The 72,089-nt window shown below is 40.6% G+C and overlaps 1 protein-coding gene, 2 long non-coding RNA genes and 1 pseudogene across 7 annotated transcripts in view; 2 read left to right on the forward strand and 2 right to left on the reverse strand.

Annotated features, from left to right (window-relative positions):
• Positions 1–1,208, forward strand: part of LOC116582967 — a 14,474-nt gene extending 13,266 nt beyond the window's left edge. Inside the window, exons 2-3 of the long non-coding RNA XR_004282565.1 lie at positions 549–552; positions 1,198–1,208. This is a non-coding gene — a long non-coding RNA (uncharacterized LOC116582967). The remainder of the gene's footprint in view (positions 1–548; positions 553–1,197) is intronic.
• A 10,043-nt stretch (positions 1,209–11,251) lies between these two features.
• Positions 11,252–18,409, reverse strand: XAGE3 (X antigen family member 3). 5 transcript variants are annotated; one of them, XM_032331623.1, is made up of 6 exons: positions 18,288–18,409; positions 17,468–17,538; positions 17,302–17,380; positions 16,548–16,656; positions 14,757–14,882; positions 11,252–11,360 (listed from the first exon to the last, which is right to left on the reverse strand). In XM_032331623.1, exons 3-6 carry the CDS (start codon positions 17,371–17,373, stop codon positions 11,338–11,340), a joined length of 330 nt encoding a protein of 109 aa, XP_032187514.1. In that variant the 5' UTR covers positions 17,374–17,380; positions 17,468–17,538; positions 18,288–18,409; the 3' UTR covers positions 11,252–11,337. The 5 variants fall into 5 exon arrangements, with proteins under 5 accessions (XP_032187514.1, XP_032187513.1, XP_032187515.1 ...); XM_032331622.1 differs by having other exon boundaries at positions 17,468–17,577; XM_032331624.1 differs by having other exon boundaries at positions 17,492–17,589.
• An 18,272-nt stretch (positions 18,410–36,681) lies between these two features.
• LOC116582960 lies at positions 36,682–58,149 on the forward strand. Its single transcript, XR_004282563.1, has 3 exons — positions 36,682–36,692; positions 45,662–45,666; positions 58,020–58,149. It is a non-coding gene; the product is annotated as an uncharacterized LOC116582960 (long non-coding RNA).
• Positions 53,135–53,575, reverse strand: LOC116582959 (annotated as a pseudogene).
• Positions 58,150–72,089: the final 13,940 nt, after the last annotated feature.

Raw genomic sequence — 72,089 nt, forward strand, 5'->3', positions numbered from 1 at the left:
CCTCTGGTTTCCCGAATGATTCTTGGAAACCTCTCTTCCTGAAGACATATTCGCAGTGTAGCCTTTCCAATGTGCTGTGAGTACTTGGAGTGCAAACAGAATGCTGAGTCTCTAGTCCCATCTGACAGAGTTCTGACTATGGGACAAGAGGCATGGCCCCAGCACCCAGACTTGCACACAAAGCACGTTCACATGCCTTCCCCCCCTCACGAAGTAGAGGGACTGGTGTCATGGACAGATCAAACTGCTGGAAACTGACTGCTTCCCACAGCCCCTCTGAAACCAAGGGCTCCGAGGAATATTCCAACTTGGCGCAGAGTCCAGGAGGGGCAGGTCCCATGGCTGGAGGCCACACGAGGGCCCCAGTAACCTGTGTTGCCTGCTTCACGTATGCCCAGCTCTTGGCTCCCTATCAATTGTAAACACTGCTTCAGGAGTACCATCTGTGTCCTGTGTGTGTGCCCTGACCAGCCCAACACTGTCCTATCCTGAAACCTTTCCTGTCAGCATCCATGTCCTCACCAGAGTATGCTCTGCCCCAATGGGAGATAAGTGCGCTTAAAAAGGTTCATGCAGAAACTTACAGACAAATGTACCTACATTTCTAAGATAGTTTTTCATAATTAATGGGGTTTGTTTAGCTGCCAGGGATGGTTACTTTAGCTATTTGGCTAGGCTGCACTACACAGATAACTGTTCACACTGAATTCTGATGTTGACATGAAACTACTTTTCAGAGGAAATTCACTTGCTCAAGTCTAAAATTGAAATTTCCCTTTTATTTTTATTTTTTAATTTATTTTTTATTTATTTTCAGCATCACAGTATTCATTATTTTTGCACCACACCCAGTGCTCCATGCAATCTGTGCCCTCTCTAATACCCACCACCTGGTTCCCCCAACCTCCCACCCCCCTGACACTTCAAACCCCTCAGATTGTTTCTCAGAGTCCATAGTCTCTCATGGTTCACCTCCCCTTCCAATTTCCCCCAACTCCCTTCTCCTCTCTAACTCCCCATGTCCTCCATGCTATTTGTTATTCACAAATAAGTGAAACCATATGATAATTGACTCTCTCTGCTTGACTTATTTTGCTCAGAAATTTCTCTTTTAAATCCCAGTTTTATTTTTAAAAAGATTTTATTTATTTATTTATTTATTTATTTGTCAGAGAAAGAGAGAGAGAACACAAGCAGGCAGAGGCAGAGGGAGAAGCAGGCTCCCCACTGAGCAAGGAGCCCAATGCGGGACTCCATCCCAGGACTTTGGGATCATGACCTGAGCCAAAGGCAGCGGCTTAACCAACTGAGCTCTCCAGGCATCCCTAAACCCCAATTTTATTTTATTTTTTTAAGATCTTATTTATTTATTTGACAGAGGGAGAGATCACAAGTAGGCAGAGAGGCAGGCAGAGTGAAGGGGAAACAGGCTCCCTGCTGAGCAGAGAGCTCAATGCAGGGCTTGAACCCAGGACCCTGAGACCATGACCTGAGCCGAAGGCAGAGGCTTAACCCACTGAGCCACCCAGGCGTCCCTAAATCCCAATTTTAAATATACATATATTAACACACATATACGGATGCAGAAGCGCACACACACACACACACACACACACACATATTCATAATGATATTCATCTCCTCTTGGTGACCCTTCTCTGGAGAATCCTGAGTAATATACCGGATCACTCCATGACTCTTAAAGGGCATGCCTGAGATCGATAATACCACAGTGTGGGCTGGTCTCACCCCGTCGCATGGGTTCTAAGACACAGTGACCAGTGGCATTTCCTCTGCAGACTGTCGACCATTTGGCTCACTATTATGACACAGGGTTTGGTCATCTCACTTTTGAGAGTTTACTTTAATTCCACAAAGGTGGACTGGCCTCCTGCCATGCGTCAGGTCCTCTACTCTGTCCTGAGGACACCAGGAGGAGCTGTGTGTTTCCAACCCTCCAGGAAGGAGTTAAGAGTCTGGGGAGGGAAAGAAACATGGAAACAAAACTTCAGTGCACTAAGGCAATGAGCGTGGCTGGCTTTGCTAACTCACTGATGACAGAAGGTTACTAAGAATATCTCACACTTAATTTTCCCCATCGGCTGACAGTACAGCCTCAAGAAAATCTATAGGGTAGGTATACTTTCATTTCCCTCATTGTGTTTCCGCCAGCCCTGCACAATGACAAACGTCTTCCGATGTGTGTGTCATATCAGACACAAGGCCCAAAAAGAATTGATTTCACTGAGGTGTTTTGCAAAACAGTCATGTGTTCTCTCTACATTTCCATCCAGACAAAGGAATATGCCAGCTTCCCTCAATGTACAGGGGAGTTACATGCCTAGGAATCCAGATGATTTAAATCTCTGCAGGGAAAGGTTTGAATCCCTGCCCGTGCTCAGCTTCCAAAGACCAGTAACCCCTCCAACCCTTTCATCGACCGAAACTGTGCTCTGACTCCCGCATATAAACCACTTCCATTTGATGAGGGTGTGTTGCTGTGCACACCCGAGTTTATGGATCAGTCAGCCAGATGACACCCAGTTCATGATGGACAGCTCAGGTTGTGTGGTAGCTGGGTGGCCTATGGTCAAGTTTTCAGTCTCTATAAAGGCCCAATGGCAGGCCTAGAGCAGCTTCTCCAAAGAAGAGTAGTTATCTGAGAATGCTGCAGGGCCTTGATCCAAAAGCTCAAGGGCCTGCACTGTGATCGCCCTAGAGGAGCCTGCGTGCAAGGGCTTCAAACGGCATCCCTACCTGCCACTGCCACTTCAGATACCATTGGATCTGCAGGATCATGTGGCCTAAGTGGCAGAGCTGATCGCATGGAAGCCTGAATCAGCTACAGAACCTTCTCCTGTTCTGGCCCCAATGGAACCTAGCAGCCTTTTGGGTCACTCGGTAAATGGGAAGGAGTAACATACCCAAGCAAGGAATAGGATGTCTGCAAAAGTCCACGATGCCTGCTAGGCATCGTCCTTCTGGCTCGCCTTAGGAGAACTCATTGTAGCAATTTCTTCTTCACCTTGGAAGGAATGGCACGTTTCCTGCACACTACAAAGTTCCCAGAAGTAGAAAACCTCTGAAGTTTTGTCAGATTGAATTCACAGCCTCTGACACACAAATAGCTTATCCAAGATTCTGGAGTGACTGAGCACATCTCACTTACCAGGCCCAGTACCATCATATCATCGGCATAATGGACCAGTGTGCTATACTGGGGAAGAGAAAGGTAATCAAGTACCGGTGAACTAAATGATGACTGGAAGGCAGGCAATGATACAGCATGAGTTAAGCCTTTGAGGGTGTATCGTGAGTCTTGGCAGCTGGAAGCCCACTGCCTCTGGTGGGACTTATGGACAGAAGCGGAGACAAAGCCTTTTCCAGATCAATAGCTGCCAACCAGGGACCAGGCCATGTGTGAATCTGCTTGAGCAATGAAACCACATCTGGTACAACAGCTAAAATTGGATTCAGTACCCGCCTAAGTTTACAGCAACACACTGTCATTCTTCAAGATCCATCTGTCTTCTGTGGAGGCCAAGTTGAAGACCAGTACCAGGATATGGGAAAAGTCACCAAACCTGCATTTTTCAGGTCCTTGATGGAGGCATTCATCTCTCTAATGCCCCCTGGGATGAAACACTACTTTAGATTTACTCTATTCCTAGGGAGAACCAGATATAATGGCTTCCATTCAGCCTTTCCCACCATAATAGGTCTCACTCTACAGGTCAGGAAATCAATTACAAACCAAGAGCTGAGCATGCTTATTCCAATTGTGAATTCCAGACTGGGAAAATAAACACAAGATGCGTTCAAGAGCTCACTGGGCCTGCTGTTTAATGGAACCGAGCCAGAGCCCTCTAGGTCACCTGACCTCAGTGAGCCCCTGCTCAGCCTGGAGGGCCACAGAAGCACTTTACTTCTCCTGGAGTCAGTGGCACTTTAGAACCTGTGTCCAATAGTCCCTAAAAGTTGTGATTATTTCCTTTTTCCCAATGTATAGTCACCCTAGTAAAAGGTCCCTTTGGGAAGACTAGAAGAATGATTTAGAATCTCTATTTTAAGGAGTGTATGTAGACCTTAAGAAACAAAAGAAACAGCTTTTTTTTTTTTTTTTTTTTTTTTTTTTTTAACCGGCAAGGTGATCTCAGTAGGGAAAACCAGAGAACTTTCAGTTCTGGACAAGGAAGTTAGGGAACACCTAGGTAAGAGGTAGAGAACATAGGAGAGAGTCTCGCTTTTACAGGGAGAAGAGGAAGCTGGAGAAGAGCAAGTAGAAATGAGTCTTTGTCATTTCGTCTAGACCAAAAGTCATATCTTTTTTGTATAGAGTTCTACTTCTTTTATAAATTTTGGCACCTCCCCAAAATAAAAACTCATGTGTAATTCTTATTTCCTCAATGTCCTGAATAATGAAGTTTGGATTAGTGCTTTCAGTTGAGAGAACTTATCCATATCACTCAATTTAACACACGCCCATACTTCATCAATATGTAACCAACAGCTATTAAAGCCCTATTACTCTCTGAATTATGCAACGGACTCATGTATGTATAGTATGAAATTTCTCAAGTGCCAGTTTTGTCCATGCTGTATTGCACATCCCATTGATTTTTCATGTTTTTTTTAAAAGATATTATTTATTTATTTATTTATTTGTGAGAGAAAGAGAGAGAGAGAGAGAGCAAGAGCACTGATGCATCAGCAGGCAGAGTGGCAGACAGAGGCAGAGAGAGAAGCAGGCTCCCTTCCGAGTAATTAGCCCAATGCGGGACTCGATTCCAGGACCTTGAGATCATGACCTGAGTCGAAGGCAGTGGCCCAACCAACTGAGTCACACAGGAATCCCTCATGTTATTTTTGCATAGGTGTAGTGTGTCTCAAAACTGCTAGTCTTAACAGACAGAAATCTTATTGTTCTACTTAGTATAAATATAACTAGAAATGTACCTGTCCATATGTTAGATGGATGGGTTTCAGTAAAAGAAAATTGTTGCCTATACTTTTACCAATTGTACTTCTTAGGAACCACTGCATATTATTCTCATTCTGAAAGATGAAAAATTTCATCAGAAAACTAAACTACCTTTAAGTGATTCAAATGGGCATTTTCCAATAGTGAGAAACCAACTTTAAAACTTTGAATCTACTATATCAGGTTAGCAGAAGACTTCATACAAGCAAGGTCAGGACCAAGGCAGACAATAGGATTAGGGAACTGAATATATCAATATGAAATTAGAGAGAAATAAAGATAAGGGTAGAGGTCTACCATAGGTGTAAGTGAAGACATGCAATGAGAGAACAAATAGAGTGCAGAAGCCGTGTTTGAACAAACAATAGCCCAGATTCTTTACAAATGAAGGAAGACATCCATACATTTCACAAACTCTGTAGACCCTCCAAAAATAATGACAAAGATAGCCACCGCATCAGACTGAAGAGTGATGATAACCAAATAGAAATTCAGTACCCCAATGTTTATAGCAGCAATGGCCACGGTCGCGAAACTGTGGAAAGAACCAAGATGCCCTTCAACGGACAAATGGATAAGGAAGATGTGGTCCATATACACTATGGAGTATTATGCCTCCCTCAGAAAGGATGAATACCCAACTTTTGTAGCAACATGGACGGGACTGGAAGAGATTATGCTGAGTGAAATAAGTCAAGCAGAGAGTCAATTATCATACGGTTTCACTTATTTGTGGAGCATAACAAATAACATGGAGGACATGGGGAGATGGAGAGGAGAAGGGAGTTGGGGGAAATTGGAAGGGGAGATGAACCATGGGAGACTATGGACTCTGAAAAACAATCTGAGGTTTTGAAGGGGCGGGGGGTGGGAGGTTGGGGGAGCCACATGGTGGGTATTACGGAGGGCACATATAGCATGGAGCACTGGGTGTGATGCATAAACAATGAATTCTGTTATGCTGAAAAGAAATAAAAAATTATAAAAAATAGAAATTCATGAAAGTAAGCAGGTAAAAATATACTTTACTTTAAAGTTGAGCGATATGATAGAAAAATGAAATCTAGGAGAAAATGAAATGGAATCTTTCACAGTCTACAAAAACAGGTGTCAATACAGGATTCTATAAGCAGTGGAGATATTCTTCAAAAAGATGAATTAAAAATGTTCTCTCTCTGTCTCTCTCTCTCTCACACACACACACACATACAGACACACACACACACAGAGAATGAAAAAATTCATCACCAGCAAATGTGCACGAAGAGAAATAATCCTAAATGTTCTTTAGGCAGAAAAAATAGAACTCCAAGGTAAAACCGTATTATAGGAAATGAGGAGTGAAGAAAGGTCATGATGGGAAAAAATATAAAAGAATATTGAGTGCACAATGACTGTAGGAACAAAAATAATGTTTTATGGATTTTCAAGTATATGTAAAAGTATCATAATGTAAATGTAGGCTGGAAGCCCAAGGGGAGAAATGTGTTTAACTATTTCACAAATCCAGCATTATAAGGGAAATTATAGAATAAATCCTTTGCATTTGCTGTTAGTAATTCTTAAGACTGTAACAACCCAGGCACGCATATTCTAAGGTGTGTGATAGTCAGAGGAAGTACAGACTTAACAACCTCACAGAGAAAAGTGGAAACACAAAAAATATTGGAATGTTTCTATAAAGAGAAAAAGAGCCGTAAGAAGTATATGAATCAAAAGATAAGATGGCAACAAGTATTGTACTCCATGTTACAATGCGGTTGATTCTAAGTACTATTTGTTTAAATTCAAGTAATTCACGCATAGTGTATTATTACCTTCAGATAGAGTTTGGTGATTCATCAGTTGCATATAAACCTCAGTGCTCATTATATCAAGTGCCTCCTTAATGCCCATCTCCACATACCCCATGACACCTCCCACATCCCCTCCAGCAATTCTTCCTGTGTTTCCTATAGTTAAGTGTCTTTTATGGTTTGTCTCCCTCTCTGATATTGTCTTAGTTTACTTGTTCCTCACTTCCCCTATGTGGCTCTGTTGATTTTTATACCACATATAAAACCGGTTTTAAATGGGTCGGAGTTTAAATGATAAGTGTGTGAAAAAAACACATAAATGCATAAATATATGCATCCACCCAGTCCCGTTTAGCTTTGGTTTTTTTGAAGTCGGCTCCACGGCCAATGTGGAGCCCGACATGGGTCTTGAACTCATGACACTGAGATCAAGACCTGAGCTGAGATCAAGAATCAGGTGCTTAACTGACTGAGCCATCCAGGCACCCGCTTCTAGGGCCCTGTTCTTGAAATGTGCATACTGCTGTCATTTCCCGTTCTTAGAAGACACCCTAAGGATACAGCCTTGAGATAGAAATGTGGTGAAAAGACTATTTGGATGCTCTGAACCCACTGAAATCCTCTGTCTAAACATCTCAGATTTGATGGGCAGGTGTGGATATCTACTAGTCTTTTGGACACCCTACACAAGACTCGGAAATAAATTTCTTTGCTTCTTAAACTGCCACCCACCAATCTGAGGTGGTCCACCTCTTTCTTGCTTTTATCCCTGCCCTCCTCTTATGGGGAGGAGATGCGGTATGAGGTTTAGATTACACATAGGAAGTTCCTGGAATAGGGAAGCAACACCATGGCCTGAAACACAATGACGACAGAATACACATTTTGTTTGATGTATACGTGTAATGTCAACTGACATTTAAGAAAAAAATTACTCACTTAAATAAGGCTTAATGGGTTTCAAAGCATATAGGAATAGGTTATCTGACAAGAGGAAAGTTAATGTAGAATTCAGTATTAAAAAGAACGGCAAAACCTCTGACCAAGGAACACTCTGGTAACTCCCTTATGACTCAAGGGAATCACACACAAAATAGAAAATATTTTTAATCCAATGTTAATGAAGGTGTCCCACAACTTGTATGGGGTGGAGATGAAGACACGCTTGAGAAAAAACTATAGTCAAAACTGCATAAATAAGAGAAGAATGGGTGGATAGGAATTTCAACCTTGACCTCAAGAAGCTGTTAAGAAGAGTATCCAATGGTGGGTGCTTGGGTGGCTGAGTTGGTTAAGTGTCTGACTCATAGTTCTGGCTCAGGTTATGACCTCAAGGTCTTGAGATCAAGCAAAGTGACAGGCTCTGCACTCAGCATAGAGTCTGCTTCAGGTCTTCTGCCTCTCCTTCTGCCCATCACTCAACTTGGGCAAGCTCTCTGTCTCTCTAGAATAAAGAAATGAAATATTTTTTAAAATTTTAAAATTCTATTTATTTATTTGTTTGTTTGATTGAGAGAAAGAGAGAGAGACAGAGAGAGATCACAATAGGCAGAGTGGCAGGCAGAGGGAGAGGGAGAAGCACGCTCCCAGCTGAGCAGGTTGTACGATGCTGGTCTGGATCCCAGGACCCCGGGACCATGAACAAAGTTGAAGGAAGACGTTTAATGGACTGAGACATCCATTTTCCCCTAAGTAACATCTTTCTTGATAAAAGAACATCTAATGGGAAAAACACAGTTTCTCAACAAATGGTATTGGAAAACCTGGACAACAGCATGCAAAGGAATGAAACTGGACCATTTTGTTTCACCATATACGAAAAGAAAACAGGATTATAGGGGAAGAGAAGGATAACTAAAATGAGATGAAATCAGAGAGGGAGACACCCCACAAAAGGCTCTTAACAATAGCAAAGAATCTGTGGGTTGTAGGAGGAGAAATGTTGGGGTAATGGTGTATCTGGGTGAGGGGCATTAAGGAGGACACTTGACATAAAGAGCACTGGGTGTTTTATGAAACTGATGAATCACTAAATTCTACCTCTGGTCGTCATATTACACTCTTTGTTCACTGACTGAGTTTAAATTAAAACAATACTGGAAGCCCTAGCCACCGCAATAAGAAAACAAAAAAGAACAAGGGCATCCACGTTCAGCAAGGAAGGACTAAAATTTTCACTATTCGCAGACAGCTTGATACTCTATATAGAAAACCCAAATGACAACAACAAAATACTGCTAGAACTGTTACGTACATTCAGTAAAGTCACAGGATATAAGGTCAAGGTCAGAAACAAGTTTCATTTCTATACACCAATAATGAAGCAACAGACAGAGAAATTAAGGAATCAATTGTATGGACACTTGCATCAAAGACCACATGATACATAGTTAGAAACCTTATCAGAGAAGTAAGCAACTATACCCTGAATGTATAAAACCCTTGTGAAAGAAATTGAAGATGACAGAATGGAATGGAAAACTATGCCATGGTCATGGATTAGAAGAACATACATTGTTAAGATGTCTACACTACCCAAAACAATCTACGCATTTAAGGCAATCCCTATCAAAACACCACCAGCATTTTACAGACCTAAAACAAAAAATCCTAAAATTTGTATGGAACCACGAAAGACCCAGAATAGCCAAGGGAAACTTCAATAAGAAAAGCAAAGCTGGAGGCATCACAATTCTGGCCTTCATGTTATATACAAAGGTGTAGTGATCAGAACAAGATGGCACAGCCCCAAAATAGCCACATCAATGAATGGAATACAACAGAAAACCAAGAAAGGAAACCACATCTACCTGGCCAATTAATGTCTGAGGAAGCAGGAAAGACCATCTAGTGGAAAAAAGACAGTCTCTCTAAGGAATGCTGTTGAAAAAACTGGACAGCAACAGGAACAAGGAGGAAACTGGGCCACTTTCTTACAGCACACACAAAAGTAAATCAAAATGGATCACAAAGACCTGAACATGAGACCCAAAGCCATCAAAGTCCTAGAGAACACAACGTGTTTGATAGCAGCCATAGCAATTCCTTTGAGATATGTCTCCTGAAGCAAGGGAAACAAAAGCAAGAATAAACTATTGGGACTTCATCAAAATATCAAGCTTCTACTAGGGAAAGGAAACAATTAACAAAACTAAAGGTAATCTATGGAATGGGAGAAGGTATTTAAAAATGACATATTTGATAAGAGGTTAGTATCCAAAACATATAAAGTACTTATAAAACTCAAAACCCCCAAAATGAGGAGTGCACTTAAAAAATAGGCAGAAGATTATGAATAGACATTGTTCCAAAGCAGAAAGATAAAATATCATGACCATTCCCACCAGTAATGTATGGTTGGTTTAAACATAGGACAATATGTATTAAATCACGTTAACCAATTAATGAAGGGGAAAATCCTACAATCATCGGAATAAAGGTACTCCAAGTGTTTGATGGAAGTCCACATATACTCAATTCAAATATTTGTAGTACAGAAGAAGAACGGAACTTATTGATGTCACAGTAAATATAGTAAAATGTTAAAGATTTTCTAATTCATCAAGAATGAGACAAGGCTGTCCATTGGGACCACTTCTTTGTAACATGGTACTGGGTGGGTCTGTCCTATGTAAAATGAAAAAAAAGAAGGGAAAATGTTTAAAATAGCCGAAACAGGGACTTTTGGATGGCTGTCGGTTAAGTGTCTGCCTTTGGCTCTGGTCATGATCCCAGGGTACTGGGATCGAGTCCCTCATAGGGCTCCTTGCTCTGCACTGAGCCTGCCTCTCCCCTGCTTCTACTCTGTCTTTCTAAGAAAAAGAAATAAAATCGTTAAAACAAAATAAAATAAAATAAAATGGAAGAAACAAACTGGTAGTGTTCCAAGATGATGGCATTGTGCATGTTGAAACTGAAAATGGGTATGGACATACAGTTTTTAAATCATAGCATGGTTGCTGGACAGAAATTCAATGTACAGATATATCAGCCCTATCAAAATATAACATTTCAAATGATGACATTTTTAAAAATTTTATTTAAGAGAAAGAGAGAGAGATATCACAAGTAGGCAGCGGGGGAGGGAGGGCAGCAGGCTCCCCACTGAGCAAAGAGCCTGATGCCGGCCTTGATCCCAGAACTCTGAGACCATGACCTAAGCCAACCCACTAAGCCTCCCAGGTGACCCAGAATATGGTATTATTTTTTATAGCATCTACTACTTAGAGTAAATTTTTCTTTAAAGATTCATTTATTCATTTGAGAGAGGGAGAGAAGCAGGGAGGAAACGGGCACAGGGACAGAACATTTCAAGCTGACCCCCCATGGAGCATAGAGTCTGACGCAGGGGCCATCCCATGACCAATGAATTTTGACCTGAGCTGAAGCCAGGAGTCAGCTGTTTAAGTGACTGAGCCACCCAGGCACCTCCTACTTGGAATAAGTTTAACACAGATTTCAAAAGATTTGTTGGAGAAAGTTCATAAAACTTTATTGAGAGAATTTCAACAGTGAAGTACCCCACATAAGAGTAGTTTGCATGTTCCAGCTTGTCCTTGTTTAAATCTGGGGCTGTCCTTCACCTGTAAGATAGAACAGTTGGAAACTTTACTCAGGAGAATTCTATTTCCAGTAAATTAATGGTACAGGAAGGATGCTATTGTTTTCATTTTTAAAAAAGTTTTTATTTATTTATTTGACAGACAGAGATCACAAGCAGGCAGAGAGGCAGGCAGAGAGAGAGGAAGGAAAGCAGGCTCCCCGCTGAGCAGAGAGCCCGATGCGGGGCTTGATCCCAGGACCCCGGGACCATGACCTGAGACGAAGGCAGGGGCTTTAACCCACTGAGCCACCCAGGCGCCCCTGTTTTCATTTTTTTTAAGAGAGAATTCCAAGCATGTATTTTACCAAAGCTTTTTGAACACACCACACTTTCTACTGGCACAACAAAACAAAAAGTTCAGTTTCACAAAAAATCCCAATAGCATGTAAGGAACTGAAAAACACAAGAAATTTACATGTAAATATCATTTAAAGGTTTCAATTTGAAATAATATACTAATATATGATGCTGAAGGAATAATGCCAAGTTGGCTACTGCTTCAGTGATGTCAGTAGAGAAACGAGTACCACATATAATTTATTCTTGGTCATGGTTATGTGGAAAACTGTTTTTGTCAGCTAGTTTATCCCTTATGTCCTGGGTTAAGCAGGGTAACCATTTGCCTTAACAGTGTTTGCCTTAATGGTGTTCCGGTTGGTCAGATAGATTATATGGTCACACACTTCACGCGAGTCAGAATGGGTAAAATTAACAACACAGGAAACAAGAGATGTAGGCGAGGAGGGGGAAAAAAGGGAACCCTCTTACGCTGTTGATGGGAATGCAAACTGTACAGACACTGTGCAAACAAGTATGGAGGTTCTTCAAGAAGTTAAAAATAGAACTACCTTGTGACCCACGAGTTATACCAGGAGGTTTCTACCCACGGACACAAAGTTACAGGTCGAAAGGGTACAAGCACCCCAATGTTTACAGCAGCATTATCAACAAAAACAAAACTATGGAAGGAGTCCAAATGAACATCAACTGATTAATGGATAAAGAGGTATATGTATATGTACACGTATACGTATATCTTTCTATACACACAGTGGAATATGACTCAGCCATCAAAATGAATGAAATCTTGCCACTTGGAAGGATATGAGTGTACCTAGAGTGTATTACACTAAGGGAAATAAGTCATCTAGAGAAAAACAAATAACATGATTTCACTCATATGTAGAATTTAAGAAACAAAACAGATGAACATATGGGGCAGGAGAATAAGACAGAGAGGGAAGCAGACCCTGAGACTTAACTATAGAGAACAAACTGAGTGTCGATGGAGGAATATGGGTTGATAATGGGCTACAATGTTGATGGGTATTAAGGAGAGCCCTTGTGGTGATGAGCACTGAGTGTTATATATGTGTGAAGAATCTCTGAATTCTACCCCTGAAACCAATATTACACTATCTGTTAATTAACTAGCATTTAAATAAACATTGGGGAAAAAAAAAAAAACAAGAATAGGGATCCAAGTCTCCACAGAGAAATACAAACAGCAACCATTGGGCTTCTTTTGTTCACAATGGCAGTGGCATCTCAATTCACATGTTAAAATTTGGCCAAAGATGTTATCAGATAAAAAAAACTCATGCAAAATGGAGTATCTCTGTATTCCATGTATGGTACCAACAGAACCACAGAATACAAATATCAGCATTGAAAATGGTATATGTGGGGCGCCTGGGTGGCTCAGTGGGTTAAAGCCTCTGCCTTTAGCTCAGGTCATGATCTCAGGGTCCTGGGATTGAGCCCCACATCAGGCTCTCGGCTCTGCAGAAATCCTGCTTCCTCCTTTCTCTCTGCCTGACTCTCTGCCTACTTGTGATCTCTGTCTGTCAAATAAATAAATAAAATCTTTAAAAAAAGAAAATGGCAGGGTCATAGGGAAGTTCTATTTTTAATTTCTTTTTTTTTAAGATTTTATTTATTTTTCAGAGAGAGAGAGAGAGAGAGAGAGCGCAAGAGCGAGCACAGGCAGAGTGGCAGGCAGAGTCAGAGGGAGAAGCAGGCTCCCTGCGGAGCAAGGAGCCCGATGTGGGACTCGATCCCAGGACGCTGGGATCATGACCTGAGCCGAAGGCAGCTGCTTAACCAACTGAGCCACCCAGGCGTCCCATCTATTTTTAATTTCTTGAGGAATCTCCACACTGTTCTCCAAAGAGGCTGCACCAACTTGCATTCCCACCAACAGTGGAAGAGGGTTCCCCTTTCTCCACATCCTCTCCAACACATGTTGTTTCCTGTCTTGCTAATTTTGGCCATTCGAACTGGTGTAAGGTGATATCTCAATGTAGTTTTAATTTGAATCTTCCCTATGACCCTGCCATTGCACTCCTGGGTATTTACCCCAAAGATACAGATGTAGTGAAAAGAAGAGCCATCTGTACCCCAATGTTTATAGCAGTAATGGCCACGGTCACCAAACTGTGGAAAGAACCAAGATGCCCTTCAATGGATGAATGGATAAGGAAGATGTGGTCCATATACACTATGGAGTATTATGCCTCCATCAGAAAGGACGAATGCCCAACTTTTGTAGCAACATGGACGGGACTGGAAGAGATTATGCTGAGTGAAATAAGTCAAGCAGAGAGAGTCAATTATCATATGGTTTCACTTATTTGTGGAACATAACAAAAAGCATGGAGGACAGGGGGAGTTAGAGAGAAGGGGGTTGGGGTAAATTGGAAGGGGAGGTGAATCATGAGAGACTATGGACTCTGAAAAACAATCTGAGGGGTCTGAATTGGCGGGGGGGGGGTGGGAGGTTAGGGTACCAGGTGGTGGGTATTATAGAGGGCACGGATTGCATGGAGCACTGGGTGTGGTGAAAAAATAATGATACTGTTATGCTGAAAATAAAAAAAAAAGAAAGAAAATGGTATATGAGTTGAATTTTATATATATCTCTCTGTGTGTGTGTGTGTGTGTGTGAGTAAAGATGGGTTCAGAAGTTAAGGGATTCTCAGAGAGTCACACAAGTTACCTTAGAGCAGGCAGTAGAACCTCCCTAAGTGCCTCAGCATATATCATACTGATATTGAATCCAAATATATTTTGCGTTTGATAAAAGCAGAACTTACAGAAGGATCTGAGTATTATTAGCTGTATGTTGAAGTATCTATACTCAGAACAAGAAAATGTTTTCATATTTTATGATTTAAGAAGGCTTTGACCCAATTTCTTTCTCTATCTACTAGTATATGAGTCAGGTCATCAAGATGTTCCGGTTTGAACTACTTGGGAAAGTATCTTCATATGTAAAGTCTGTTATTAATGTATCATTAAAGTTATATCTACACAGATAAAAATAAGATATTCAGGAAAAGACCCTTATACTTTGCATTGTCAATGGATAACATACCTGCTCTTGGCATTTTAATGGGCTCTAAAAATGGCAGATTTCTCCCCTTGACACCAGGGTGATATCCAGTTACACGCCCAGCCTCTGCCTGAGGCAGCTTCTGGAGATCAGCTTTCAGGTCCGGTCCTTAAAATACAAAGGTACTCAATTGAAGTAGTAAATATGAAATATAAATAAAAGCTTATAGGCTAGTGTGATAAAAAAAAATAATGTGATGGAAAAATGCATTTCACACCCTTGTTTTCCATAAGTGTGTTATGCTTTATTTCAAGAGACATTCCAAAGATCAAGCCCACTGCACTTCGTTTCCTTTCTATTATCATAGTGTTCTAGGAATAGAGAGCATCAACTAGCTAAGAAATCAAGTCTATATCATGCATAAGATTTTATTTAAATGTACAATGGAGTTTTCTGAAGGATGAGCTGCGTGTATTTGAGGGCCTCTAACAAATCCCATCCTGGTGACATCCATTCCCTCCTAAAGCAACCTGCAAGGTATTTTGTCAAATTTCCCTAGTCAGATTTCAGGGCAAATTCCCTCTGTATACCTTAGGATAAAGGAGTCACATATAGAACAAAGTTCCAAAAGTAACAGCAAAACATTAGTGATTAACAGTCCAAATTGTGTCTTACAGTAAGAATAAAAGGAGGAGGGTGGAAAGACTCAATGGACTTTGTTGTCAGACGTCTTGTGGAAACATCTTAACAGTGAATCCCTAAAATAATCCATGCCTGAATGGTGTCAATAATTCACGACAAGTACTTGATGAAAATGCTCTATTTGGAAGACATTCATTTCTTCTTTCATGATCATTTTTTAGACACATTTGACTTACCTAATCATAAAAGTATTTAAACACCTTTCAAAGACGCTTAATAATTATACTATATAATGACCCTAATGCCAGTTTCCTGAATTACACAGCTCTTACGAAACGTACCATATCAAATGATGAACGACACAGTGGTTTTCATTCATTGAGCTCTTTTCTGGAGTTCCTGTCCTGCTCCACTGAACTGAATTGATTCCTGTGCCAGTAGTAAGCTACTTTACCTTACAGACACATTTGAGTAGTAAGCATTCTATAGAGAACCACACTCCCTTTTTTGTATAGCAACACAGATGGTAGGAAGAACACAAACCTCTTTTTAAACTCTTAAGTTAAATAATCTCTACACTCAGTATGGGCCTTGAATATTCCACCCCGACATCAAGACTCACACGCTCTACTGACTGAGCAAGCCAGGTTCCCCAAGAACATAAACCTTGTAATGAAATATGCATTGTCTCTCCATGTGTCAAGCAGTCGTTGGGAAGCCACAATCCCTGAGCCTTAGTTTTCTCATTTCTAAAATGTGGCTCCCATCCCTAGGCAAAACGGCCTTATTCCACATCTTGTAGGGTATGCTGACTTGGCACTCAGCCTGTGCTGCTGAAAACTGCTTGCGCTTTCCATGAAATGAGTGAAAAGGCCCCACAAAAATGTGCTAAGAACAAATTAAACTAGGGAAATGATGTATATGTTGTAGTTAAACACTGTCCTCCAATTTAGAGAGGGCTGCATTTTCAAGCACACCAATTAATTCCTAAGGAAAAGGGAGGAATTCATTATGGTGAAGGACTACGTAAAGCTGCACACTGTACACTCTTCACATTTTCAACCCATTTCCAGGAAATGACTGAGATTCTCTTCTCATCTTTTCTTTCCTCCTGTCATGGGTTTGTCAGAATGCACAATGCACACATAGACCCTCTGCCCCCACAGACTTTCTTCTTCCCTTTTTCATCACCTTGAGCTGCAGGTGGTGCTTCCACTTCCTTCCCAGGTTCAGGTTTCATATCCCGGCTCTCAGGTGGTGCCTCCTTTTGTTTTGGTTTCTCATCCCTGGGTTTCTGTGTCTAGGGTGGGCCAATAAAAAGTTGTGTGGTTAATACATGCTAACAGTGTAAATACACATCAGACATTTGAATATCAAACAATGAATAAGCATAAAGACACTCCCACATGATTCTATGTGCTTACACTTTTTTTTAAAAAAATATTTTATTTATTTATTTGACAGACAGAGATCACAAGTAGGCAGAGAGGCAGGCAGAGAGAGAGGAAGGGAAGCAGGCTCCCTGCTGAAGAGAGAGCCCAACGTGGGGCTCGATCCCAGGACCCCAGAATCATTACCCAAGCCGAAGGCAGAGGCTTTAACCCACTGAGCCACCCAGGCGACCCCTATGTGCTTATTCTTTTTTTTTTTGTAGTGACTCTTCCCACAGTGTAGCTGGTGCAAGAAGAGGTAGCCACCAGCACTTTGGAGTCTACTGTAAGCTCTGCTGGGATGGATATGCGCAATTGGTGCTTAATTATCATGAAAAAGAAGACAGTCTGTATTTCCACAGGCACCAGGAATATGGAATCCTCCTGTTTCACTGTTTCCCCCCTTTTATCAGCATAGTTTTTAATCAGTGTCTGTATGTCGGTTGGCAGCTCAACAAAATGTCCAGAGCAATAAACGTACAGTAATCTAAATAATCCAGTATGGAAATACTCACACCCACACGCTGAGTAGACCCTGGGTCATCTTTGCGTTTGGGTTTGGATCTTGATCTGGCTCGGCCACTCATAGTCCTCCTTGAAAGTAGAATACTGGTATTTAGAAAATGTACTCTAAAGGAGAGGTATATCACTTCTAAGGCCACAGGTTTAATTATTTCTTACACTGAAAATACGTTGAAAGCCAACCTAGTATCAGTATAGCGTACACGCTGTGTTCACACCAAATACATGGGCTGCAAAGATCATCTACTTCAGGCTGGCGGTGAAATCACCTTAGGCACAGGCTAAAACATGAGGCTTAGTCTCCCAGCTAGATTCCCCAGTACAAAAGGCATTTGAGAAAATAGTGCTGTACATTAAACTGCACTCACTATCAGTATAGCCACATTGCCATTTATGACGCTTTTACTGCCTTAAATCAGGTTTTGTTGCAACACAGAGAAAGAAAGAATCCTTTGCATACTCCCTATGGCTGTGTCTGCACTACAACGGTTCAGGTGTCTGGTCATTAAATGGGCCATCTCCTCCCTTGACACTGTGCACCGTGCACTACAAATCTCGGGGCACTAGTTACAAGGCCCCAACATTCCCTTTTTCCTGGTCTTTTCTATACCGCCTGGTCTGGCCCCTGCACAGGGACCCATAGAGGATCCAGGCCTGTGTGCTCTGCCGGCAGTTGCAGGTGCTCCAGGACTCAGGCACCTCAACTAAACCCCCAGGACCTCCTCACCCAGTCCACACCCCATCTTCACCTTCCTCCTCAGCCCACCAACGTAGCTTGCCCTGTCCCCACCACCAGGATGAGGAGAGGAGGACAAGCGCAATGGCGGCCGCGGGGTCAGTGAGGAGAAGGGCTGTAGCTCCTTGGCGCTTCCACCTAGGACACCACAGCTCTACTGTCCCCACCTGCCTGAGGCCCACTGGCTCCCTCTCCATCCTCACTCACATTTAAGCTCCTGGAAGGACTGATGTGGGGACCTACCAGTTGAATTCAGGTAGCGAGAAAGCTCACAGCACAACGAACAGAACCTCCTCGACTGAACTCAGCTCTGTTCACAGAACGCCGGCAACAATGTGAGCACAGCAGTGAGCATGCGCACTGTTCGCTCACAGTAAAGATCCGGCTCAAAGTGATGAGCATGCGCACTGTTCGCTCACAGCAATGCGCATGCGCACAGATCCAGAGGCGTGCAACGTGGGTGAGGTTTTCCCGCCTAAGCATCTGCAGACACTTACTACCACGTAGTTTGCCGAGAAGAAAAGAGACTTGAGCAGTCTCTTTTTCAAACCACCCTATCTCTCCTGTGCATCCAGATACTTTGGGGACATAGAGTCACAGCTTACCCTTAGTGAACAAGGTGTCTCAGTAAAAGTGCTTAGCCAGCTAGCAATATGAAGAATGTTAATCCAAGTTTGATGTGGGCTTCGAGTTGTCATTTTTTCCTTTGCTTTGGGGTCTGTGTCATACTTGAAGAAATTCGTGCACCTATGTATGATAAATTCATTAACACCATTTTCTTTATGTTTTTGTTTGGACAACAGCACATTGACATCTCTATCCCTGTCTACACAGTTCTACATCTGAACTGTATTCATCCGGTCTATGTATGTTTCAGAAATATCCAGGTATTGATCCTGGGGTTTAGGCTCAGTCCATGGTCACATGGCATACAGCAGTAGTGTCTATGCTCCTCAAATTCTGTGCTTCCCAGGTTACAGCCATGTACATCGAAGCAAAGCTGACTTTATCTCATAAAGGGAGAGCACTACCCAGACGAGCCTTAATGGAGTCTTGGAGGTAACAGGGCAAGAGAGATATTTATATTTCAGATTTTGAAGTCTGGTATACAGCAGATCTTTTAATTTGGAGGAAGGTGTGATTAAGGTTGGATGCGAATCATGATATAATGGTTTAAGTTTGGATGACACGAAGGAAAAGCATTTTACAGACATTTGTTTGTCTGTTTCTTTGAGAGAGAGAGAGAGAGAGAGAGAGAGAGATACAGAACGACCATTCAAGCAGGGGGAGAAGCAGAGGCAGAGGGAGAAGCCGATTCCCCACCGACTTGGGAGCCAGATCTGGGGCTGGACCCCAGGATCTGGAGATCATCACCTGAGCCAAAAGCAGACCCTTAACCATCTGAGCCACCCAGGTGCCCCACAAGGCAAGTCCTTTCACACTTTTGATTGATGTGTTAATGGGTTTTTCAGGTAGTTCCTAGAACAAAGAAGAAAGCTATCTGCGGCTCTTCTGTTCTTAGGCAAGGCCTTGCTGGATTAGTGAATTTATGTTGGTATAGGGAGTAAAATGGGGTCTCTCATGTGAATCAGGAGCCTGTTTCAAGCCATGACCCAAGTAGGTAATGATACTGCTGCTAGGAGGTGCGGCCAGGACCAGCATCAGCCGACACCCCCAGAATGGATAACAAGCTGTATCAGAAGAAGGCTGCAGGGGCAGATCTTTAAATCCCAATTAAATCCTTTAGAAAAGAGTAGAATTTTGCAGCAAACTGCCAGACTCTTCGGACATGAGCCCACTTAGAAAAGGCGACTGGCTGCGATAGCTGTGCCCGACTGATCTCTGAACACAACTGAGATCCTTCACTGCTTGAACAAGAAAAGCAGTAATGCCCAGAGCTGACCCCGACCAGAACGGACTGGACCGAAGCCTTCTTTCAAGGGCATGCCCACAGACTGACTTCCCCTTTGGTTCATTAACTACCTACACCCCTGTGTTATCTTGTTTGTCGTGAGGTTTGTTTTATGTCCTGCTCGTGTGTGCTTTCACAGAGGGGTCATGACAGCTGATGAAACCAGGGGAGTATGAACTCTTGTTGATGCAGACAGTAATCTGTGTGCCGGTTTCCATTTTGATTACTTCGATATAAGTTAGCGGTTTTGTGTGAGGTGCATATGGAAGGGAGGACAAGAGGGGGGCCTTAGTCAGAACGTATCTTTTTCTAAAGAAATTGGGATATACTGTTGAACTTACCTGAGTCCTCTCTGTTCCATCCAGTTGGGCTTTTCTGAAGGGCATACCTTGAGTATAGCAAGGGAGGTCTCTCAGTCTCTCTGTCTCTGTCTCCCTAAAAAGCAGACTGAATAGGAAATGTGATTCTTCAAAAAAAAAAATTTAAGACTGAGAGTACTCATAGTCCTCAACGTTTTTATTTTACTTTTTATTCTTTTAAAATCATTGTCAGCAAGACTATCGTTACCAAATCTTACTTGTTTTTTATCTTTTATCCCCCATTTTTTTTGTGTGCACAGCACTCAGGATGTGCTCAAAGGCTAGGACATGGTGATTTCTGAATTTACACTCTCTGTAAATTATAAACATTCCAATTCCTGCCATCGGATGCCTGGACAGTTGTGGGTAATGAGGCCCTGATGATGCCTGAATTGTTCCAGTGCACTTCACAGGGCAAACTTCAACCTGGTACAAAGCCAGTTGTGAAGATGCTGTGGTGACACACAGGAAGCGGCAGCAAGTGTTAAGGACACTGTAGAGACAGGAAGAATCACCTGACTGCTGCTCCAGGAGCTATGTCTGGGCTGCTAAGCAAGAAGATAGTGCTGAGAGTGCCAGCAACTCCTCTACCTGTGGGAGGACTTTGGTTTTCTACAGGGCCAGAGCTTTTCTTCTTTCAGGCAGGAGAATCTAGGAAGAAATTCAAATCTCCACAGAACTAAGGTTGAGTGGGCATGGTGCACTTTCTGAAGATGCCGGGCAGCTGTGATTTTCCAGTGTACTCTGGACTGCTGGTAACTAAGCTCAGACTTAGTTTGGTGGTTGAGGTCAAAATGGGTATTACTAACCATGTGAAATGCAACTCTCACACTGGCTTTATATGTTGGGCACATTGTCAGAGATGGGGTCCTTTGCTATAGCACAGACTGCATGACCTTGGGCTATCTTCTTCTGTCTTCAGACATCAACACTTTTGGTTCCCAGGCTTTGGTCATAGAGTGGGACTTACAACCCCATGTAACCAGGCCTTTAGACAGGAACTGAAGTTCGCCACCCACTTTCCTTGTTGTTGTCTAGATTGCAGAGAGCAAGTTGTGGGATTTCTCACCCTCATAATCACATAAGCCAACTCCTGTAATGAATATCCTCTTATATATACCTGTACATCTATATGTAATCCTGTTGGTGCCATTTCTCTGGAGAATGGTGACTAATGAAGGTTTTCGTGCAGAGTGTGTTTCTAGAGGAACTGAATGTTCAGGGTGGGTTTTCTGAATTGGTTCTTGGTTTGGTGGAATTGAGTGTCTAATCTCATTACATTAAGGAAGCTAATAGCTCATTTTCTAGTAGTAAAAACAGCACTGATAGTCCGTGAATTGTTGTTTATAGAGATACACAAAATATGTGCATTTGATACTCCTAAACAGTCACTTAGAAGAAGCAAGGAGTTATGTGACTCTGCACATGACACTGAAGAGGTTTGGAGTAGTGTGTTCTGGGGTCCAGAGCTGAGGGACAAAAAGAATTCTTGAGATGTCTTTGGTGCCAAAAAAAAAAAAAAAAAGTGTTTTTATCAAAGCAAGGGCACAGGTCTAGTGGGAACCAAGAGCTGCTGCCCTGGGATTGGAAAGAGTAACTGATTATAGACCTTGGGGTTGGGAAGTAAAGAAAAGGGAAGCTTCAAAAGGATTTTCATATGCTAAATATGATTCCCAGGAAACCTGAGGCCCTGCTACTGTCAAACCCAGGTTTTCTCCTTAGCAAGGCATTAACATTAAGACAGCTGGGAGTACCCTGGATGTACATCTCTCCCTGGAGAAGGGAAGAAAAAGAAATTTGTCACCTGGCTATGCTGTTTTTCTCCCTTCAGGAAAATTTTAACAAGATTTACACCATTCCTGACAAAAGCGTTGGGCAAACCAGGAGGAGCAGAAGGAAGATCTCTAACCTTGATAAAGAGAAACCATGAAAAATCCTACATCTTACATCATGCTTAATAGAGAAAGACTACCTGCTTTTCTCTAACATCAAGATCCAAGCAAGAAACTAATGTAGCCACTGTGGAAAGGAGCATAGAGGTTTCCCAAAAAGTTAAAAATAGAACTACCCTACAATCTAGTAATTGCACTGATGGACATTTATCCCCAAATACAAAAACAAAAATACAGAGGGATACTTGTAGCCTTATGTTTACAGCTGTACTACTTAAGAACAGCCAGAGTATGGAAGCAAGCCAAGGGCCCATTCATAGAAGAATAAAGGGGATGCTGCAGATATACACAATGGAATATTACTCGGCCATATAAAGGAATGAAATCCTTCCACTTGGCACAAAATGGGGTAGATGTAAAGTGTATGATACCACGTGAAATAAGTCAGTCATAGAAAGACAAATACTATGCATTTCACTGATATATGGAATTTAAGAAAGAGAACAAACAGGTAATGGAGAAAGAGAGAGAGAGAGAGAGAAAGAAACCAAGGAAACAAACTCTTAACAATGGAGAACAAACCCTTGGTTACCAGAGGGGAGGTGGGTGGGAGGATGCGTGAAATAGGCAATGGGGATTAAGGAATGCACTGTGATGAACCCTGGGTCATATATGGAAATGCTGATGGCTATATTGTACTCTTGAAACTAACGCAGTACTCTATGTTAACTACACTGGAATTTAAATTAAGCAAAGGGTATCTTGTGTTCATGAATTGAAAGAGTTAATGATGCTAAACTGTTTACACTCCAATACCCATCTATGGAATCAATGCAATCCCTATCGACATTTGGGTGGCATTTTTCACAGATAGACAAAGACAGTCCTGAGCTTAGTATGGAGCCACAATGACCCCAACTGCCAATGACACCCTTAGAAAGAAGAATAAAGATGGAGGCATCCTACTTCTTGATTCAAACTAGTATTGTAAAGCTCTAGTAACCCAACTACTGTGGTACCAGCTAAAGAAATAGACACATATACCAAAGGAATAGAATGAAAAGCCCAAAAATGAACCTACATATGCATATACATCCAACCAATATTTGACAAAGGAGTCAAAAGTATTCGTGGGGAATGATGGTGTCTTTAATAAATGGTACTGAGGAAACCGGATAACTATAGGCAGAGTGATGAAAGTGGAGCCCTCTCTTATTCCACTTGCAAAAATTAACTTGAAATGTAATGGGTTGTAAGCAAAAGATCTGAAATTGCAAAACTCCTAGAGGACTATGTAGAGAAAGAGAATGTTGACATTGGACACATTGGCACTTCCCAAGTGAGAGTGTTCCAGCATTATCCTATATAAAATCAGTCACTCTTTGTGATCCAAATTTCAGTCCAGAGACTGAGTATGACACCTCAAGCGCTAGCAATCAAAGAACAAATTTAATAAGGGGGACTACATCAAGCTAAAAAGCTTCTGCATGGCCAAAGGAACAATGAACAAAAGGAAACGCCAACCTACAGAACAGGAGAAAATATTGATAAATATTCTGCCTGATACAGGGTTAATATCCAAAATATAGAAGGAACACATACAGTTCAGTAGCATAAAATAAACAGTTCTGTTTTTTAGAAGGGTCCAAGGAACTAAATAGACAGTTCTCCAAAGAAGACATGCCAATGGCCAAGAGATCACGAAAAGGTACTTGACCTCACTAATCATCAGGAAAATGCAAACCAAAACTACAACCAGCTTCACTTCACACCTCTTAGGATGGCTATCATCAGACAAAAGTCAACAAGACTTGGTGAGGATGTGGAGTAAAGGAAACTCTTGTGCACTGTTGGCAAGAATGTAAAGTGGTACAGCCACTGTGGAAAGCAGTATGGAGAAAATTAGAAATAGAATAGAGTACCCAGCAACCAACCTCTGGGTACCTTGCCAAAGAAAATGAAATCAGGATATCAAAGAGGTATATGCACTCCCATATTCACTGCAGCATTACTCACAATAGCCAGGATATGAAAACAACCTAAGTGTCCAAACAAGGGAATGGATAAACATGATGGGGCATACATATCTAATGGAAAATCATTCAGCCATGAGAAGGAAGGAAATCCCGCCATTTGTGAAAACATGGATGGACCTTGAGGGCATTATGCTAAGTGAAACAAGTCGGATGAGAAAGGTGACTACTGTATGATCTCACCTACATGTGGACTCCAGGAAAGCTGAACTTGTAGAAACAGAGTAGACTGGTGGTTACTCCAGTTATAAGATGAGTAAGTCCTGGGGATCTGATGTACACCATGGTGATTATAGTCAGTTTTATTGTATTATAGACTTGGAAGTTGCTAAGAGTGTACATCTTGGGTTTTTTTTTTTAAGACTTTATTTATTTGAGTCGGGTAGAGAGCTAGAGTCACAGAGGGAGAGAGAAACACAGACACAGACACACACACACACACACACACACACACACACACACAGAAGTCAAGAGCAGGAGTAAGGGGCAGAGGGAGAGGGAGAAGCAGACTCCTTGAAGAGTGTGGAACTGGATGCCAGGCTAGATACCAGGACCCTGAGATCATGATCTGAGACAAAGGCACACAGTGAACTGACTGAGCCACCCAGGTGCCCCTAAGGGAGGAGACGTACCTGTTCTCACCACAAAAAGAAATTTTAATTATGTGATCAGCTAAGGAGTTAGATAATATGATGCTGGCCGTTGTTTCATGTATCTACCTGTTTGTCAGACTGTCTATCTGTCTGTTTTACATCTAACACTCTCTGTCCATACAGTCATATTTTGTACTCCTTAAAATTGCTCCATGTTGTATGTTACTTACATCACAGAAAATCTGGGTTGGGGGAGAACCCCTTTCACCCCTGCTATCAGCATTCTACTGGAAGTTGTAGCCAATTTGCTGAGGCAAGACAGAGAAGGAAATGGCTTACCAGTTGGTGAGGAGAAAAAACAAACTCCAACTCACAGATTATATGATTGTCCACACAGAAATATTTTAGAGACTGTATAAAAAATACTCATAGCAGTAACAAGTGAGTTCATGAACATTGCAAGATATGAGTTCCACAAACAAAAAACCAAGCACCTTCACATTTCTATAAACTAGCAATGAAATACTGGAGGCAAAACTTAAAAAAAAAAAAACCTCCTCATACCATTTATAATAGAGCCATCCCCATATCTAACAAAATACGTGCCTGGTCTGCATTCTGGAAAACCACATTTAACACTGTGGGTGGAACTCAATTGCATTATGCTGAGAGAAGGAGTCTCAAAAGATTTCGGGCTCTATTATTCCATTCATATGATATTGTCGAAATAACAAAAGTCTATTATTAGAGTACGAATAGGTGGTCATCAGGGGCTAGGGGTGGGGTAAGAGAATACAGGAGCAGCATAAAGAACTCGGGAAGGTCTGAAGGGTGATATCAAACTTCTGCATACTGACTGTAGCACTGATTATATGAATGTGTACCTGTGTTGAAATTCATAGAACTGTATGCGAAAATGTGAGTTTTACTATGTAATTAACAACAGGAAGTTCCCTGTTAGGCAGGAGAGAATCCTTGCTTTTGGGGAAGACTGCTTTAACACAGCTCCATGAATGCCTAAACACTAATTTGTTAGCTTTGGAACTATACATAAAGTGGCTTCTCTTGTGTGTCTTGTTTTGTTTCTGGTTTCTTTCTATCTCAGCATTATGTCTCTGTGGGGTTTAGTTCCTTCTTTTTCACAGCTGTGCAGCATTCCATGCTGGGAATCTGGCACAGTTTATTGATGTGTTGTCCTGTCAGTGTATGAATCAGTCCCAATTTTCATCTCCTACAAATGGAGTTTATATGGGAGCATTATTGTATGTCCAAGAAAGCACACCGCAACTAACATAAGATGGCAAAAACCTGAACTGGACACAATTTATCCATCCAGTGGAAGAGCACGGAATAAGCTATGGCTATAATAAATCATGGGACATCATCAAAATCATTTCAGAACATGTGAACCCACGGTTTCGATCAGTAACACTAGCGTTAACTGGGGGATGCTGTGAAGATGACACACGACTGTATTAAAGGCAGTTGGGTCCAGTTACCAAAGAAGCAGTGAGCTCCCCGAGCCCCCGTCGGGGTTCCCCATGGGCAGAGTTGAGAACAAACAGGAAAGAGCCTGTGACACAGAATGCTGGCCACCACAGAGCAGTACAGAGAGGACCTCAACTGGCCCATGATTCTGAGTTCAGAGCTTCCCACCTGCCTGACTGTGCTGAGTGCTTCCAGGGAGGCAGTCCCTGGTTGTGCCTAGGAGGCCCAAATCACACCTTCCCATCTAAATCTGACCAGCTCTGCCTCTTCTGGGGCCAAATCAGCTTTCTCGTCACCCCAGAGCCCTTCCCCTCATGAGCATGCCCTGTGTGTGTGGAGTGTAATCATGCCCATTGGGCAGGTGAGGAGACTGAGACCCATGGAGGGCAGGCGCTGGGTCTGTGGCCCAGCAGCTGATCAGGGGGCAGGTTGTGGGTGGGTCATTCCTCACCCCGCAGCCGTATATCCCTCCAGGCTGTCCAGAGCTTTTCTGCTGCCTCCTCCTCAGGAACCTGTCTCCTCAAGACCCGCAGCCCCGGGGCATCTACTTGCCCCACCTAGGAGTTGTAGTGCCAGCACTAAGGCTTTGGGAGGACACCGGGTAGAGGCAGAGCTGGCAGCCAGTCAAGATCTAAATGGGGACTCAGGGGCGTTTTTCTAAACCCAGACTCTGCTGGGGATGCACCAATGCCTTGAGGATCCTGGGCTGTGCATGTCAGGAGACACAAAGCTGGTAGTTCAATCTCTCCTGGGGTCCAGACTACAGAGCAAGATAGTCTTGTTGAGAAAGCTTTAGATGCTAACTGTCAATGTGAAAAGGATGACTAACAATATCAGAACTTCCTATTAACCACAGAATTGTGCTTCTGGCAGGAGAAAGAAGAATGGGAGGAAGTGGAAGACCATCAGCAGAAGATGCTGAACAGCAGTGACTAACACCAGGGTCCTCCAGGAGGAAGAGTCAGTGATGGCCCTAGACTGCCCCAGCTATCCACACACAGAGAGGGAGGGTCAAGAGCTCATGCACCCAGAGGCCTGTGACCCTCTCAGGTATGATTGTTTCAGTGTATGTTTCTCCTCTGTCTTCTCTGAGGCCTTCCTGGTCTTGGGTATGACTTGCCCCCTACCAATAAAGATTCTAGGGTGGACAGTCCATGGCCTGGTGACAGCAAGACCTCACCATGAACCCAAAGTTTCACTGAGGCTTCCCTGAATGAAAAAAAAAAAAAAGTCATCTTTGACTTAGCAGAAAGTTCATCATTAGAGTGGACTCACCCCGGTCCACGGACATCCAGAATGGGAAGTGGAGGGGTTATAGTATGTGAATGGGGGACAGATGGGTGAGGGCTGAGAGCCGAGAACAAAGTTCAGGGGCTTCCGTGAGATCTGAAACCTGGCCCTAGTACTGAGGAAGAACAAGGAGAGGAAGATCAGGAAGACACCACCCCCAACAAGAGACAGTGAGAATGAGATGAGACATGAAAGACAGGGAGAAAATTTAATCTAAAACCTTTGAATGCCAAAGAGATTCCACTGCCACAGCAGAGGAAATAGCCTATCAAGTAGTTAACCCAATACTTCCACTTCTCTTCTTTTTTTTTTAAAGATTTATTTACTTATTTATTTGAGAGAGAGAGAGAGAGAGAGATCACAAGTAGGCAGAGAGGCAGGCAGAGAGAGAGGAAGAAGCAGGCTCCCTGCCAAGCAGAGAGCCTGATGCGGGGCTCGATCTCAGGACCCTGGGACCATGACCTGAGCCGAAGGCAGAGGCTTTAACCCACTGAGCCACCCAGGCGCCCCGCCACTTCTCTTTTTGATAAGAGGGTTCAGATCTGACAAGGTTTTCTTAGCTCCCTGTGTCTCTGAAAAGACTATGAGGGTAAATAATAATCCATAGTAGGTGACATGTTTTTATCATTATTTATAGGGCAGAGTAGTAATCATTGTGATTTACTAGAACAACGTTCGGGGGACTATAACAAAAAGGATATTGACCCTTCAGGAAACTTACGGTTCCATCAGTGTATTATGTCCCTGGATGAATGCCCAATCAGAGGACTGTACAGGGAGTCAGTGAGTCAATGTAAAACATTTTGCATAATGAGCAGGAAAGGTAGACATGGAATCCTTAACCTACTTTGCCCATAACTTAAGGATGCTCTATTTCATGTGGATCAGGAATGAGAATGGTATTCATGTCATCCCAAAAGGGAACACCTGTACATGAGGACTGGCATCTTAAATATCTCAACCTAAGGGCAGAAACATTAATCTGCTTGTGTTCACTACTGTGGGGAGGAAGGGAGCACTGCAGGAGCGTATACCATCTGCCAGGCTCTAACAGGATGTCTGGTCTATGTCTGGTTTTAAGTTTGCTTTAGTCATCACTTTACATCTGTAAGATACAGATTGTACTGTCTTCTGCATTTCAAGCATGGCTCGTATTTTCAGGTGTTCTGTGGAACCCTCATTATACTTCAAAAGAATTATCAACTAGAAATGATCACAGTCATCATTTTGGTGACATATAGTTTCAAACAAAATGTATTGCACTCAGACCAATGACTTGATACCACTTCCAATTCAATTTTGCTTTCCAAAAATTTCAGTGAGGAAATAGGCTACAAAAAAATAATCCCTCGATTATAGCAATAGATGCGGAAAAAGCATTTGACACAATCCAATATCCATTCATGATTAAAACTCAGAAAACATAAATAAAAGAGGAACTTCCTCAGCTTGATAAAGAACATCTATAAGCAACCTTCAGCTAACACTTTATCTTGGCCTCTAAGGTCAGGAAAAGGCAAGGACGTCCCCTCTTGCTATTCAGTTTCAACATCCTACTCGAATTCCCAGCTAACATGTGAGGAAATTGTATCTACTCTGAGTGAGAAGGAAGAAATAAACTGTCTCTGCTTGCAGAGATCATGATTTTCTCTGTAAAGAGACTTAAAAGAATAAAAAGACTGGTGGAACAAATCAGCAATTATACCAAGTTTGAGGATACAAGGTTACTGCATCAAAGTCCACTGCTTTCTTATATATTGGCAACAAGGAACTGGACTCCGAAATTAAAGACCCATTACCATTTACGTTAGCACCCCACAGAATGAAATCTCTGGTGTAAGTCTAAGAAAATATGTACAATTCTATATGAGGAAAATTACAACACTCTGATGAATGACTCAAAGAAGAATGAAATAAGTGGAGAGATAGTTCATGCTCATGTTGTCGACATGTCAATTCTTACCACTTTGTTCTATAGATTCAATGCATCCTCCTCAAAACCCAGCAGGTTATTTTGTGGCTACTGACAAGCTGATTATAAACCATATGTGGAGAGGCCAAAGACACAAAACAGCCAACACAATACTGAAGGAGGAGAAAAGGCTGGTAGGCTGACACTATCCTACTTCAAGACTTAGTATACACTTAAAGTAATCCAGGCAGTATGGTATTGGAGAAAGAACAGACCAAGAGATCAACAGAACAAACGAAAGAGCCCAGAGATAGACCTCCATAAATACAGCCAACAGATTTATGCAAGGGACCAAAAGTAATAGACTGGAGCAAAGAAGTCTCTTCAACAAATGATGCTGGGATATCTGGACAGACACATGGGAAAAAATGAATTTAGACACAGACCTTATGCCCTTCACAAAAAATTAACTCTTTTGAGTTAATCATACACCTAAATGTAAAATGCAAATCTAGGGAGGGAGGAGTCAAGATGGCGGAGAAGTAGCAGGCTGAGACTACTTCAGCTGGCCGGAGATCAGCTAGACAGCTTATCTAAAGATTGCAAACACCTGCAAATCCATCGGCAGATCGAAGAGAAGAAGAACAGCAATTCTGGAAACAGAAAAACAACCACTTTCTGAAAGGTAGGACCGGCAGAGAAGTGAATCCAAAGCGACGGGAAGATAGACCCCAGGGGGAGGGGCCGGCTCCCGGCAAGCGGCGGAGCAACGGAGCACAAAATCAGGACTTTTAAAAGTCTGTTCCGCTGAGGGACATCGCTCCAGAGGCTAAACCGGGGCGAAGCCCACGCGGGGTCAATGTGGCCTCAGGTCCCGCAGGGTCACAGAAGGATCGGGGGTGTCTGAGTGTCGCAGAGCTTGCGGGTATTGGAACGGGAAAGCCGGCTACAGAGACAGAGCCGACAGTAAGCTCACAGCCCGGTGTAACCTTGAACCGGTCGCAGGCTCGGTGAGCTCGGAGCGCGGCCGGAGGTCAGGCAGACGGGAGTAACTGGGCGCTGTTCTCTGAGGGCGCACTGAGGAGTGGGGCCCCAGGCTCTCGGCGCCTCCGGGCCGGAGACCAAGAGGCCGCCATTTGTATTCCCGTCCTCCAGAACTCTACGGAAAGCGCTCAGGGAACAAAAGCTCCTGAAAGCAAACCCGAGCGGATTACTCACACCGGCCCCTGATAAGGGCGGTGCAATTCCACCTGGGGCAAAGACACTTGAGAATCACTACAACAGGCCCCTCCCCCAGAAGATCATCAAGAAATCCAGCCGAGACCAAGATCACCTACCAAGGAGTGCGGTTTCAATATCAAGGAGAGCAGCAGAATTCCAGAGGAGGAGAAAACAAAGCACGGAACTCATGGCTTTTTCCCTGTGATTTTTTTTAGTCTTGCAGTTAATTTAATTTTTTTCTTTTTCATTTTTTGTTTTTTTACTGGCCTTCTGGTAAAATTTTTTTTTAACTTTTACCTTTTTCTTTTTTAAAGTTTTTCAACCAGTTTATCTAATATATATATTTTTTCTTTTTTATATTTTTCTTATTTGTTTTTTTTAAATTCTTTTCTTTTTTTTTCTTTTTTCTTTCTTCCTTTTTGAACCTCTTTTTATCCCCTTTCTCCCCTCTCACGATTTGGGATCTCTTCTAATTTGGTTAAAGCATATTCTCCTGGGGTTGTTGCCACCCTTTTAGTATTTTACTTGCTCCTTCATATACTCTTATCTGGACAAAATGACAAGAAGGAAAAATTCAACACAAAAAAAAAGAACAAGAGGCAGTACCGAAGGCTAGGGTCCTAATCAATACAGACATTGGTAATATGTCAGATCTAGAGTTCAGAATGACAATTCTCAAGGTTCTAGCCGGGCTCAAAAAAGGCATGGAAGATATTAGAGAAACCCTCTCGAGAGATATAAAAGCCCTTTCTGGAGAAATCTTGGTTAGAACTAAAATCTAACCAAGTTGAAATCAAAAAAGCTATTAATGAGGTGCAATCAAAAATGGAGGCTCTCACTGCTAGGATAAGTGAGGCAGAAGAAAGAATTAGTGATATAGAAGACCAAATGACAGAGAATAAAGAAGCTGAGCAAAAGAGGGACAAACAGCTACTGGACCACGAGGGGAGAATTTGAGAGATAAGTGACACCATAAGACGAAACAACATTAGAATAATTGGGATTCCAGAAGAAGAAGAAAGAGAGAGGGGAGCAGAAGGTATACTGGAGAGAATTATTGGGGAGAATTTCCCCAATATGGCAAAGGGAACGAGCATCAAAATTCAGGAGGTTCAGAGAACGCCCCTCCAAATCAATAAGAATAGGCCCACACCCCGTCACCTAATAGTAAAATTTACAAGTCTCAGTGACAAAGAGAAAATCCTGAAAGCAGCCCGGGAAAAGAAGTCTGTAACATACAATGGTAAAAATATTAGATTGGCAGCTGACTTATCCACAGAGACCTGGCAGGCCAGAAAGAGCTGGCATGATATTTTCAGAGCACTAAACGAGAAAAACATGCAGCCAAGAATACTATATCCAGCTAGGCTGTCATTGAAAATAGAAGGAGAGATTAAAAGCTTCCAGGACAAACAAAAACTGAAAGAATTTGGAAATACCAAACCAGCTCTACAGGAAATATTGAAAGGGGTCCTCTAAGCAAAGAGAGAGCCTACAAGTGGTAGATCAGAAAGGAACAGAGACCATATACAGTAACAGTCACCTTACAGGCAATACAATGGCACTAAATTCATATCTCTCAATAGTTACCCTGAATGTGAATGGGCTAAATGCCCCTGTCAAAAGACACAGGGTATCAGAATGGATAAAAAAACAAAACCCATCTATATGTTGCCTCCAAGAAACTCATTTTAAGCCCGAAGACACCTCCAGATTTAAAGTGAGGGGGTGGAAAAGAATTTACCATGCTAATGGACAACAGAAGAAAGCAGGAGTGGCAATCCTTATATCAGATCAATTAGATTTTAAGCCAAAGACTATAATAAGAGATGAGGAAGGACACTATATCATACTCAAAGGGTCTGTCCAACAAGAAGATCTAACAATTTTAAATATCTATGCCCCCAACGTGGGAGCAGCCAACTATATAAACCAATTAATAACAAAAGCAAAGAAACACATCAACAATAATACAATAATAGTAGGGGACTTTAACACTCCCCTCACTGAAATGGACAGGTCATCCAAGCAAAAGATCAGCAAGGAAATAAAGGCCTTAAACGACACACTGAACCAGATGGACATCACAGATATATTCAGAACATTTCATCCCAAAGCAACAGAATACACATTCTTCTCTAGTGCACATGGAACATTCTCCAGAATAGATCACATCCTCGGTCCTAAATCAGGACTCAACCGGTATCAAAAGATTGGGATCATTCCCTGCATATTTTCAGACCACAATGCTCTAAAGCTAGAACTCAACCACAAAAGGAAGTTTGAAAAGAACCCAAATACATGGAGACTAAACAGCATTCTTCTAAAGAATGAATGGGTCAACCGGGAAATTAAAGAAGAATTGAAAAAAATCATGGAAACAAATGATAATGAAAATACAACGGTTCAAAATCTGTGGGACACAACAAAGGCAGTCCTGAGAGGAAAATATATAGCAGTTCAAGCCTTTCTCAAGAAACAAGAAAGGTCTCAGGTACACAACCTAACTCTACACCTAAAGGAGCTGGAGAAAGAACAAGAAAGAAACCCTAAGCCCAGCAGGAGAAGAGAAATCATAAAGATCAGAGCAGAAATCAATGAAATAGAAACTAAAAAATCAATAGAAAAAATCAACAAAACTAGGAGCTGGTTCTTTGAAAGAATTAATAAAATTGATAAACCCCTGGCCCGACTTATCAAAAAGAAAAGAGAAAGGACCCAAATAAATAAAATCATAAATGAAAGAGGAGAGATCACAACTAACACCAAAGAAATACAAACGATTATAAGAACATACTATGAGCAACTCTATGCCAACAAATTTGACAATCTGGAAGAAATGGATGCATTCATAGAAACATATAAACTACCACAACTGAACCAGGAAGAAATAGAAAGCCTGAACAGACCATAACCAGTAAGGAGATTGAAACAGTCATTAAAAATCTCCAAACAAACAAAAGCCCAGGGCCAGATGGCTTCCCGGGGGAATTCTACCAAACATTTAAAGAAGAACTAATTCCTATTCTCCTGAAACTGTTCCAAAAAATAGAAATGGAAGGAAAACTTCCAAACTCATTTTATGAGGCCAGCATCACATTGATCCCGAAACCAGGCAAGGATTCCATCAAAAAAGAGAGCTATAGACCAATATCCTTGATGAACACAGATGCGAAAATACTCAACAAAATACTAGCCAATAGGATTCAACAGTACATTAAAAGGATTATTCACCACGACCAAGTGGGATTTATTCCAGGGCTACAAGGTTGGTTCAACATCCGCAAATCAGTCAATGTGATACAACACATCAATAAAAGAAAGAACAAGAACCATATGATACTCTCAATAGATGCTGAAAAAGCATTTGACAAAGTACAGCATCCCTTCCTGATCAAAACTCTTCAAAGTGTAGGGATAGAGGGCACATACCTCAATATCATCAAAGCCATCTATGAAAAACCCACCGCAAATATCATTCTCAATGGAGAAAAACTGAAAGCTTTTCCGCTAAGGTCAGGAACACGGCAGGGATGTCCATTATCACCACTGCTATTCAACATAGTACTAGAGGTCCTAGCCTCAGCAATCAGACAACAAAAGGAAATTAAAGGCATCCAAATCGGCAAACAAGAAGTCAAATTATCACTCTTTGCAGATGATATGATACTATATGTGGAAAACCCAAAAGACTCCACTCCAAAACTGCTAGAACTTATACAGGAATTCAGTAAAGTGTCAGGATATAAAATCAATGCACAGAAATCAGTTGCATTTCTCTACACCAACAGCAAGACAGAAGAAAGAGAAATTAAGGAGTCAATCCCATTTACAATTGCACCCAAAACCATAAGATACCTAGGAATAAACCTAACCAAAGAGGCACAGAATCTATACTCAGAAAACTATAAAGTACTCATGAAAGAAATTGAGGAAGACACAAAGAAATGGAAAAATGTTCCATCCTCCTGGATTGGAAGAATAAATATTGTGAAAATGTCTATGCTACCTAAAGCAATCTACACATTTAATGCAATTCCTATCAAAGTACCATCCATCTTTTTCAAAGAAATGGAACAAATAATTCTAAAATTTATATGGAACCAGAAAAGACCTTGAATAGCCAAAGGGATATTGAAAAAGAAAGCCAACGTTGGTGGCATCACAATTCCGGACTTCAAGCTCTATTACAAAGCTGTCATCATCAAGACAGCATGGTACTGGCACAAAAACAGACACATAGATCAATGGAACAGAATAGAGAGCCCAGAAATAGACCCTCAACTCTACAGTCAACTAATCTTCGACAAAGCAGGAAAGAATGTCCAATGGAAAAAAGACAGCCTCTTCAATAAATGGTGCTGGGAAAATTGGACAGCCACATGCAGAAAAATGAAATTGGACCATTTCCTTACAGCACACACAAAAATAGACTCAAAATGGAGGAAGGACCTCAATGTGCGAAAGGAATCGATCAAAATCCTTGAGGAGAACACAGGCAGCAACCTCTTCGACCTCAGCCGCAGCAACAAGGCAAGGGAAGCAAGGGCAAAAATGAACTATTGGGATTTCATCAAGATCAAAAGCTTTTGCACAGCAAAGGAAACAGTTAACAAAATCAAAAGACAACTGACAGAATGGGAGAAGATATTTGCAAACGACATATCAGATAAAGGACTAGTGTCCAGAATCTATAAAGAACTTAGCAAACTCAACACCCAAAGAACAAATAATCCAATCAAGAAATGGGCAGAAGACATGAACAGACATTTCTTCAAAGAAGACATCCAGATGGCCAACAGACACATGGAAAAAGTGCTCCATATCACTCGGCATCAGGGAAATACAAATCAAAACCACAATGAGATATCACCTCACACCAGTCAGAATGGCTAAAATCAACAAGTCAGGAAATGACAGATGTGGTGAGGATGCGGAGAAAGGGGAACCCTCCTACACTGTTGGTGGGAATGCAAGCTGGTGCAGCCACTCTGGAAAACAGCATGGAGGTTCCTCAAAATGTTGAAAATAGAACTGCCCTATGACCCAGCAATTGCACTATTGGGTATTTACCCTAAAGATACAAATGTAGTGATCCAAAGGGGCACATGCACCCGAATGTTTATAGCAGCAATGTCCACAATAGCCAAACTATGGAAAGAACCTAGATGTCCATCAACAGATGAATGGATCAAGAAGAGGTGGTATATATACACAATGGAATACTATGCAGCCATCAAAAGAAATGAAATCTTGCCATTTGCGACAACATGGATGGAACTAGAGCGTATCGTGCTTAGTGAAATAAGTCAAGCAGAGAAAGACAACTATCATATGATCTCCCTGATATGAGGAAGTGGTGATGCAACATGGGGGCTTAAGTGGGTAGGAGAAGAATCAATGAAACAAGATGGGATTGGGAGGGAGACAAACCATAAGTGACTCTTAATCTCACAAAACAAACTGAGGGTTGCTGGGGGGAGGGGGTTTGGGAGAAGGGGGTGGGATTATGGACATTGGGGAGGGTATGTGCTTTGGTGAGTGCTGTGAAGTGTGTAAACCTGGTGATTCACAGACCTGTACCCCTGGGGATAAAAATATATGTTTATAAAAAATAAAAAATTAAAAAAAAAAGTTTTGTGTTCTGGACACCTGGGTGGCTCAGTTGGTTAATCAACTGCCTTCGCCTCAGTTCATGATCCTGGAGCCCCAGAATCGAGTCCCACATCAGGCTTCCAGCTCCGTGGGGAGTCTGCTTCTCCCTCTGACCACTCCTCTCATGCTCTCTCACTTTCTCTCTTTCTCTCTCTCTCTCTCAAATAAATATATTTTTTTTAATCTTAAAAAAAGATAGTTAAAAAGTTTTGTGTTCTTCCTACCACTTGTGTTGTTCTACAAACAAGTGAATGGTTCTGTATAGAACGCTTACTACTGAAATGTGTCTTACTGTAAAGTAGCTTATTACAGTATAGGAATCAGTCCAGTTCAGTGGAGCAGAAGAGAGATTCCAGAAAAGAGCTCAATGAATGATAGCCACCATCTGATTAATCATTTCCTATGGTACATTTCATAAGAGCTGCATTATTCAGGAAACTGGCATTAGGGTCACTATATTAGTATGACTTTTAAGCAGCTTTAAAATATGTGTTTAAATACCTTTATGGGGGCGCCGGTGGATCAGTGGGTTAAAGCCTCTGCCTTCGGCTCAGGTCATGATTCCAGGGTCCTGGGATCGAGCCCCGCATTGGGGTCTCTGCTTAGCAGGGAGCCTGTTTCCTCCTCTCTCTCTCTCTCTCGTTCTCTCTCTCTCTCTCTGCCTGCCTCTCTGCCTACTTGTGATCTCTGTTGTCGCCCTCGGCCCGCAAGGACGACAATGAGCCTGGTATGGTGTTAATGCTTCATTTCCGTTTATTTAATCAACTTCCTTAGCTTATATACAGCAGGGTGACCAATAAGGGGTCAAGCAATGGGGAGAGCCAATGAGAGTCCTGTTACTATGCTGATTAAATTTGACACAGCCAATAACTATGTCCTCCTTTAGGCGGGCTTCACCAGAAAGTTCATTGTATACTTGCAGCGTACTTTGCTAGCAGTGAGCCAAGCACCTTCTTGTAATGGCGGGGACTTCCCCGGCCAGAGGCAGTCCCCGACATCTCCCCCTTTTTTGTTTTATGGCAGAGATCGTGCCTGTCTTAGGTCGTCAGTAGCAGAAAACATCCTTACCCGTCACCAGACACAAGATATCGATGATCTCTGTCCTGTCTTAGGTTGGTATGTTTCTCTACTGATCTTACCCGTCTTTGACTACCGATCTAGCATGCTTAGCCATATCTGGGGAGATGTCCCAGCCTCTACTGACATAGGGGCTTGTGCTATAGCTCTGCTCTGCTCTCGCTGCTATGTTCTCCACTGGTGAACGTTTCTGAATAGAAGCAGAATGCCAATAAGGAGGAGGACAAGATGACCAATTGTATCAGTCCATTTTTGGTGAACTGGAACATATTGCTGAATGTTTGAAATAGCTCTGGAAGGGAAGCTGGTTGCATACGCATACTATTTATCTCAGCCAGAAGGATTCATGTGAAATTTTGAAAATCGTCAGACCAAGTACCCGCAAAAACTAAGAGAGCTGTTGGGAGGAATTGCTGGCCTTATTAAATTGAGAGAATTTTACAGGGGTAACACAAAGCGCAGAAAAAGGAACAATAGAACCAACACTCAGTATATCAGCTAGTGAAGAATTGGGGGAAGATAAAGGAAGAATTAGTTAAAGGTAAAGGATAGGACCAAGCCTTCAGAATAGCCCATAATTCACGTGTCGCCGTCGGGGGAATTAGGAATATCAGAGTCCCCCACGACAGTAGGAGGATCACGGCTTCCTCTGTCCTCATCCTCGTTCTCAGGGGCCTTCCGGACCAATCTCTCTGGAATCCAAATCGGCACTTCTTTGTCCTGTGGGAAAACACAAACGGAGCCTCTGCTCCAGATTAATACAGGATCCGGGCCTTTCCACTGTCCTGTAAGGATATCCTTCCAAAGAACTAAGGGCTTGGGGGAAGAATCCATACGGGCTGAATGTCTTTCAGCTGCTGCTTGACCGTTTTTATCGAGCGTCAAAAAATTTAAAATAAATAGAATTGTATTTAGTTTGTCTTTAGGGGACCGGAACGTGTCCCCTATTCCCCCTTTTTGTTTTAAAAGAGTTTGTTTGATGGTTAAGTGGGCACGTTCCACGATGGCCTGTCCTTGAGGATTGTAGACATGCGAGGGGTGGGCCAGTGGAGCCAAAACCCCTCTGTCCACGGGATTTTTCTGTGTTGGGGAATAGTTTATGACAGCTTGGTAACGCTATAATTTGTGCTATTTTATCACCTGGACTGATAACTGTAATGCCACGAGGGGAAGACACTAATATTTTGACTATTCCTGTATAATCAGCATCAATTACTCCGGAGTGTACTATTAATCCAGCAAGGGCTGTGGAGCTACGCCCTAATAATAGGCCTACAGTATTCACAGGCAGTGGGCCCTTAAAATCCGATTCCACCACCTGGGTTCCCATCTCGGGGGTTAGTACAAGTCTGGTGGTGGCACGGATGTCCAATCCGGCGCTTCCTTTTGTAGCCCGCCTTGGCTCGTCGGCGGGTAATGCGTGCGGGCTACCTGTTGAAGCACCCCATACATTTGAGGGCCCTGGGGTGATGGGCCCCATTTCCCGTTTTTTGAATTCCTTGGGGGTAGTGGATTACCTTGAATATCTTTTACTGAGCGACATTCATTTGCCCAGTGTGTACCCTTGCCACACCTAGGACATATGCCAGGTTGCTTTACTGTTGGGGGACCCTTGCTGTCAGGACATTCTCGCTTAAAGTGCCCCTGAGCTCCACATTTGTAGCATTCCCCAGAATTTCCTTTAGCGCCCTTACGTTGGGATAGCTGAATGCCCTGAAGGCCTTGAGTAATGGCTGAAGCAAGTACTTGTCCTTGAATAACACTGTCGTTAATATCCCTGCATACCTTAATGTAGGTGCTTAAATCTTTAGCCTTCCATGGCCTAAGGTCCTCTTTACACCATTTATTGGCTTGCTCATAGGCCAGTTGTTTAATTAGAGGCATGGCTGTGTCAACATCCCCAAATACTCTCCCAGCTGTTTGCATCAATCTTGCAACAAAATCAGCATATGCTTCATTTGGTCCTTGTATCACCTTAGATAGTTGACCCTGCAAGTCCCCACTGCCCTGGAGGGTTTTCCATGCTTTGGTAGCGGAAGCCGCAATCTGCATGTATACGGCAGGGTTGTATTGCAGTTGGTCTTGTTTACCAGTGTATGGCCCCATGCCCATAAGCATATCCAGATTCCATTGTGGATTGCCTGCTGCGGCATTACGCCGTGCAACATCCTGGGAATGCTCTTGCCATGCTGTCTTCCAGACCAAATATTGCCCTCCAGAGAGGGCTGCCCTTGCTAAATTCCCCCAGTCTTCGGGGATTAAATTCATGCCTGCTATGGACTCCACTAGAGAAATAGTAAATGCTGCCTGAGGGCCATACTGCATGACCGCTTCCTTTAATTGTTTAACTAATTTAAATTCCAAGGGCTGGTGATACCGTTGATGATTTTGGTCCTCTAGAACTGGGAAAATCGAGCTGCTATTGGCCCCCCTCCATGCGGTCTTCCAGTCCTCATTAGCAGAGGGATGACATTTACATGTTATCTCCCCCGCCAGGGGATTGTAAGGAGGCGGAGCACTAGGGGTCACTGCTGAACAGGGAGGGTCTGGTTTTAATTTGAACTTCCACTCTAGCTCCTCCCCTGACATTTCTTCTTCCCCTTCGCTAGAACTACTCCTTTCCGAAGCACGAGATGAGCGTTCTTCTTTAACTTCCTCGAGTGCCTCAGCGCCCTCCTGAATAACTGAATCACATTTCGGCTTATATCCTCCCAGGCACCCTCTGACTAGAGTCCATATAACTAACGTTCCCGGCGGCAATGGTTTGTTTTTATCCCTCTTCTTAAAATCCTCACCTAACTGGTCCCATTGGGGGATATTTAGCAAGCCCTCGTCCAGAAACCAAGGCGCCACTGTCTCAACTGTATTCAAGAATGTCCTAGCAGTTTTCGTTTTTAATGGCGTGCCATTGGCCTTTAGAAGGTCCTTTAGGGAACCCTCTAACCTCGACTTTGACAGTCCAGAACCCATAATTAGAATCCCAACCTAATGTCTGTTCCGTGTATACTCGCTGCTTAATCCCGGCTCTAAGGCCGCCCCGCTTCTTATTGCGGACTTATTAAATCCCGGCTCTAAGGCCGCCCCGCTTCTTATTGCGGACTCACTAAATCCCGGCTCTAAGGCCGCCCCGCTTCTTATTGCGGACTTGTTAAATCCCGGCTCTAAGGCCGCCCCGCTTCTTATTGCGGTCTTGTACAAGATTCCCACCACTTTGATCGTGGTCCCTTCCCCGCTTACCTGCGGACTTCTCCCTTGCAAGGTTTTTCTATTTTTCTTAATATTTCCCGGTCTCAGCACCATTTGTCACCCTCGGCCCGCAAGGACGACAATGAGCCTGGTATGGTGTTAATGCTTCATTTCCGTTTATTTAATCAACTTCCTTAGCTTATATACAGCAGGGTGACCAATAAGGGGTCAAGCAATGGGGAGAGCCAATGAGAGTCCTGTTACTATGCTGATTAAATTTGATACAGCCAATAACTATGTCCTCCTTTAGGCGGGCTTCACCAGAAAGTTCATTGTATACTTGCAGCGTACTTTGCTAGCAGTGAGCCAAGCACCTTCTTGTAATGGCGGGGACTTCCCCGGCCAGAGGCAGTCCCCGACACTCTGTCTGACAAATAAATAAACAAAATCTTTAATAAAAATTTTTAAAAAATAAATAAATAAATACCTTTATGATTAGGAAAATCAAAAGCATCTTAAAATCGTGAAACAAGAAATTAATGTCTTTCAAATATAGCATTTTCATCAAATATTTGTTGTGAATTGTTAACTTCATGCAGGCCATGGATTATTTTAGGAATTCACTCTTAAGAGATTTCTACAATATGACTTTCAACAAAGTCCATTATTTTCTTTCCACCCTCCTTCCTTTATTCTCACTGTGAGACACAAGTTGGACTATTAATCACTAATGTTTTGCTGTTTCTTTTGGAAATTTGTTCCATACATGACTCCTTTATCCTAAGTTACATAAAGGGACTTTGCATTGAAATCTAACTAGTTAATTTTGTCAAAAAAAAAAAACTTTCAGGTTGCCCCAATAGGGGATGGATCTCAGTAGGATAGGATTTATGACGGGCCCACAAATGCCATCAGCTAATTGTTCAATAAATTATATTTTTTACAATTTTTTAAATTTAAGAGAGTGAGGGAGAGGTGCCTAGCTAGCTCAGATGTTTGGTGTCTGCCTTCAGTTCAGGTTGTGATCCCAGGATCCTGGGATTGAGCCCCGCATAGGACTCCCTGCTCGGTGGGGATCCTGTTTCTCCCTCTCCCACTATCCCTGTTGTGTTCCCTGTATCTCTGTCAAATAAATAAATAAAATCTTAAAAGAAAGAAAGAAAGAAAGAAATTAAGGCAGAGTGCCCAAGCAGGGGGAGAAGTAGACTCCCTGCTAAGCAAGGAAATAAAAATGTGGCTCAGTCCCAGCACCCTGGGTTCATGACCTGAGTGGAAGTCAGAGGCTTAACCAACTGAGCCACTCAGGTGTCCTAGGATATTATATTTTAATTAAGATCCTATCTATAGTATAGACTTCAGATTTCTTAGATAGCTGATGCTCCCCAGTCTTAATATACTATGAAGGAAATGTAAATTTAGTGTGGTTTATCCTTAGACTGTCATTTGAAATAAAGTATCATGATACAGAAAAGCAAGGATATGAAGTCCATCTTTCCCTCACTTTTTTTCCACACTAGCCTACACACTTGTATTTCATATAACTGAAAGAATGAATATTATCACTTCTTTATTTATAGTTTATGTTTACTGCTTAAATTGATAACCTTTCTTTTCTAAGGGCCTAAAATGAAAGCTGATCTCCAGGAACTGGTTCAGTCAAAGACTGGGGATAAAAGCAAAGATAGTCCTGATGTGAAGGGGTGAGGGGAGTTTACCAAATCTAGAGCCCATTAAAATTCCAGAAGCAGGTATGTGATCCATTAAGAACATAAAGTATGTTCTTCTGTTTTCTTGAATATTATATCTTTGATAATATAAATGTAATATTACTGTTACTTTAAGAAGAGAATTCACATATAGAGATACTTTGACAGGTAGTTTAGACCCTAAATGCCTGACTACCTGACTTACAGACAACCAGATATAGAAACAAATTGGATCAAAGCCATGTTGATGAAGACAAGCATGCCTGAGTGGCTCAGTCGGTTAAGCATCCAGCTCCTGATTTGGGCTCAGTTTATAATCTCACAGTCATGAGATAAAGCCCTGTGTCAGGCTCTGTGCTCAATGTGGAGTCTACTTGGAATTCTGTGTCCCTCTGCCCACCCCCCCCAACCCCCGCTAGAGTGCTTGCACTCTCTCTTTTTTTTCCCCAAAGGTGTTATTTATTTATTTATTTATAGAGAGAGAGTGATCACAAGTAGACAGAGAGGCAGGCAGAGAGAGAGGGGGAAGCAGGCTCCCTGCTAAGCAGAGATCCCTATGTAGGGTTTGATCCCAGGACTCTGAGATCATGACCTGAGCTGAAGGCAGAGGCTTAACCCACTGAGCCACCCAGGTACCCCTTGCACTCTCTCTTTAAATGAAATCTTTTTTTTTTTAAGTTAAACGAAATGAAATGAAATGAAAACATTTCACTGTTTTCATTAAAACATGAAAATATTTTCTTATTTTTGAGTATCCTTTAACAGCTAATAATTTTCAGAGTTTTTTAAAAATAATTTCTGCTTAAAAAATAATTTCTGCTTTTTAACAAATGCAAAATATATTTGGAATAAATATCAGCTTATATAAAGTAGCAGGTCTAACATAAATTGTGTGCTTCTTGGAGAAACCCTTAATTCTAAATTCCATCTTCAAACTTACAGTAATTAGTGAATTCAAATCAGATATACTATAATCTTTTTAATGCTAATTGTTCCATTTTGTGGTTCTGTTCAAAGCATAACAAAATAATCCATTTTACATTACTTATTTGTTACGAATAACATCTTGAGTAAAATTTTATTATCTGAAATGAGATTTCATTGCTATTAAGATAATGAATAAATACTCTGCTTGATGTTTTTGTAGATTCCTAGATACACATTCTTAGATTCTGTCAAATTCTGCATTATTCTGTCTATTCAAAAAAAACCATTGCATTTCTGTCCTGTCTCCAAAGAAGGATCAAATGACTGAATAATAAAATGGGGAGAGGGGCGCCCGGGTGGCTCAGTGGGTTGAAGCCTCTGCCTTCAGCTCGGGTCATGATCCCGGGGTCCTGGGATCGAGCCCCGCATCGGGCTTTCTGCTCAGCAAGGAGCCTGCTTCCTCCTCTCTCTCTGCCTACTTGTGATCTGTCTGTCAAATAAATAAGTAAAATCTTTAAAAAAAATAAATTTAAAAAATAAAATTAAAAATAAAATGGGGAGAGAGAGTCAAGTTTCTAGTTTCTGTGTCTGATAAGTAGATCACATAGTCACTAATTCCCAAGGCAGCTGTAAGATACCTATGCTAAGCACACTCCTTGTCCCCACTGTCAGCCTTCCTGAGCTGTGGATGCTATGATATAATCACCTCTAACCATCTCAAACAAACATGACATATAAGTTTTTTTTTAAGATTTTATTTATTTATTTGACAGACAGAGATCACAAGTAGGCAGAGAGGCAGGCAGAGAGAGAGAGAGAGGAGGAAGCAGGCTCTCCGCGGAGCAGACAGCCCGATGCGGGGCTCGATCACAGGACCCTGGGATCATGACCTGAGCCGAAGGCAGAGGCTTTAACCCACTGAGCCACCCAGGTGCCCCGACATATAAGTTTTTGCCTTCAGACATAAATTGATAATATTTGAAGTCCAAAGACCAATATCCTAATAATTCTCGAACAACCAGCTTAAGTATGTTTTACATGTATCTTCCAAATTGCTGACTGTTAATCATAAGAGCTTCCGAGTTTAAAGGAAGCACTTGATGTTTAGGGAATAAATTATCCTGTACTAGTGTACTTAAACTTGTTTGCTCTGAATTGCTGAAACATTTCTTTAGACTATTTACATTAAGGGATATTTTTCAGAGTGCTTCCAGGAGCCAGTTTTACATGGTTGGAATGTACTCATAGAAGGATCACAGCTTTTATTTTTATTTTATTTTATTTTATTTTATTTTATTTTATTTTCACTGTTCCAAAATTTATTCTTTATCCACCACACCCAGTGCTCAATGTAATATGTGCCCTCCATAATATCCACCACCAGCCTCACCCCACACCCCCTTCCAAAACCCTGTTTGTTTCTCAGAGTCAACTGTCTCTCATAGTTTGTCTCCCCCTCCGATTTCCCCCCAACTCACTTCTTCTCTCCATCTCCCAATGTCTTCCGTGTTATTCCTTATGCTCCACAAGTAAGTGAAACCATATGATAATTGACTCTCTCTGCTTGACTTATTTCACTCAGCATAATCTCCTCCAGTCCCATCCACGTTGATACAAAAGTTGGAAATTCATCCTTTCTGACGGAGGCATAATACTCCACTGTATATGTGGACCGCAGCTTCTTTATCCATTCATCCGTTGAAGGGCATCTTGGTTCTTTCCACAGTTTGGTGATTGTGACCATTGCTGCTATAAACATTGGGGTACAGATGGCCCTTCTTTTCACTACATCTGTATCTTTGGGGTAAATACCCAGAAGTACAATTGCAGGGTCATGGGGTAGCTCTATTTTTAATTTCTTAAGGAATCTCCACACTGTTCTCCAAAGAGGCTGCACCAACTTGCATTCCCACCAACAGTGTAAGAGGGTTCCCCTTTCTCCACATTCTCTTCAACACACGTTGTTTCCTGTCTTGTTAATTTTGGCCATTCGAACTGGTGGTATCTCAATGTGGTTTTGATTTGATTTAAATCTCCCTGATGGCTAATGATGATGAAAATGTTTTTCATATATCTGTGAGCCATTTGTATGTCTTCTTCAGAGAAGTGTCTATTCATGTCTTCTGCCCATTTTTTGACGTGATTATCTGTTTTTTGAGTGTTGAGTTTGAGGAGTTCTTTACAGATCTTGGATATCAGTCCTTTGTCTGTAGTGTCATTTGTGGATATCTTCTCCCACTCAATGGGTTGCCTCTTTGTTTTGTTGACTGTTTCCTTTGCTATGCAGAAGCTTTTGACCTTGATGAAGGCCCAACGTTCATTTCTGCTTTTGTTTCCTTACCTTTGGAAAAATATCTTGAAAGAAGTTGCTGTGGCCAATGTTGAAGAGGTTACTGCCTATGTTCTCTAGGATTTTGATAGATTCCTGCCTCACACTGAGGTCTTTTATCCATTTCAAGTTTATCTTTGTATATGGTGTAAGAGAATGTTCAAGTTTCATTCTTCCACACAAAACTGTCCAGTTTCCCAGCACCATTTTTGAAGAGACTGTCTTTTTTCCACTGTATATTTTTTCCTGCTTTGTCAAAGATTAGTTGACCATAGAGTTGAGGGTCAATATCTGGGCTCTCTACTCTGCTCCACTGGTCTATGTGTCTGTTTTTGTGCCAGTACCATGCTGTCTTAGTGATCACAGCTTTGTAGTAAAGCTTGAAATAAGGCAACATGATGCCCCCAGTTTTGCTTTTCTTTTTCAACATTTCCTTAGTGATTCAGGGTCTCTTCTGATTCCATACAAATTTTTGGATTATTTGCTCCAACTCTTTGAAGAATACCGGTGGAATTTTGATCGGAATGGCATTAAAAGTATAGATTGCTCTAGGCAGTATAGACATTTTAACAATGTTTATTCTTCCGATCCAAGAGCATGGAATGGTCTTCCATCTTTTTGTATCTTCTTCAATTTCTTTCATGAGTGTTCTGGAGTTCCTCGAGTACAGACCCTTTACCTCTTTGGTTAGGTTTATTCCCAGGTATCTCATAGTTCTTAGTGCTATAGTAAATAGAATAGATTCTCTAATTTCCATTTCTATATTTTCATTGTTAGTATATAAGGAAGAAACTGATTTCTGTACATTGATTTTGTATCCTGCCGGATCACAGCCTTTAAATGCGTGTGTGTGTGTGTGTGTGTATGTGTTCATGGTTTTTACAAATATTTTGTTTCATTTAGAGAAGCTGGTAAAATGTCCATTTAAAACCCATTCCAGGGCGCCTGGGTGGCTCAGTGGGTTAAGCCGCTGCCTTCGGCTCAGGTCATGATCTCAGGGTCCTGGGATCGAGTCCCGCATCGGGTTCTCTGCTCCGCGGGGAGCGTGCTTCCTCCTCTCTCTCTCTCTGCCTGCCTCTCTGCCTACTTGTGATCTCTCTGTGTCAAATGAATAAATAAAATCTTTAAAAAAAAAAAAACCCATTCCACGTGGTTCTTCTCTCTTCTCTTATTAATTTGTTCTATCACATTGATTGATTTACGAATGTTAAACCATCCTTGTAGCTCAGGGATGAATCCCACCTGGTCATGGTGGATAATCTTTTGTTTTTTTTTTTAGATTTTATTTATTTATTTGACAGAGAGAGATCACAAGTAGGCAGAGAGGCAGGCAGAGAGAGAGAGGAGGAAGCAGGCTCCCTGATGAGCAGAGAGCCCGATGCGGGACTCGATCCCAGGACCCTGAGATCATGACCTGAGCCAAAGGCAGCGGCTTAACCCACTGAGCCACCCACGCGCCCCGGTGGATAATCTTTTTAATGTGCTGTTGGATCCTGTTTGCTAGGATCTTGTTGAGAATCTTAGCATTCATATTCATCAGTGATATTGGTCTGAAATTCTCCTTTTCGATAGGGTCTTTGCCTGGTTTGGGGATCAGGGTAATGCTGGCTTCATAGAAAGAGTCAGAAAGTTTTCCTTCTGCTTCAATTTTTTGAAACAGCTTCAGGAGAATAGGTGTTATTGCTTCTTTGAAAGTTTGGTAGAATTCTCCAGGGAATCCATCAGGTCCTGGGCTCTTGTTTTTTGGGAGGTTTTTGATCACCGCTCCAATCTCGTTACTAGATATGGGTCTATTCAGGTTGTCAATTTCTTCCTGATTCAATTTTGGGAGTTTATAGTTTTCCAGGAATGCATCCATTTCATCTAGGTTGCTTAGCTTATTGGCATATAACTGTTGATAATAACTTCTGATGACTATTTCTACTTCCTTGGTGTTCGTTTTGATCTCTCCCTTTTCATTCATAATTTTATGAATTTGAGCTTTCTCTCTTTTCTTTTGGATTAGTGTCACCAATGGTTTATTGATCTTATTGATTCTTTCAAAAAACCAGCTTCTAGTTTCATTGATATGTTCTACTGTATCTCCAATTTCTACCTCATCGATCTCAGCTCTAATCTTGATTATTTCCCTTCTTATGTGTGGAGTTGGTTTGATTTGTTGTTGATTCTCCAGTTATTTAAGGTGTAGAGACAGCTGCTGTGTTCTGGATTTTTCAATTTTTTTTTTGAGGGAGGCTTGGATGGCTATGTATTTCCCCCTTAGGACCGCCTTTGCTGTATCCCATAGGTTTTGGATGGAAGTTTCCTCATTGTCATTGGTGTCCATGAATTGTTTCAGTTCTTCCTTGATCTCCTGGTTGATCCAAGAATTCTTAAGCAAGGTGGTCTTTAGCTTCCAGGTGTTTGAGTCCTCTCAATTGATGCAGAAAAAGCATTTGACAAAATACAGCATCCGTTCCTGATTAAAACGCTCCAAAGTATAGGGATAGAGGGAACATTCCTGACTTCATCAAAACTATCTATGAAAGACCCACAGCAAATATCAACCTCAATGGGAAAAAGCTTGCGTCCTTCCCGTTGAGATCAGGAACACGAAAGAATGCCCATTCTCACCACTCTTGTTCAACATAGTATTAGAAGTCCTAGCAACAGCAATCAGACAACAAAGAGAAATAAAACGTATCCAAATTGGTAATGAGAAGTCAAACTCTCTCGTTTGCAGATGACATGATTCTTTATATGGAAAATCCAAAAGACTCCATTCCCCAACTACTAGAACTCATACAGCAATTCAGCAACGTGACAGGATACAAAGTCAATGTACAGAAATCAGTGGCTGTCTTATACACTAACAATGAAAACACAGAAAGGGAAATTAGAGAATCAATTCCATTTACTATAGCACCAAGAACCATAAGATACCTGGGAATAAACCTAACCAAAGAGGTAAAGGATCTGTACTCCAGGAACTACAGAACACTTATGAAAGAAATTGAAGAAGACACAAAAAGATGGAAGACCATTCCATGCTCTTGGATTGGAAGAATAAACATTGTTAAAATGTCTATACTGCCTAGAGCAATCTATACTTATAATGCTATTCCGATCGAGATTCCACTGGTATTCTTCAAAGAGCTAGAGCAAATAATCCTAAAATTTGTATGGAATCAGAAGAGACCCCAAATCGCTAAGGAAATGTTGAAAAACAAAAATAAAATGGGGGCATCACGTTACCTGATTTCAAGCCTTACTAAAAACCTGTGATCACCAGGACAGCATGGTACTGGCATAAAAACAGACACATAGACCAGTGGAACAGAGTAGAGAGCCCAGATATGGACCCTCAACTCTATGGTCAAATAATCTTCGACAAAACAGAAAAAAATATACGGTGGAAAAAAGACATTCTTTTCAATAAATGATGCTGGGAAAACTGGGCAGCTATATGTAGAATAATGAAACTCGACCATTCTCTTACACCGTACACAAAGATAAACTCAAAATGGATAAAAGACCTCAACGTGAGACAGGAATCCATCAGAATCCTAGAGGAGAACATAGGCAGTAATCTCTACGATATCAGCCACAGCAACTTCTTTCAAGCTATGTCTCCAAAGGCAGAGGAAACAAAAGAGAAAATAAACTTTTGGGACTTCATCAAAGTCAAAAGCTTCTGCACAGCCAAGCAAACAGTCAAGAAAACAAAGAGACAACCCAGGGAATGGGAGAAGATATTTGCAAATGACAGTACAGACAAAAGGTTGATATCCAGGATCTATAAAGAACTCCTCAAACTCAACACACACAAAACAGACAATCATATCAAAAAATGGGCAGAAGATATGAACAGACACTTCTCCAATGAAGACATACAAATGGCTATCAGACACATGAAAAAATGTTCATCATCACTAGCCATCAGGGAGATTTAAATTAAAATCACATTGAGATATCACCTTACACCAGTTCGAATGGCCAAAATCAGCAAGACAGGAAACAACATGTGTTGGAGGGGATGTGGAGAAAGGGGAACCCTCTTCCACTGTTGGTGGGAATACAAGTTGGTGCAGCCTCTTTAGAGAACAGTGTGGAGATTCCTCAAGAAATTAGAAATAGGACTTCCCTATGACCCTGCCATTGCACTCCTGGGTATTTACCCCAAAGATACAGATGTAGTGAAAAGAAGGGCCATCTGTACCCCAATGTTTATAGCAGCAATGGCCACGGTCGCCAAACTGTGGAAAGAAGCAAGATGCCCTTCAACAGATGAATGGATAAGGAATATGTGGTCCATATACACTATGGAGTATTATGCCTCCATCAGAAAGGATGACTACCCAACTTTTGTAGCAACATGGACGGGACTGGAAGAGATTATGCTGAGTGAAATAAGTCAAGCAGAGAGAGTCAATTATCATATGGTTTCACTTATTTGTGGAGCATAACAAATAGCATGGAGGACATGGGGAGTTAGAGAGGAGAAGGGAGTTGGGGTAAATTGGAAGGGGAGGTGAATCATGAAAGACTATGGACTCTGAAAAACAATCTGAGGGGTTTGAAGTGGCGGAGGGGTGGGAGGTTGGGGTACGAGGTGATGGGTCTTATAGAGGGCACGGATTGCATGGAGCACTGGGTGTGGCACAAAAAACAATGAATACTGTTATGCTGAAAATAAATAAATAAACTTTTTTTAAAAACATATACCAGCCCAAAAAGTACAAATAAAATCCAAAAGAGTCGCATTCTGCTGAATACACTTCTGTATGAGTAACTTTGTTAACTGCTAATGAAAATTATAACTTTGCTGAGAACTTCTGACAAGACTTTTCTTTTATCTTAGAATGCTTTCTCTTCAGTGAAGCCATCTTTGGAGTTAGTCATTACTCTCACCATCTCTGTCATCTTGACTTCAGCCTGATATTTCTCTTCTTTTGGTCCAGACCCTCAAATTTTAAAAGTTTCTTCAAGTTAAGGAAAGCTCATTTTTCCACAGTTTAGTTCTCTGAGAAACTTCCATCTCCCACTGAAAGTCATAGTCCAGGAGTGAAGCTACCACATGCTAGAACTTCAGGTCCAATTGGAAAGTCATCATGAACATTCACATTGGTCAATCTTATTTATCACAAGCCTGAAAATGCGTAGTCCTGGAAAAGGTGGCCTCTCTGTGCACAAATGTAATTCTTTTTATTTATTTTTTTTTATTTTCAGCATAACAGTATTCATTGTTTTTTGTGCCACACCCAGTGCTCCATGCAATCCATGCCCTCTCTAATACCCACCACCTGGTTCCCCCAACCTCCCACACCCTCACACCACTTCAAACCCCTCAGATTGTTTTTCAGAGTCCATAGTCCCTCATGGTTCACCTCCCCTTCCAATTTACCCCAACTCCCTTCTCCTAACTCCCCATGTCCACCATGCTATTTGTTATGCTCCACAAATAAGTGATACCATATGATAATTGACTCTCTCTTCTTGACTTATTTCACTCAGCATAATCTCTTCCAGTCCCGTCCATGTTGCTACAAAAGTTGGGTATTCATCTTTTCTGATGGAAGCATAGTACTCCATAGTGTATATGGACCACATCTTCCTTATCCATTCGTCCGTTGAAGGGCATCTTGGTTCTTTCCACAGTTTGGCGACTGTAGCCATTGCTGCTATAAACATTGGGGTACAGATGGCCCTTCTTTTCACTACATCTGTATCTTTGGGGTAAATACCCAGGAGTACAATGGCAGGGTCATAGGGAAGTTCTGTTTTTAATTTCTTGAGGAATCTCCACACTGTTCTCCAAAGAGGCTGCACCAACTTGCATTCCCACCAACAGTGGAAGAGGGTTCCCCTTTCTCCACATCCTCTCCAACACATGTTGTTTCCTGTCTTGTTAATTTTGGCCATTCTAACTGGTGTAAGGTGATATCTCAATGTGGTTTTAATTTGAATCTCCCTGAGGGCTAGTGATGATGAACATTTTTTCATGTGTCTGATAGCCATTTGTATGTCTTCATTGGAGAAGTGTCCGTTCATATCTTCTGCCCATTTTTTGATATGATTGTCTGTTTTGTGTGTGTTGAGTTTGAGAAGTTCTTTATAGATCCTGGATATCAACTTTTTGTCTGTACTGTCACTTGCAAATATCTTCTCCCATTCCGTGGGTTGCCTCTTTGTTTTCTTGACTGTTTCCTTGGCTGTGAAGAAGCTTTTGATTTTGATGAAGTCCCAGAAGTTTATTTTGGCTTTTGTTTCCTTTGCCTTTGGAGACATAGCTTGAAAGAAGTTGCTGTGGCTGATATCGTAGAGATTACTGCCTATGTTCTCCTCTAGGATTCTGATGGATTCCTGTCTCACATTGAGGTCTTTTATCCATTTTGAGTTTATCTTTGTGTACGCTGTAAGAGAATAGTCAAGTTTCATTCTTCTACATATACCTGTCCAGTTTTCCCAGCACCATTTATTGAAGAGAATGTATTTTTTCCACTGTATATTTTTTCCTGTTTTGTCGAAGATTATTTGATCATAGAGTTGAGGGTCCATATCTGGGCTCTCTACTCTGTTCCACTGGTCAATGAAGTCAAACTCTCTCTCTTCGCAGATGACATTATTCTTTATATGGAAAACCCAAAAGACTCCACCCCCAAACTACTAGAACTCATACAGCAATTCAGCAACGTGGCAGGATACAAAGTCAATGTACAGAAATCAGTGGCTTTCTTATACACTAAGAATGAAAATACAGAAATGGAAATTAGAGAATCAATTCCATTTACTATAGCACCAAGAACCATAAGATACCTGGGAATAAACCTAACCAAAGAGGTAAAGGATCTGTACTCGAGAAACTACAGAACACTCATGAAAGAAACTGAAGAAGACACAAAAATATGGAAGACCATTCCATGCTCTTTAATCGGAAGAATAAACATTGTTAAAATGTCTATACTGCCTAGAGCAATGTGTACTTTTAATGCCATTCCGATCAAAATTCCACCGGTATTCTTCAAAGAGCTGGAGCAAATAATCCAAAAATTTGTATGGAATCAGAAGAGACCCCGAATCGCTAAGGAAATGTTGAAAAACAAAAATAAAACTGAGGGCATCACGTTACCTGATTTCAATCTCTACTACAAAGCTGTGATCACCAAGTCAGCATGGTACTGGCATAAAAACAGGTGCACATGTTATTTTTAAAAAGGGAAGGACAGGGACGCCTGGGTGGCTCAGTTGGTTAAGCAGCTGCCTTCGGCTCAGGTCATGATCCCAGCATCCTGGGATTGAGTCCCGCATCGGGCTCCTTGCTCCGCAGGAAGCCTGCTTCTCCCTCTGCCTCTGCCTGCCATTCTGTCTGCCTGTGCTTGCTCTCTCGCCCTCTCTCTCTGATAAATAAATAAAATCTAAATAAATAAATAAATAAAAATAAAAAGGGAAGGACAATATGAAGGGGGCTGAGATTTTGATCACCAGAAATCAGCACAATGAAAACAAGTGAAATGAATAATAGGCAGATGTTTTAAAGAGATGGGGTGCCAGTTTTCAATTCTGTTTTGAACACCACATTACAAAAGAACTGTTTTTAAAAATAAAAAAGGATTGAAGGTAAAGAAAAAAAAAAGTAATAACTCAATCTTTGAATGACCCCCGGTTTGCTCCTGATAAACTTCAATCATATCTTCTTCCTCCATTCCCAGTTCTTTTAGAGTGTGATTATCATATTATATTCATTGGCACTCCCCATCTTTAACAGTATGATTCTTTGAGTTTCTTGAGATGTGTTGTCATTTTCACCTTGAAGTGAATCTCACTGCTATCCTGTCCAGTGACTTTGAGTTTAATGTATTCTCCTTCCTTCTTATGCCCCAAGTGCTCAGTGTTAGGTATTGCTTCCTGGTCAGACATGGTGACGGTGGCTTCACCCAGGGTCTCTGCACAGCAGCAGCCTTAGGTAGTCAGAACCTCACTCCAAGGTTTAAAAATCCGTCTCTCTAAATGCATGTTTTTAAATAGACAATACATTGCATAACCATCCAATGTAAAAGGTAAGGGAAGAAAGAGCAACACAATAATCCTAATGGAAAAAGAAAGAGGTACTTAATAAAAGGTGTGAATCATTAGTAAATAGAAAATACAACTAATAAATTGAAAAGATTGCTCTTTTTAAAAATACTTATGAAGAGTATCCACTAGTGTACATAATCTTGAGGAAAATGGAAAAAGCCCAAACATATACACTGAAGTGTACATAATATTAAAAATGAACAAGACATTGATATTGAGTATTTTATGTAATTGAAAGTGAACACATTTTTGAACTCTAATGTTTTCAAAATATGGATGAAATGGTTTATATACTAGGAAAACATATTTAATAATTCCCAGTGGCACCTAATTATGTAAACATCACAAAGACCATAGGAAAACTTGTGAAATTTGTCTGAGTTGTTCCTCAAAATTATTTACTTTTATTGTGTACTTGAAAGGTGATCAGAAGACATCTTAAGAATTCTTACCACAAAAAAAAAATTAACTACATGAAGTGATAGATGTGTTAACTACTTACATTTATCTGTTAGTCACACTATAATGTAAATGTGGAAAAAATCATCATGTTGTACACTTCAAATATATACAATAATATTTGTGAATTATTCCTTAATAAAGGTTTGAAAAAGGACTTTTAGAAAAAAATGTCTGACTTTTCTAGGTATATTTTTATCCCCCTTATTCTCCTTTTCTTCTCCCTCCCTGTCTCCGTTCATTTCTTCCTTTCTTTTTTTTTTTTTACCATGTTCTAAGACACAGTATATATGAGTGTCACATTTTCCTATCAGAAGTGAAGGCAATGACTCAAAACTAGTGTGATTATATAATTTATTATACAAACCACACTGTCAAGTGTGAGAAAAGACATTCATAATCACACTAGGGCTATAGGTGGAAATGGGGACAAATGGTTATCCTATTTAACCACTCATATTATTTTTTTCTTTTTTTTATTGTGTTGTTAGTCACCATAAAATGCATCATTAGTTTTTGATGCAGTGTTCCAAGATCCATTGTTTATGTACAACACCCAGTGCTCCATGCAATACATGCCCTCCTTAATACCCACCACCAGGCTCGCCCATCCTCCTACCCCCCCACCTCTAAAACCCTCAGATTGTTTCTCAGGGTCTGCAGTCTTTCATGGTTCATCTCCCCCTCCAATTTGCCTCAATTCACTTTTCCTTTTCTTCTCCTGTTGTCCTCCATGTTATTTCTTATGTTCCACAAGTAAGTGAAACCACATGATAATTTACTTTCTCTGCTTGACTTACTTCACTCAGCAATATCTCCTCCAGTCCCATCCATGTTGATGCAAAACATGGGTATTCATCCTTTCTGATGGCTGAGTGATATTCTATTGTATACAAATGTTCATAGCAGCCGTGTCCACAAGAGCCAAATTGTGGAAGGAGCTGAGATGTCCTTCAACAGACAAATGCATAGAGAAAATGTGGTCTATATTAACCATTCACATTAGCACTAAAGTAAACCAAAGAAATATTTTTACACTTCTGCATAATAAAGAAAAAACAATCATAGTACTGGAATTTCTATTTACTCAAGCAGTAACAAATGTGACATTACTGTGTTAATATCTTATATTCAGAATATTTTTCAAGTTGTTCTATTTAAATAATACTGATTTATAAATTTCTTTTATTTCAAAGTTGATTTGTGTGTTATTTGGATTTATAAGTAAAAGTGCACAGAGTTTTTGCCTTCATTTTTTTTAAATCATTTTTTAATTTATTTTCAGCATAACAGTATTCATTGTTTTTGTACCACACCCAGTGCTCCATGCAATCCGTGCCCTCTCCAATACCCACCACCTGGTTCCCCCAACCCCCCACTCCCCCCACCACTTCAAATCCCTCAGAATGTTTTTCGGAGTCCATAGTCTCTCGTGGTTCACCTCCCCTTCCAATTTCCCCCAACTCCCTTCTCCTAACTTATAACTACCTTTTGATAGATTCATTTCATTTAATATGTTCTGAACATGAGCAACCTTTATGTTTCCTTATACCAATAGAAAGAGTGGTGTGTTTAAAATACATCAGTAAAATATGTTTGGAAGTCTACCTTATAAAACAAAAACTGTCATGTCTTTTGCATAATATTAATGTCATATGAGTAAAATTCTACTAAGTAATGTTCCCAACTGTTATTTTGTCTTACAGGTGAAGGGCAACCAAAGATTTAAGCAAAGACAAGCTGAAACCCTGCAAACTGTTCTTTGTTAGATATATGACAATTAAATTCTCTTAATAAAGTTTTAAACTGTCATCAAAAAAATGTGTAAATCTTGTATTAAACTTATAAATACTTGATGCTATTAAAATTAATATTACTTTTTGAAATTCTATATTCTGTTGAACTAGTAAACACAAATATATCTGTATATTGATATTCTTTCCAGCAACCTTGCTAAATATGACTTAATTCTACAAGTTTTCTCTAGATTGTTTTTTATTTCAAAAATTAAGCTATTCAATGAATACTGTTACACTGAAAAGAAATTTTAAAAAGTTAAGCTATTAATAGACTACCTCTGGCTGGAATCCTAACTAGTAAAACAGTCAACACATATTATTTATTCTTATGTATTATATACTGTATTCTTAGAATAAAGTAATCTAGAGGGAAAATGTTATTAAGGAAATCATAAAGAAGAGAAAATATATTCACATTACTGTATTATCAAAAAAATCGGGGTCCCTGGGTGGCTCGGTTGGTTAAGCATCTTCCTTCATTTGGCTCAGGTCATGATCCCAGGTTTCCTGGGATTGCACCCTTCATTGGGCTCCCTGCTCTGCAGGGAGTCTGATTCTCCCTCTGCTCTCTTCCCCCTGCTCATGCTCTCTTTCTCTCTCTCTCTCTCTCTCTTTCTCTCTCAAATAAATAAATGCTTTTTTAAAATCTGCTATATAAGTGAACCCACATAGTTCAAACCCATGTTCTCAGGTCAGCTGTAATCAGAATAGCCCCTTTTCATTAAAAAATATCTATCCATTCTGTTATTTCCATTTTATTAAGGAAATACCAGAATAAAAGAAAGTATCTTATTCAAGGTCAACACATTAGTCTTTATAATTTCCTTAATCAGTGATATGATTTGCAATGTAAAGTCTTTTGCCACTTTGGTTAATTTTTTTTTATTTTTGCTGTGAAAGGTTGATGTAGTATGCTTTTCTTTTTCAAATTTTTATTTAAATCTTTGTTAGTTAGCATTTAGTATAATATTGGTTTTAGGAGTAGAGTTTAGTGATCCATCAATTACATATAATACTCATCCTAACAACTACACTCCTTTTTTTTAATTTTTTATTTTTTATAAACATATATTTTTATCCCCAGGGGTACAGGTCTGTGAATCCTTAACACCTATCACGCATTTGGCCTATCCCCCACCCACTTCCTTCTGTCAACCCTATTTGTTCTCAGTAGTAAGGAGTCTTTTATGGTTTCCCTCTTTTTTCACCCTTCCCATATGTTCATCTGTTTTGTTTCTTAAATTCCACATATGAGTAAAATCATACAGTATTTCTCTTTTTCCAAATTACTTATTTCGCTTAACATCAAATGCTTTAGCTCCATCCACATCGTTGCAAATGGCAAGATTTCATTCATTCTGATGGCTGAGTCATATTCCATTATAATTACATATACCACATCATCTTTATCCATATATCTCTTGATGGACATTTTGGCTCTTTCCATAGTTTGGCTATTGATAATGCTGATATAAACATCAGAGTGCAAATACCTCTTCAAATCTATATTTTTGTATCCTTTCAGTAAATACCTAGTAGTGCAATTGCTGCATCCCAACTTTTTAAATTTTGTGGAACCTCCATACTGTTCTCCAGAGTGGCTATACCAGTTTGCATTCCCACCAACAGTGCAAAAGGATTCCCCTTTCTCCACATCCTCACCAACGCCTGTTGTTTCTTGTGTTGTTAATTTCATCCATTCTGAAAGGTGTGAGGTGGTATCTCATCGTGGTTTTGATTTGTATTTCCCTCGTGATGAATGATGTTAAGCATCTTTTCACGTGTCTGTTAACCACCTGGATATCTTGGTTGGAAAAAGAAATGTCTATTCATGTCTTCTACCCATTTCTTAACTGGATTATTTATCTTTGGGGTGTTGAGTTTCATAAGTCCTTCATAAATTCTGAACACTAACCCTTTCTCACATAGGTCATTTGCAAGAATCTTCTCCCTTCTGCAAGAATCAGCCACCTTCTGTAGACTGGTTTTCACTTTGTTCATTATTTCCTTTGCTGTGCAGAAGATTTTTATCTTTATGAATGCCCAACAGTTCATTTTTGCTTTTGTTTCCCTTGCCTCCAGAGAGGCGTCTAGTAAGAAGTTACTACAGCCAAGGCCAAAGAGGTTGCTGCGTGTGTTCTCCTTGAGGATTTTGATGGATTCCTGTCTCACATTTAGTTCTTTCATCCATTTTGAGTTTATTTTTGTGTTATTGTGGTGTTTTCCCAACACCATTTGTTGAAGAGACTGTCTTTTTTTTATATTGGATATTCTTCCCTGCTTTGTTGAAGATTAGTTGACTGTATAGCTGTGGATCCATTTCTGGGTTTTCTATCCTGTTCATTCATCTATGGGTCTGTTTCTGTGCCACTACTATACTGTCTTGATAACTACAGCTTTGAAGTATAGCTTGAAGTCCAGAATCATGATGCCTCCAGCTTTGCTCTTTTTCAGGATTACTTTGGCTCTTCGGGGTCTTTTGTGGTTCCATACAAATTCTAGGATTATTTGCACTAGCTCTCTGAAAAATGCTCAAGATATGTCTCCAAAGGCAAAGGAAACAAAAGCAAAAATAAACTTTTGGGACTTCATCAAAATCAAAATCTTCTTCACAGCAAAGGAAACAGTCAAAAAAACAAAGAGGCAACCCACGGAATGGGAGAAGATATTTGCAAATGACAGTACAGACAAAAGGTTGATATCCAGGATCTATAATGAACTCCTCAAACTCAACACACACGAAACAGGCAAACGTATCAAAAAATGGGCAGAAGATATGAACAGACACTTCTCTAATCAAGACATACAAATGGCTATCAGACACATGAAAAAATGTTCATCATCACTAGCCCTCAGGGAGATTCAAATTAAAACCACATTGAGATATCACCTTACACCAGTTAGAATGGCCAAAATTAACAAAACAGGAAACAACATGTGTTGGAGAGGATGTGGAGAAAGGGGAACCCTCTTACACTGTTGGTGGGAATGCAAGTTGTTGCTGGTGTTATTTTGATAGGGATTGTTTTTGGTAGTACATTTTAACGATGTGTGTTCTTCAAATCCATGCACATGGAAGTTTTTCCATTTCTTTGGGTCCCCTTCAATTTCATTTATAAGTGCTCTGTAGTTTTCAGAGTACAGATATTTTACCTCTTTGGTTAGGTTTATTCCTAGGTATCTTTTTTTTTTGTACAATTGTAAATGGGTTGATTCCTTGATTTCTGCTGCTTTATTATTAGTATACAGAAATGCAACATATTTCTTTTTTTCTTTTTTTAAAGGTTTAATTAATTAACATATATTGTATTAGTTTCAGAGGTAGAGTTCAGTGATCCATCAGTCTCATATAATACCCAGGACTCATCACATCATGTGCCCTCCTTAATGTTCATCACCCAGTTACCCCATCTCCTCACCCTTTTCCCCTCCAGCAACCCTCACTTATTTCCTACATATAAGAGTTTCTTATGGTTTGTCTCCTTTGATTTTTGTCATTTTATTGTTCCCCTCTTTCCCTATGATCCTGTTTTGTTTCTTAAATTCCACATATGAGTGAGACCATATGATAATTGTCTTTCTCTGATTGACTTATTTTGCTTAGTATAATACCATCTAGTTCCATCCATGTTGTTGTGAATGCAAGATTTCACTTTTTGATTCCATTGTACATATATACCACTCTTCTTTACCCATTCATCTGTCTATGGATATCTGAGCTTTTCCCATACGTTGGCTATTGTAGACACTGCTGCTATAAACTGCGGCACAGGTGCCCTTCAGATCACTACATTTCTGTCTTTGGGGTAAAGACCTAGTAGTGTAATTTCTGGGTTGTAGGGTAGCTCTATTTTCAACTTTATATCCTGCAATTTGCTGAATTCATTTATTAGTTCTAGAAATTTTTTGTTAGAGTCTTTCAGGTTTTATTTTTTTATTTTATTTATTCATTTGACAGAGTACAAGGAGAGGGACTGGCAGGCAGAGGCAGAGGGAGAAACAGGCTCCCTCCTGAGCAAGAAGCCCAATATGGTGCTCAATCCCAGGACCCTGGGATCATGACCTGAGCCAAAGGCAGATGCTTAACCAACTAAGCCACCCAGGTACCCCTCAGGTTTTCTGCAGAATATCATGTCATCTACAAATGGTGTAAGTTCAACTTCTTCCCTGCCAATTTGGATACCTTTTATTGCTTTTTGTTGTCTCATTGCTAAGGCTAAGACTTCTAGTAATGTATTAATTAATAATGGTGAGAATGGACATCCCTGTCTTATTCCTAACACTAGAGGAAAGGCTCTCAGTTTTTCCCCATTGAGGATGATATTAGCTGTAGGGCTTTTGTGTATGGCTTTTGTGATGGTGAGGGGTTTTCCATCTATACCTACTTTGCTGAGCACTTCTTTTCTTTCTTTTTTTTTTCTGATTTGTCCTTTTATTATTTTCCTTTTTTATTAATTTATTTTTAATTTTATTAACATATAATGAATTACTTGTCTCAGGGGTACAGGTCTGTGATTCATCAGTCTTAACAATTCACAGCCTTCACCTTAGGACATAACCCCCCACAATGTCCATGACCCAGCCACCCCATCCCTCCCACCGCCTCCCCTCCAGCAACGCTTAGTTTGTTTCCTGAGATTGAGTCTCATATGGTGGGTCTCCCTCTCTGGTTTTGTCCTGTTTTATTTTTTCCTCTCTTCCTCCATAATAATCCTCTGCTTTGTTTCTCAAATGCCACCTATCAGCAAGATCATAATTGTCTTTCTCTGATTTACTTATTTCACTTAGCATAATACCCTCTGGTTCCAACCATGTGATTGCAAATAACAAGATTTTATTTTTTGATGGCTACATAATACCCAATTACCCCATACCCCCACCTACCTCCCCTCCAGTAAGCTTCAGTTTGTTTCCCATAGTTAAGACTGTCTCATGGTTTTTCTCTCTCTCCGATGACTTCCAGTCAGTTTTCCCTCCCTTACTTGCACTATTTCTTATATTTCACATATGAGTGAACATACATTCTTTTAAAGTAATAATTATATAACCACCACATAGGTTAAGAAATAGACATTGTCAGCACCCTAAAAGTCCTCTGGGCGACTTTTGTCAATCACAGCTCCCTCTCTCTCATCCTGAGTGTTATGGCATGTACTTCCTTGCTTTTCTTTTTTCTTTCCTTTTTTTTTTTAATTTAACTACAACTGACATGTAATTTCTTGGCTTTTCTTTATGGTTCTCCAGCTTAGTTTAGTTTTGCCTTTACTCAAGGATAACACACACATAAAAGTGCACAAAAATTATTGACAACTTGATGAGTTTTCACAAAGCCAATATACCCAAGTCAAGAAACAGATCATGACCAGCACCTCAGAAGCCCCAACCTTGTCCCCTCCCAGCCACTAGTCTGATTTCTAAGACCATGGTTTACTTTTCTCTCTATTTAAGTGGAAAGCTAAAAGAGCATGTGCTTCTTTTACTTAATTATGTTTGTGAGATTTATCCACTCTGTTGTCTGAAGATAGTTCATTCTTATTGCTGAATAGCATCCCATTGTATAAATACATCACAATTTAAAATATCTTCTTCACTGGCATTGTTGGGAACTTGAGTTGTGTGTACATGGCTTGTAAAAGAACGAAAAAATAACCTGCAGATCATAGCCCCATAGGTAAGACAGGCAAGTGAGGCAGAGTTGCAGAACAAGCTCTCCATGAGGGTTATACATGTGGAGTTATGGATAAATGGACTTTGAGATGTCAGAGATAAGTTTCAAAGGATGAGAAGATAGGATCTCTCTAAGAAGATACAGGAAGAAAGAGACAGAAAGAGACAGGGAGCTTCCAGGCAGAGGGAGAGCCTGGTGAAGATCTGGGACCTGGTAGCGTTTTGGGGAAGTCTGAGTCAGAGGGAGCTGCTTTTAGAGGTGGAGGGGAGAATTGAAGTTGCAGGGAAGGTTGGTAAGGCAAAGGATGTGTCATGAAAGTTCTAGGGTGTTAGGATAAAGATGAGACTTTATCTCTTAGGGGATTTGAACGCTACCGAAAGATTGTTTTCTCTCCTCCTAATTGATTTTTTTCCTTATATTTATTTATTTGTTTTTATTTTTAAAAAGATTCTATTCACTTATTTGAGAAAGAGAGCATGAGAGGGCGGAGGGACAGAAGAAGAGGGAAAAGCAGACTCTGAGCTGAGCAGGGAGCCCCACATGGGGCTTGATCCCAAGACCCTGAAATCATACCCAGGCCGAAGACAGATGCTTAACCAACCGAGCCAGCCAGGTGCCCCCATGTTTTTCCCATTATTTTTAATGCAGCGTCATCATATGGACTATTTTGCAGTTTCGAAGGGTCCCTCTGGCCGTGGCAGGAATGATGGATCGGAGGGGCAAGAGCAGGAGGCTAGGAGACATATTGGTTGTTAAGAGTGAAAGTCCTGGAGCCAGGCTTCCAGAGTTTGTTCAGCCCAGTTCTCTCTTGATCTCTAGACTTTCATATCCAACTTTCCACTCAACATCTCCACTTGAATATTTAATCGGCATTCTCAAACTCAACACAACCAACAATGAACTCCTGACCTTACCCTAAAAACCGGTTCCTCTCACAGCCTTTCTTACTGTGTTGGCAATTCCAGCCCTTCCAGTGCTCAGGCCACATTCTTAGAGTTCTTTTTCACTCCTCTTTCCTTCACGCCTCATATCCAGTCCATCCTGAAGTCTACTAACATATTCATTTGCATTTCCTAGATTCCATATAAATGAAATCATACAATCTATTTTCTTCTTTTCTGCCTTCCTTCTTTCACTCAGCATAATTAGTTTGCCATTCAAACTTGAGGTTGCATGTGTCAATAGTTCATTCCTTTTCGTGCTGAGTAGTATATCATTATATGTATATACCACAATTTCTTTATCCATTCACCTGTTGATGGACATCTGGGTTGTTTCTAGTTTCTGTCTACTACAAATAAAGCTGCTATGAAGATTAGTGCACACACCTTTGTATGGACATATGCTTTCATTTCTCCTGGGTAAATACATAAGAATGAGTAGACTGGATTGTATAGTACATGTATGTTTAATTTTGTAAGAAACAGTTAAACCATTTTCCAAAGCAGCTGTACCATCTCATTCCCATCATCAGTGTATGAGACTTCCAGTTCCTTCGTTCTTTGCCAAAACTTGCTATCATCAGTCTTTCAAATTTTAGTCATCTTAATAAGTGTGTAGTTTTACTTAATCATGGTTTTGACTTGCATTTGACTCATGACTGATGATGAGGAGCATTTTTTCACATGCATGTTTGTCATCTGTATATTTTCTTTAGATAAGTATCTATTCAGATCTTTTGTCCACTTAAAAAATTGGGTTGTTCGATTTCTTATTACTGAGTTTTCAGAGTTCTTTACATATCCTGGATATAAGTTCTTTATTACATACATACTTTGCAAAAAAAAATTTCCCAGTCTGTGGCTTGCTTTTGAATTCTTTTCTTATCTCTTTCTCTTTTTTTTTTATTTTTTGCTTTTGAATTTCTTAGCAATCCCTTTTTGAAGAAAAATTTCTAGTTTTGATGAACTCCAAGTTATCAATGTTTATTTTACACCTATGCTTTTTGAGTCCTAGTTAAGAAATATTTGCCAAACCAAAGGTGACTAAGATTTCCTTCTATGTTTTCTTTAATAAATTCTTGTAGTTTTTGGTTTGACATTAAGTTATATGATCTATGTTGCATTAATTTTTGTATATGTTGTGAGATAACTGTCAAAGTTCATTTTTTTTTGCATAAGGCTGTCGAATCGTTCCAGCACCACTTACTGAAAATATTCTTATCCTCATTGAATCACATACTCTAGTGGAAAATTAATTAACCATATATATATATATATATATATGTATATGTATATATACATACATACACACATATATATAGTATATATTTTATATATGTATATATATTTATAAGAAATGGGTTTACTTCTTGACTCTCTTCCTTTTCACTGATCTTTACATCAGTACCACATTGTCTTAATCACTACAGCTTGAAATCAGGTAGTGTAAGTGCTCTAACTTTGTTCCTTAAAAAAATTTTTTTTTGGCTATTCTAGATCCTTTGCATTTTCATATGAATTTTATAATTGGGTTGTCAACTTATGCATCTTTGTAATATTGGGTCTTCCAGTCTGTGAACACAAGATACCTTTCTATTTATTTAGATCTTCTTTAATTGCTCCTAGTAATGTTTTGAAATTTTTGGCTTATAGGCCTTGCACATTTTTGTCAAATTTATCTCTAAGTATTTTGTATATTATAATGCTATCATAAATGGAATTTTTATTTCAAATTCCAATTGTTAATTGCTAGTATATAGACATGTAGTTTATTTTGAATATTGAGCTTTTATCCTACAATCTTGCTAAACTCATTTGGTAGAGGTTTTTAGTTTTTGTTTGTAGCTTTTTAGGATTTTTCTATAGACAGTGCTGTTATATGAGAAAAGGACTGTTTTACTTCTTTCTTTACATTTGGATACTTTTTACTTCTTTTTCTTACCATACTGCAAGGGCTTGAACCTCCAGTACAATGTTGAATAGAAGCAGGGTCAGACATTCTTGCCTTATTGCCGATCTTAAAGAGAAAGCATTCAGTCTTTCCTCCATAGAGTATGATATTAGCTGTAGGATTTTTAAAGCTGCTCAACATCATTTATCATCAGGGAAATGCAAATCAAATCACAATAAGATGTCATCGCACACCTGTTTCGATGTCTGTTATTTAAAAAGACAAGGGATAACATGCTGGTGAGGATGTGTAGAAAGAGGAACCCTTGTGCACTGTTGGTGGGAATGTAAACTGGTGGACCATTATGGAAAACAGTATGGAGGTTTCTCAAGAAATGAAAAATAGAAATACCATATGATCTAGCAATCCACTTCTGGGTATATATCAAAAGGAAATGAAACCACTATCTCAAAAAGATCTGTACTTCCATGTTCACTACAGCATTATTCACAATAGACAATGCACAGGAACAACCTGTGTCCATCAACAGATGAATGAGTAAAGGAAATGTGGTTTGTGTGTGTGTGTGTGTGTGTGTGTGTGTGCGTGTTATATGTACATATATCATACATATACATATATACACATACATATACACAAAGGTTATCTATATTTATATATGGGGCATATATATGCATATATAACATATATACATACACACAAAAAAGAACATTATTCAGCCTTAAAGAAGAAGGAAATCTTGGGGTGCTTGGGTGGTGCAGGCGGTCGAGTGTCTCACCCTTGGTTCCAGATCAGGTCGTGATCTCGGGCTGTGGATCAAGCCCCACACTGGGCTCCATGCTCAGCACAGAGTCTGCTTGAGATTTTCTCTCCCTCTCCCTCTGCCCCTCCTCCTCTCTCTAAAAAATGGGTGAATTAATCTTTAAAAAAAAAGAAAGAAAGAAAGAAAGAAAGAAAGAAAGAAAGAAAGAAAGAAAGAAAGAAAACTATGCCAGGAGCATTTTGTTCTTTATTGTAAAGGAAGTATGAAGCCAGGCTCCTAAATAGTTCTCAACAAGGTGTTCAGGTGAAAGGGAGGTTCAGTAGCTGTGAAGATGCATATACATACTTTAAACTGAAGTTCTTTCAGTTAAGGGATAAACAAGAAGTGGACTTTATGAAAGGGTAGAAGTTCAAGCCACTAGGATGGTAGCAGGGCAGCCTGCTGAAACTTCAGCTTCCAAAGTAAGAAGCTTTTATGGTTAGAATGTAGTCACAGCCGGACACAGAAACCAACTTGATTTAAAGTAGTCTCGTCTTTCCAGTAGGCACATTTAGCATATACCAGCAAGTACTATTCACCTCACTTTTGTTGCTCTTGTTGTTGTCCTTCAGCAATCAAAACTACAAACAGGACTTCACCTGTCTGGATTTCGTAGCACATGGGAACAACTGTTACTTCTAGTGACAGGGCTTAACCAGTCGGGGAATGATCTTATAGACTTAATCTTCGGTTGTCCCAAATTGGTAAAGGAGTTTGAAACGTGGTCCCTTTGGGTGCATGAGTGGCTCAGTCAGTCACGTGTCTGAGCCTTGATCTCAGCTCAGGTCTTGATTTCACAATCATGAGTTCAAGTTCCACATTGGGTTCCATGTTGGGCCTGGAGCCTTCTGTCTCCCACCAAAATGGTCACAGCCTCAGCCCCTGGCTCTGGCTCTGCCATCCTCCTCTTCCAAGGTTCATCCCTAGATGCTCTAGAAAACTACTTTATAAAAAGATGGAAATCTTTCCATTTGCAACAGCATGGATGACCTTGAAGGGCATTGTGCAGGCTTTCACTTAAATGTGGAATCCATTTAAAAAAAGTTGAAGTTACAGAAATAGAAAGTAGAATGGTGACAGGGGAAAATAGGGAGAGGCAGGTAAAAGGGTACAAACGTTCACTTATAAGATAAATAATGTCTGAGGATATAATATATAACATGGTGATTACTCTACTTGATAATACTATTTTATATAATTGAAATCTGCTAAGAGAGTGAAACTTAAATGTTCTCACAAAAACACACACACACACACAAAAAAACACAAGTTATTATGTGAGGCAGGGGACATGATGGTGGGAATACCTCCACAATGCAAACTTATATCAAACTATCATGTTGTACACTTTATATTTTCTTTTATTTTTATTTTTTAAATTTTACGTATTTTTAAATTCAAGTATAATTAACATACATAGTTTCAGGTGTATAATGTAATGATTCAACAGTTCTATACGTTACTCAGTGCTCATCACAGTAAGTCTGCGCTTAATTCCTTTCACCTATTTCACCGCTCCTCCCACCCATCTTCCCCCAATTCCATTTGTCAATCATACCTCAATAAAGCTGAAGAATTTTTTTCTGTTGCCCCTTTTTATTTCTTCCTTGACACAATATTTAGAAGTGTTATTTTGCTTCAAAATATTTGCATATTTCCCAAACACCTTTTAAAAAGGTATCTCTAATTAAATTCCATTGTTTTGTTTAAAGATTTTATTTATTTATTTGAGAGAAAGAGATATCGCAGGTAGGCAGAGAGGCAGGCAGAGAGAAAGATGGGGAAGCAGGCTCCCCGCTAAGCAGAGAGCCCAATGCGGGGCTCGATCCCAGAACCCTGAGACCATGACCCGAGCCAAAGGCAGAGGCTTAACCCACTGAACCACCAGGTGCCCCCAATTAAATTCCATTGTGCTGAGAGAAAATACTTTGTATGATTTCAATCTTTTAAGTTTATGGAGATTTGTTTTATGGTCCACAATATGGTTGTATTAGATTCCTAAGGCTGCCCTAATAAATTACCACAAACTTAATAGCTTAAAACAATAGAAATTTATTCTCTCACATTCCGGAGGACAGAAGTCTGAAATCAAGGTATAGGCAGGGTTGTTTCCTTGTAGAGACTCTGAGGAATAATCTATTCCATGCCTCTCTTCATTGGCTTCTGGTGGCTGCCAGCAATCCTTGGTATTCCTTGGCTTATAGATCCATTACTCCAATCTCTGCCTCTGTCTTCACATTGCCTTCCCCTCCTTGTCTCAAATCTCTCTCCACCTTACTTTTATAAGAACACCTGTCATTGAATTTAGGGCCCACCCTAACTGCCCTGGCTAGAGCCTCTAGACAGTTTAGCTTGTTGCTCTCAGAGAACTACCAGCCTTCTCTTAATTGCTCACCAGCAGGATTCCATTGTTTTTGAGAGAATACTTAAGTTTGAACTTCTACAAACTCTGTTTCAATTAAAATCAGTTCCTTTGAGGACAACATGGAGTTCTCCCTTATGAACTGCCTCTCTCCTTGGGCAAAATCTCTGATCCACTGCTCCAGGCACTGGGTGAGGGTGGTAGCTTCTGCCTTTCCCAACTGAAACGTCTTCTCATGAGTGAGCTGGGGCAAAGGCTACAGAGACTCTAGTATTTTTGGCCTGTTGTGCCTGGGGCAAGGTTTCCACCCTGTGAGTGGGGGCTGGATAGAGGAAGGGAATACCAGACCTTTTAGACACTTTCACTAGGAATTTGGCCTCTGCAATGGAGTGGGAGTGAATGAGAAATGTTGGTATCCTGCCCCTTCTAGTGATACTGTCTGTGTCCCTTGATTGGGAGCTGAATGGAGAGGGAGCTCCATTTTTGTGGCCACATCCTCCCAAAGTGGACCTTCCATCTAGCTGAGTTGGGGGGTGGAGGATGGAATGGCTCAAGGGCCACAGACTATCATTGTAAGATTTAATAGCTTTTCTTGAATAAATGTTTCCTTATTTGTTGTATTCCCTTAGGACAATTTCTGGAGACTTTAAATGTTTTGACTAATAAATGTTTTATTAGTCCACAGAACTCCTTGTATTGCCATTCTGGAAGTGGAATCCTTTGAATGGCCTGTCCTTTCACTTTTAACCGATTTGTACCTTTACATTCAAATTGGGTTTCTTTCAAGCAGTATATAACTGAGTCCTGCTTTTATTTAACCCCATAATCATTGTCTTTTAATGGAGTCATTTAGATTCCTTACATTTAAAATGATTATTGGTTTGGGTTTACATAGTGCATATTATTGTTTGGTTACTATTTGTCCAATCTGTTCTTCATTCCCAGTATTCCCTTCTTATGCTTTGTTTTAGACGAACACAGTAGCTTTTTAAAAATTCCATTTTATCTCCTTTGTTAATTTCTTGGCTTATTTGCCAGACTTTTATTTTGGTAGTCAATTCGGGGTTTATAGTATATATCTACAATTTACCACAATGTATTCAAGTAATAATATCCCACTTTGAATAGAGTAAAGGAATTTTATAACAGTATAATCCTGTTTTATTTCTTCCAGCCTTTTTTTTTTTGCATTTGTTGGCATATATTTTGGTTTTGTTTATGTTATAACCCCCCAAAATAATATTATTCTTGCCATAAACTGTCCATTTTTAAAGTTATTTTTAAAATTTAAAAAATGGGGGCGCCTGGGTGGCTCAGTGGGTTAAGCCTCTGCCTTCAGCTCAGGTCATGATCCCAGGCTCCTGGGATCGAGCCCCACGTCGGGCTCTCTGCTTGGCAGGGAGCCTGCTTCCTCCTCTCTCTCTGCCTGCCTCTCTGCCTACTTGTGATCTCTCTCCCTCTGTCAAATAAATAAATAAAATCTTTAAAAAAATTTTAAAAATGGGTGGCTTATATTTATACACATATTCCATTTCTGATGCTATTTCTGAAGGACTTTTAAACCCCCCCTTTTTTTCCCAGAGAGAGAGGGTGAGTGGGGAGGAGGGCAGAGGGAGAGGGAGAGAGATAATCTTAAGCAGACCCTATGCCTGGGGTAGAGCCTGATGTCGGGTTTGATCTCACAACCCTGAGATCATGACCTGAGCCAAAATCAAGAGTCAAATGTTTAACTATCTAAGCCACCCAGGTGCCCCTAAAATCTTTTTTGTAATCTTGCCTATTTGCTGATGAATTCTTGAGAATTTTTATCTCTAAAAAAGGGCATTATTTCGTCTTCATTATTGAAAATCATTTCGTCTGTTTTCAATTTTAGTTTGACAATTCTTTTCTTTCACTACATTAATAATGTTGCTCCACTTTTTTCTGGTTCCCATTGTTTCTGAAGAGAAATGTGCTGTTACATTTCATCTTTGTTCCATGTTACATAATGAGTCTCTTTTTTCCCCTTTGTCATCTTTTAAGATTTTCTCTTTTTTACAGCTTTTAAACATTTTGATTATAATGTAGCTCAGTGTAGTTTTCTTTATGTTTCTTGTGCTTGGGATTCATTGAGCATCTTGGGTGTGGGTTTATGGTTGGTTTGCATTAAATTTGGAAATTTTTCAGCTATTACGTCTAAAAATATTTTTTCTGTCCACTTCCCTTTGGCAGCTACAATAATATGTATATAAAGCAGCTAGAAGTTGTTCTACAGCTCATTATTGCTCCATTCGTTTTTAACAAAGCTTCACAGGAAGTTTTGTTTTATCTTATTATGTCTTCAAGTTCACCAATTTTTTCTTCTGAAATGCTAATCAGAAATATCTAGTCTGTTAATCTCATACAATGTAATTTTCACCTCAGTCCATGTATTTTTTAATTTCTAGCAGTTCAAAAGGAGTCTTTTAAAAAAATAACTTTAGGGGGTGCTGGGTGACTCAGTGGGTTAAGACCTCTGCCTTCGGCTCAGGTCATGATCCCAGGGTCCTGGGATCGAGCCCTGCATCGGGCTCTCTGCTCCGCGGGGAGCCTGCTTCCTCCTCTCTCTCTGCCTACTTTTGATCTCTCTCTCTGTCCAATAAATAAATAAAGTCTTATAAAAAAATAACTTTAGGGGCACCTGGGTGGTCTTCAGTTCAGGTCATGATCCCAAGGTCCTGGGACTGAGTCCTGCGTCAGGCTCCCTGCTAGATGGGGAGTCTGCTTCTCCCTCTCCTCCCCACTCCTGCTCTCCCTAGCTCTCTCTCTCTCAAATACAGTCTTAAAAAATAACTTTATGTATCCTATTAACATACTCACTCTTTCCTCTATTTTTTTCAACATACAGAATACATTTGTAATAGCTGATTTAATCTGTTCACTGGATCACCTGTGTTATTTCTGGATGCGTGTCTATTGATTGAATTTTTATACTCATTGTTGGTTGCATTTTCTGCTTCTGTGAATGACTAATATTTTTTTAAGATTTATTTGTTTATTTTAGGAGGGGGAGGAATAGAGGGAGAGAGAGAATCTCACGCAGACACCTTGCTGAGTATGGAGCCCGACGTGGGGCTCGTCATGAGATCATGACTTGAGCAGAAATCAAGAGTTGGATATTTAAGTGACTGAGTCACTCAGGCACCCCTGCCTAATAGTTTTTTATTAGATGCCAGACATTTTGAATTTTACCTGTTGGGTTCTGGTTTTTAGAATAGTAATAATTTATTTAAGCAATTTTGAGCCATGTGCTGGGATGCAGCTAAGTTACTTGGAAACAGTTTTATCCTTTTGAGGCTTGCTTTCTAGGATTGTTAGATATAACCAGAACAGTCTATAGTCCAGGGTAAAATTTCTTGATGACTGAGGTAATTAGCTCTACCCAGTACCCTGCGTATTTTGAGGTTTTCTCACCTCTAGTAGGTGAGAAGATGAATGAATTCCATCCCTCTCTGAACTCTGGAGTTGTCCCACCCATTCTTTTTTGGTGGTACTTCTCCCTGACTTGGGTAATTTCTTCACACAGGTGCACTAATCAGAATTCAGCTGGAGACTTCAGGGGAACCCTATGCAGATCTCCAGAGCACGTGTGCTCGCTCTCTCTTTGCATTTCTCTGCCCTCTAAGCAGCACCTCTCTTTTCTCTAGTCTTCTACTCTAGGACTTTGCTTTTATTTTAAAGATTTTTATTTATTTATTTGACACACACAGAGAGAGATCACAAGTAGGCAGAGAGGCAAGCAGAAAGAGGGGGAAGCAGGCTCCCTGCCGAGCAGAGAGCCTGATGCGAGGCGGCTCCATCTCAGGACCCTGAGAGCATGACTGGAGTGAAGGCAGAGGCTTAACCCACTGAGCCACCCAGGTGCCCCCACTCTAGGACTTTTGCTTGTCTTGGCCTCCCTGAAATTTCAACTGTTTCCTCAACTCTTGGAGACCATGGACCTCTGGGTTTCCTCTCCCTGCACTGATGCCTGAAAACCTTCTCCGGGCAGTAAGATGTGGGAAATTATACTACTTACCTCATTTCTCCCTTTCTCTCAGGCATCAGGGTCCTAAACTGCCTGTTGTACCATCTCTAGGAACCATCTGTTCCAATTTTTAAAATTATTTAAAGTGGGAGGATAAAACCAGACCTGTTTTTCATGGCCAGATCCAAATCCTGTCAGTCTTGACTTAATCCTTGGATGCCGTATTAAGATGATCGGCTATCTTTTTCATATGACACATGCATGACCTGTGATGAAGAAGTGCAAGGAAACTCCTGAACTTTTGTCAGTATAAGGGCATAACAGTTGTTGCTTTCCTAACAATGACCACAATTTATGATAATGAGAATGTCATAAAATTGTGTGTAAAGAATATGGCATGTGGGCATCATTAAAGAGCATCTGCTATTACTAAAGGCAGAAGGGAATACGTTTTAGGTCAGTAAACCTAGCGTCACAATGTG

Source organism: Mustela erminea, chromosome X (genome assembly GCF_009829155.1).
Source record: "Mustela erminea isolate mMusErm1 chromosome X, mMusErm1.Pri, whole genome shotgun sequence".
NCBI classification, from domain to species: domain Eukaryota; kingdom Metazoa; phylum Chordata; class Mammalia; order Carnivora; family Mustelidae; genus Mustela; species Mustela erminea.

Coding starts and splice junctions, on each gene's coding strand:
- XAGE3 (XM_032331620.1), bottom strand. CDS start 17,373: ATGAGTGGCCGAGCCAGATCAAGATCCAAACCCAAACGCAAAGATGAC. Junction 14,883..16,547: donor AGCACCACCTGCAGCTCAAG/GTGATGAAAAAG, acceptor TTGTATTTTAAG/GACCGGACCTGAAAGCTGAT. Junction 11,361..14,756: donor CATTAAAATGCCAAGAGCAG/GTATGTTATCCA, acceptor TCTATCTTACAG/GTGAAGGACAGCCCCAGATT.